Below are 72,089 nucleotides of genomic sequence, written 5' to 3'. Positions count from 1 at the left end.
TATACAGCAAATTTGTTTAAATTAAAAAACAGACAACAGCAACATGAGTAATATAGCACAAATGATGGGACCACCCAGAGTGTGTTAAATCCAATGCATCCTAATATACTAGATTAAATAACATAATTCTATACTAGCGCTGAACACAAGAATAATTAAATTACAAAGGACAAAAATGTATCATAATTAATATTGACAAAATCTTAAGTGTCAGAACTTATATTATATAATGATATTCCAATTTATTTTGTCATTAAGACCTTGAGGTATAGTCATCCCTAGCTTAAGGGTCTATTTAGCTTCCTTTATGAGGAGAGACTTTGCTCTATCCCCTCCTCAAGGAGATACAGGAATATGATCAATAATAAATATTTGAATGATTCAAGCATATGTCCAGCCTCCCTAAAGTGTCCAGCAACTGGCTGGTCGACCACTCTACCTCCTAAGATCATCCTGATACCAGACCTGTGTGCTGCCATCCTCTCACAGAATTTAGGAATAGTTAGACCTACATAATAAAGACCACATGAGCAGACACTTATATAAATAACAAGAGTGGTACTATGAGTAAGAACATGTCTTATGTCATATACACTATCACAGTGTGGATGTTTACAAATTTTACAAGCTATTACATGATGACAGGTAGCACAATTACTACATTTATTACACCCATGAGTTTTTTTTTTTTAAACATTTGGTAACTTGGAAATACCCTTAAATGTAAAGTTGGAATGTACTAATCTGTCCTGGAGGCTACTACCTCTTTTAAATGCTGCCATATGTCTACAATTCTTAAAAACAGGGAGTTCTGGATTGATATATACAATAGACTATAAAGACTTTTTGTACCTACAAGTAACCGGACCGTAAAGTCACTGGTCCATGAAATGAGACTTTTAGATTCTCTTGTGGCTGAATTCAGTAAATCTGCCAGTCATTTTTGTTTTTGTTCATTTAAAGTTTTAGTACCAAACCCCCTAGATTTAAATTTACTTTTTAAGCAGTGATGTGCACCGGAAATTTTTTGGGTTTTGTGTTTTGGTTTTGGATTCGGTTCCGCAGCCGTGTTTTGGATTCAGACGCGTTTTGGCAAAACCTCCCTGAAAAAAATTGGCAGATTCGGGTGTGTTTTGGATTTGAGTGTTTTTTTTCCAAAAACCCCTCAAAAACAGCTTAAATCATAGAAATTGGGGGTAATTTTGATCCAAAGTATTATTAACCTCAATAACCATAATTTCCACTCATTTACAGTCTATTCTTAACACCTCACACCTCACAATATTATTTTTAGTCCTAAAATTTGCACCGAGGTCGCTGGATGACTAAGCAAAGCGACCCAAGTGGCCGGTACAAACACCTGGCCCATCTAGGAGTGGCACTGCAGTGTTAGACAGGATGGCACTTAAAAAAACTTGGCCCCAAACAGCACATTATGCAAAGAAAAGAGAAAAAGAGGTGCACTGTGGTCGCTGGATGGCTGAGCACCTCAATATCACAGGAATTATTTGTTCTTATCAATGGTATTATTGGTCCAAATCACTGGAAGAAAATGACAAAATAACAGGAATTATTTGTTCTAATCAATGGTATTATTGGTCCAAATCACTGGAAGAAAATGACAAAATCACAGGAATTATTCGTTCTAATCAATGGTATTATTGGTCCAAATCACTGGAAGAAAATGACAAAATCACTGGAATTATTTGGCAAGATCACTGTAATTTATAATTATAAATCACTGATATTAATTGGTAAAATCTCGCTATCACCTGCCTAGTGAAGTGGAATCTAGATAGGATTTTGTACCGGGGACACAATAACTTCATCAATTGTCTAAATCTCTATGCACTAATGGCGGAAAACGGGCGCACATCTAACAGCGCACTGATTATACTGAGAACTGATGATACTATGGAGAACTGACACTGAGCAGTGAGAACAGCACTGGACTATTGTACTGTAGTATACTGGTCACCACAATGCAGCACTGACACTGAGCACAGATATTAAGCACTGATCAGGATACTAGAAGTGACACGGTGCAGCAAGATAACGCTATGGCCTACTGTACTGTACTACTATATACTGGTGGTCACCACAATGCAGCACTGTACTACTATATACTGGTCCCCACAATGCAGCAAAGATATTGAGCACTGATCCGGAGAATAAAACTGAGTCTGACACGGAGCCGCAAAATACAGCAATGGAAAACTGTACTGTACTACTATAAACTGGGGGTCACCACAATGCAGCACTGTACTACTATATACTGGTCCCCACAATGCAGCAAAGATATTCAGAGAATAGAACTGAGTCTGACACGGAGCTGCAAGATACAGCAATGGAAAACTGTACTGTACTACTATATACTGGTGGTCACCACAATGCAGCACTGTACGACTATATACTGGTCCCCACAATGCAGTAAAGATATTGAGCACTGATCCGGAGAATAGAACTGAGACTGACACAGAGCTGCAAGATACAGCAATGGACAACTGTACTGTACTACTATATACTGGTAAACCACAATGCAGCACTGTACTACTATATACTGGTCCCCACAATGCAGCAAAGATATTGAGGACTTATCAGGAGAATAGAACTGAGTCTGACACGGAGCTGCAAGATACAGCAATGGACAACTGTACTGTACTACTATATACTGGTGGTCACCACAATGCAGCACTGTACTACTATATACTGGTCCCCACAATGCAGCACACTGAGCACAGATATTGAGCTTTTCAGGCAGAGAACGTAGCCACGTCCTCTACACTCAATCGACAATGCACGAGTGAAAATGGCGGCGACGCGCGGCTCTTTATATGGAATCCGAATCTAGCGAGAATCCGACAGCGGGATGGTGACGTTTTCCCCCGTTCGGGTTTTGCGTGTTAGGCGGGAAGAATTGAGGCTGCCTCGGACCTGTGTAAACCACGTGAAGTTCAGGGGGGGTTCGGATCTCGACGAACCGAACCCGCTCATCTCTACTTATAAGGTTATCCAGTATTTTGTACCGATCACTTGTGATACGTGCAGTACATATCATTTGTGAGAGAGGTCAACCATTTTAGGACCTCTGGGAGATGGCAAGAAGCCATGAGGAATGTGATCCTATTAGTATACTTAATATAAGCCTTAAACTGGTTACACACTAGATGATAATTTGGATGATTTGTCATTTCAGCTGAATTGGAACGACAAATTGTCCACATTGTACAGTATGAATGCACTATTGTGCACTCCCATGCATCGTTCCTCACATCTTCAGATCTGTCTGCAGTTTATATACAGTATATAATTTGTTCTGGAGTTCAGGTTTGCAGTTTTAGTTTCAATGAGACCATCCTCAACTATGATTTTGACATAAGGAAAGTTAGCCACACAAATACTGTAAGAGTAAGTAAATTTAATAGGTGACTCTAGTTATTAATTTCAGTTGTGAGGTTCCCAACAGTGGCTGCACCCCCAGATATAGCTCATGATGAAAACACGAGGTTGGGAGGTTAAGGCCGAGATTTTTTTTATGGCCATTGGACAACCATTATGTGGGATTTTGGTATAGAAGCTACTTATATCTAAGCACCATAGTAGAGTATCCAGTGGAATTTCATGTAGAGCTAACAAAGACTTCATGAAAGTAGTTGTATCCTTAAGGTACATCTTATGCTTCATTAAAGGGGTTGCAGGGCACAAAAGAACAGCTGTGCAATTGGTAGGTATAGTGAGTCCCGTGCAGATTTAATAGGTCTGCCCAGTGGTTTAGAATTATTTTTATGTAGCTTTGGCAGTGTATACAGAACAGGAACCTTTGGATGCTGTTTACACAAAGCATTATAAAAATTCACAGAGGTTATGTTTTATTATTTTTCCACTGTCAGAATACCATTGAGTACCTGGGTGACATTGTAATTTTCCATATACCTCTCTATTGGACAGCAGTGATAGAATGTCAGTTATGTAATCTTGGAAGAGGTATCCAGGTTAAAACTGACATTTCGATGTTGGGATCGGTATGATATACCAATGGATGGGATGCCGCCAGAATACCGACAGTGGCATCCTGACCATCAGAATACCGACAGCCCCCCAAAAAGTAAACTAACCCTCCCCTGCCCCCTACCCTAACCGTAAACCTCCCCTGTGGGTGCCTAACTTTAAACTTCCCCGGTAGTGCCTAACCATAACCCTCCCCGGTGGTGCCTAACCTCTTTTCCCCATTGCCTAGACCTAACCCTACCAGCTTGGTGCCTAACCCTAATCTTCCCTTGTAAGTGCCTAACCCTAACCCCCCCTCCCCGGTACCTAACCACCCTCTTCCCATCCCAGCACCCTAACCTGCCTTCTAATGCCTAAACCTAACCTCCCACCCCCCCACAACAGGACGCAAATGATCGAAATTCCGGCTGTCAGTATATTGATGCTGGGATCCCGACCAGCGGCATTGTAACTACATCCCAAATGTTGAACAAATTGTCATCATCTTTTCTAACTATCCTATCAATTTCTTAATGCAGGTGATACATTCACACATCCTCATACAGGAAAGATAATAAATATTAAACATTATCTTAATTGTTATTCCTGTTTTGTTGTCTATCAGATTGTTTACCTGTGTGTGCTTTCTTATATCAGTGAGACGGATTGCAAATTCAAACAACGTATGGCTCCCCATCATTCTGTGATTTGTTCATTTTGCTGAAAAATCTCATACTCTAACAAGTTTGCGCTACCGAATGATTGAGCATATTCCCCCCTTACCAAGAGGTGGAAATCGTGCTCTGAAACTTTTACACTGTCAAGACAAATGGATCTTCCACTTAGATGTAATTTATCCTAAAGGTCTAAACGATATCCTACACCTGTTCCCAAAAGCAATTTGTTAACGGCATCTTACAGGCTTCAGTAATGTTATCATGTAGTTATTTATTATGTTATGTGTTTTTCAATGAGCTGTTTTTTCTATCCATACTTTTTTACTATACCGTATTTTGCATTTCAGTAACTCTTTGAATTGTTCTTATGTTATGTATTTGACTATATGCATATTTTCATTATTGTGCTGTTACTGTGGTGATGGTTTTTCACATTATCATCATGCCACTGTTCTGTTTAGGTGTGATTACTGTATGTCATTCAGGTTTGAATTACATCAAAAAGTTTGTATGTTCTTGTATATAAGGGCCTTCAGGTTTATTAGCAAACCAAAAAAGCACAATAATGGGCAAAACCATGTGCAGTGCAGGTAGGGCAGATATAACATGTGCAGAGAGAGTTAGATTTGGGTGAGGTGTGTTGGAATCTAAATTGCAGTGTAAAAATTAAACAGCCAGTACTTACCATGCACAGAAACAATATAACCCATCCAAATCTAAATCTCTCTGGACATGTTACATCTCCCCCACCTGCAGTGCAACATGGTTTTGCCCATTAGTGAACTTTTTTGGTTTGCCAACAAACCTGAATAACCCCCTAAATCTGTAGAAGTGAATACAAATAAATTGCGGTTGGCTGGAATAGGGACCCTATAGCTGCAATAAAAGGGTGCCCTGGTGGTGGAGAATGTCCTTTATGGATCTTGGGCATAGTGCACTGACTAGGCATGACAAGATATTCATTCAGTAATGCTTTATATGGAGTGGTATCAGGATGCAGGCGCTTGGAATGCCATGCTGTGCTGATTAATTTGATATATGACACTTGTATATCTGTGTGCGACTGAATCTCTGAATCTGTATATGAAGGGCTACAGTTTAGCAGCCACAGTCTTTTCCCATTACAAATTCTATTCTGCTCCGTATACAGACTCGGGGCTTGGAGAGTGATAAAAAATGAAAATAGAAAAGGCACCAGCCAATCGGCTACTAACTGCCACGTCACAGGCCCTGTTTAAAAAATGACAATAGCTGGTTGGCTGGTAGTTTATCACTTTCCATTTTATTACTCTCCAAGCGATTATGCATCTAGCCCTCAGTCACACACGATATACAGGTGTTATATATCAAATTACTCAGCATAGCCTCATTGTACATCCTAGCTGCATTGCATTGCATTGCGACTAAGAAGCATTTTTGGCAAAAAGACGCTTGATTTTTGCAGAGTTGAATGGGACCTGGCGGCTCATTCATGCCAGGCATCTTGTGCTGTATGGGGTATAGAGGCAAACTCACACCCTATTACATTGTGTGGGTTGCAAAACAAACTTGCACCATCAACATGTGTGAGGAGATGTGAGTTTGAACTTGCACAAAAAACTTGCACCCTATAACATCTCGCGAATGGTGTGAAACAACGATGAGAATCCAGTGCTGCACACTTTTTCCTTCATTGTGAAATTTTTTCCACAATATTACATCTTAGTTCTCAAATAGTGTACTAGGGATATAGGATCAGGTTATTAGTCACAACGAAATTAACATAAAGTTGCAGATTAAGCATAATGATACATGGCAAGGATCACTCATATCGAATCTCTCCTTTGCCTGTTTAACTTGTACTGTATTCTTTTACCTTACTTTTTTATTTATAGTGATACTTTTTACTAAATTTTGCAACTTAGTTGGCTGATAGTGTATTTTTGCTGAGAGGCATGTAATAAAACTCCTCTTTCAAAAGAAAAATACCTGATATTACTTACAATTAAAGCTGGCCCATTTGAATGAAGGAACATACCCCTGGGGCAAAATTTACTATCGTTCGATTTTGGTAATTCAAGGGATTTGGGATTCTGTTTCAATTCGATTTCCATTATATGTGGGACGAACGGATTTACTAAAGCCCAAATCAAATGTCAAATTGATTCTATTGGCAGATTCAGATTCAATTTATATCCCAATAGAAATTACATTTCTAAAAAAAATCAATGTTTTCCCATAGAACAACATAAAATCACCACATTTACTAAGGTTAGATTTAAAATGGACCTCCAAATCGAACCTCAAATCTCCAAATGTTTAGAATCATCCTAGACATTCAATTTTGGCTTTTAATCTCATTTTAAAGATAGGAAAATGATAGTGATTACTTTTTAAGTACCCCAAAACACACAGGGCACTGTGAAAGTAGCAAAAATGGATGCCCAATGGTATGTTGTGCAACTACCTATACCATGAAAAACACCACCTGACCAAGAAACTCTGAAACAACATTCTGAGTGCTGTCAGCAGCTTCATGAGTTGAGTAGAGCACATATTTAGATTTTTAGGCCTAAAAAATATGCAAAAGATAGCACCAGAGTACAATATTTACAAATTTACAGTAAGTTTTGATGAAATTGGCTTAAAACAAGAGTGACGTAAGTGCCTTTCCAGATTCTGCCCATGATGCTTACATCCTCACCAACTCCTCACAGTCTGTCTAAAATCTTGTTGGAAAAATTGCAGAGGGATGGTTAGATGCAAGATAGCAGTATGTGTTAAAAAATTAAAAATTTTAGCCATATAGCCACCCAATCCTTGGCAGAATGAATCTTTGTTTGATTCCAGTCATATTTTTACAAATTGCATATTTTTTAATCAATATTTGCAAAATTTGTCTTTGTGCTCAGCTGCCATCTAATGCATAATTGCATTTGTATTTTTCCTTTAATTAGTGAGCATGTGATACATTTGGACCAATAGGAAGCAATGAGGGTGTTCTATTCAATTTTATATTCTTTCTTTCTGGGGATTTCAATTGGGATTTGAGGTTTGATTCATGAAGAGATTTCATATATTCCATTCTAAAACCCTTGTAAATACGAATCAACATTGAAATTGATTTTAAAATTGAATGCAAAATCAATTTTTAGTGAATAAGGTAAAATTCAAAAAGTTTAGAAAGACCAAATAGAATCTAATTCAATCAATTTGGAAGATTCATAAAGCCCCTTCCAAAATTGAATTTTAGTAAATATACCCCCTGATATCTATTAAAACTGACCAATCCACCAGTGTTGAGTCAGATCAGAGGGCATGAACATTTGGCTTCAATCATTGTACTGGCTACTTATACACTCATTAGGGAGTTCACTGTTATGGTTAAAAAGCAAATGTAAAATGTACGTCCAGTTCTAAGAGTCCTGCTGTGTATGGCAGGACTCTGTTTCATTCCTGGAGACTCACGGGCAGGCTGCACTGTACACCTTCCCACAATGGTACCTTTTTATCTACCATTCCCTCTTATTTCTCCCTACAAACACTGGGAGTCATTCTGACCTGTTTGCACGCAGCAGGGCTGCACAAGCGTACGCAGCCCTGCTATGCTAAAATACACTCCCCCATAGGCGGATATTAGTTGATCACACCTGCAGCAAAAAGTTGCTTGGTGCGATCAACTCGAAATGAGGGCCACTCTCTCATGCTGACCTCTCTATCCCAACGTCATTGCAATATTAGGACACCAGTGTGGGGAGGGAAAGGCACAACCTCTTCTTGGGATGACCCTGCTTTGATATATACAGTTCTGTACATCTCAGATGCTGAGTACAGTACATATTTGCAATCAGAGCACATAGTCCTTTGATACAAAAGCATCTTGCTAGTTATATGTAGTGATGAGCGGGTTCGATCCTCGGAATCCGACCCGCCCGAACTTCACCTTTTTTTTACACGGGTCCGAGCGACTCGGATCCTCCCGCCTTGCTCGGTTAACCCGAGCGTGCCCGAACGTCATCATCCCGCTGTCGGATTCTCGCGAGATTCGGATTCTATATAAGGAGCCGCGCGTCGCCGCCATTTTCACACGTGCATTGAGATTGATAGGGAGAGGACGTGGCTGGCGTCCTCTCCGTTATAGTAGAAAAAGACTGAGTATAAAGACTGAGTGACTTACTTATAATTGTGGGGAGGATTGGGGACGGGGAGCAGCTGTTAGGGAGTACAGTGCAGGGTTTTGATTATACCACCAGTGAGTTTAATCCTTTGTTTGTTTCTCTGCCTGAAAAAAAAACGCTCCACCATATCTGTGCTCACTCAGTGTGCTGCACTGATGCATGATATATCTGTGCTGAGTGCACTGCTCTGCTCACACTACCTAATTGTGGGGAATGGGGAGCAGTTATAGCAGGAGTACAGTGCACAGTTTTATTGACAGTGACCACCAGTCCAGTATACGTTTGTCTGCCTGAAAAACACTCCTGTGTTTTTGTTTTTTCTTCATACTAGTTTAGCAGTCTGCTGACAGTGTCCACCAGGTCCGTTATACAGTATATTATATATATAAGCAGCAGTACGGTAGGCCACGGCTGTACCTACCTCTGTGTCGTCAGTGCACTCGTCGTCCATAAGTAATATAATACTATACTATCCATCCATCTACATTGTATACCTGTGTTGTTGTTTTTTTCTTCATACTAGTTTAGCAGTCTGCTGACAGTGTCCACCAGGTCCGTTATACAGTATATTATATATATAAGCAGCAGTACGGTAGGCCACGGCTGTACCTACCTCTGTGTCGTCAGTGCACTCGTCGTCCATAAGTAATATAATACTATACTATCCATCCATCTACATTGTATACCTGTGGTGTTTTTTTTTTCTTCATACTAGTTTAGCAGTCTGCTGACAGTGTCCACCAGGTCCGTTATACAGTATATTACATATATAAGCAGCAGTACGGTAGGCCATGGCTGTACCTACATCTGTGTCGTCAGTGCACTCGTCGTCCATAAGTAATATATTACTATACTATCCATCCATCTACATTGTATACCTGTGTTGTTGTTTTTTTCTTCATACTAGTTTAGCAGTCTGCTGACAGTGTCCACCAGGTCCGTTATACAGTATATTATATATATAAGCAGCAGTACGGTAGGCCACGGCTGTACCTACCTCTGTGTCGTCAGTGCACTCGTCGTCCATAATTAATATAATACTATACTATCCATCCATCTACATTGTATACCTGTGTTGTTGTTTTTTTCTTCATACTAGTTTTGCAGTCTGCTGACAGTGTCCACCAGGTCCGTTATACAGTATATTATATATATAAGCAGCAGTACGGTAGGCCACGGCTGTACCTACCTCTGTGTCGTCAGTGCACTCGTCGTCCATAAGTAATATAATACTATACTATCCATCCATCTACATTGTATACCTGTGTTGTTGTTTTTTTCTTCATACTAGTTTAGCAGTCTGCTGACAGTGTCCACCAGGTCCGTTATACAGTATATTATATATATAAGCAGCAGTACGGTAGGCCACGGCTGTACCTACCTCTGTGTCGTCACTCGTCGTCCATAATTAATATAATACTATACTATCCATCCATCTACGAATTCCGAGCCCACCCGCTGGCGGTGATGCAGGGCAGTCTGGAGCGACTGCTGATGCTGACATCTGGTCCGGACTGAAGGACCTGCCAACGATTACTGACAAGTCGTCTACTGTCACTGCATATGATTCTCTCACCATTGAAAGAATGGTGGAGGATTATATGAGTGACCGCATCCAAGTAGGCACGTCAGACAGTCCGTACGTATACTGGCAGGAAAAAGAGGCAATTTGGAGGCCCTTGCACAAACTGGCTTTATTCTACCTAAGTTGCCCTCCCTCCAGTGTGTACTCCGAAAGAGTGTTTAGTGCCGCCGCTCACCTTGTCAGCAATCGGCGTACGAGGTTACTTCCAGAAAATGTGGAGAAGATGATGTTCATTAAAATGAATTATAATCAATTCCTCCATGGAGACATTCACCAGCAGCAATTGCCTCCAGAAAGTACACGGGGACCTGAGATGGTGGATTCCAGTGGGGACGAATTAATAATCTGTGAGGAGGGGGATGTACACAGTGAAAGGGGTGATGAATCGGACGATAATGATGAGGTAGACATCTTGCCTCCATAGAGCCAGTTTGTGCAAGGAGAGATTGATTGCTTCTTTTTTGGTGGGGGCCCAAACCAACCAGTCATTTCAGTCACAGTCGTGTGGCAGACCCTGTCGCTGAAATGATGGGTTCGTTAAAGTGTGCATGTCCTGTTTTTACAACATAAGGGTGGGTGGGAGGGCCCAAGGACAATTCCATCTTGCACCTCTTTTTTCTTTCATTTTTCTTTGCGTCATGTGCTGTTTGTGGAGTATTTTTTTGAAGGGCCATCCTGCGTGACACTGCAGTGCCACTCCTAGATGGGCCAGGTGTTTGTGTCGGCCACTAGGGTCGCTTAGCTTAGTCACACAGCTACCTCATTGCGCCTCTTTTTTCTTTGCGTCATGTGCTGTTTGGGGAGTATTTTTTTGAAGGGCCATCCTGCGTGACACTGCAGTGCCACTCCTAGATGGGCCAGGTGTTTGTGTCGGCCACTAGGGTTGCTTAGCTTAGCCATCCAGCGACCTCGGTGCAAATTTTAGGACTAACAATAATATTGTGAGGTGTGAGGTGTTCAGAATAGACTGAAAATTAGTGGAAATTATGGTTATTGAGGTTAATAATACTATGGGATCAAAATGACCCCCAAATTCTATGATTAAGCTGTTTTTTAGGGTTTTTGAAAAAAACACCCGACTCCAAAACACACCCGAATCCGACAAAAAAAATTCGGTGAGGTTTTGCCAAAACGCGTCCGATCCCAAAACACGGCCACGGAACCGAACCCAAAACCAAAACACAAAACCCGAAAAATTTCAGGTGCACATCACTAGTAATATGCTGGGGTAAAGTTTGACTACCACAGTGAATATGATGTCTACAAGATTTCTTCTTACCCTCTCTGCATGGAGTATTGCTTTACTTGGGTGGTATGCAGTTTTTTTTTTTTTTATAAATCTGTTTTATTGAGGTTTTACAATACAACAAAATAAGAAGATATCAGGTGTAAAAGGTATATCAGGCATGAAAGGCAGGTGACATGCAATCTAAAGGAGTAGCAGGAACAGTAATAACAAGCAATAAAATTGTATACAGTGTGGAGGCGATTAAAGCAGGTACCTGGTCTAGGGAAAAAACAGAGGCAGATGGCCGATCATATTTTAAGACTCCTAGGGTGAGGTCCTCCTTGGTTGCCTTGGGCGAGTCTGCCAGTACAATCCAAATTAACAATAAACCTGATATATCAGTCAAACCGAACTAAACGTATCCTGTGGGTGGGGGGGGGGGGGGGGGGTCACACATAAGGGGTAGGAAAAAAGGGAGGGGAGGGTAGGGGTAGTATAAGGTCAGATGTTCAGCTATGACGGTGGAGACTGTAATGAGATTTGTCGGAGCAGGTACCATTCAGTCGATTCAAAGACCGTGGATATGTGGGCTTGCGTGGAACGAGGGAGTGAGTCAATGGCCCTCATTCCGAGTTGATCGCTCGCAAGGCGAATTTAGCAGAGTTGCTCACGCTAAGCCTACGCCTACTGGGAGTGTATCTTAGCTTCTTAAAATTGCGACCGATGTATTCGCAATATTGCGATTTCAAACTACTTAGCAGTTTCAGAGTAGCTTCAGACTTACTCGGCATCTGCGATCAGTTCAGTGCTTGTCGTTCCTGGTTTGACGCCATAAACACATCCAGCGTTCGCCCAGACACTCCCCCGTTTCTCCGGCCACTCCTGCGTTTTTTCCGGAAACGGTAGCGTTTTTATCCACACGCCCCTAAAACGCCGTGTTTCCGCCCAGTAACACCCATTTCCTGTCAATCACACTACGTTCGCCGGAGCGAAGAAAAAGCCGTGAGTAAAAATACTATCTTCATTGTAAAATTACTTGGCGCAGTCGCAGTGCGAATATTGCGCATGCGTACTAAGCGGAATTTCACTGCGATGCAATGAAAATTACCGAGCGAACGACTCGGAATGAGGGCCAATATACGTTTCCCATCTAGCATAGAATTTAACAACATCTGTTTCTATATGTACCAATGCAGATCTACGATCAAAATATAGTATTTGTAACATTTTCCTGTGTACTTCCGATAATTAAGGCTTAGATCTGGAGACCCAATGGGTGAGAATGATCTTTTTAGACACTGTGACCAATATGGTCAGCAACGGTATGTGCCTTTGTCCATGAATACCCAAGTCCCACTGAGAGAAATTCGCACATAAACAAGCTAAAGGATCGGGTGTGACTCGGGTGTGGAGCAGAGTGTTAATACAGGTGAGTACCTTACCCCAGAATTTCCTAATGTGGCCACATTCCCAGAAATTGTGATAGAAAGTTGCTGAGTGGTACCAACATTTAGGGCATTCTCCTGAAATCAGGGGGTTGTAACGGGCATGGTGAATTTGGGGGACATAAGCCCTTTGTAGGGTTCGGAGATGGACTTCTTGTAAATAAGCAGAGGACAGGGTTTTCATAGTTGAGCAGTAAAAAGTGCTTGGAGTTGCAGGGTCAGTAAGGGAGGGAATGTCTTTTTGCCATTGGGACAGTGTTATGCACACCAGTGCCAGCAGGAATGTACTGGTGTCTGAACGGAGAGGGATGCAAAACAAATGAACTCACAGACAGACTGGGGAATATGACATTACATACACAGAAGGTGATAGGGTAACAAAATAAACACAAAGTGAACAGAGAAGCCCAAAGGCTAAGAATCTGGGTGTCTCCCTAGTATTAGGAATGCTCAGATGGAAAGAAGCGAGATGTTGTGATTTAATACGTAGAGAACCCGAAATGCTGTTGCTAAAGGCAACAGCAAAACCCTAAAGGGTTACCAACGGGTGTGGCAGTAAACTCCTTGGTCAGAGATGGAATAATAGACACAAGGAGAGTCTCCACAATCCTAGTCCTCACTTGCAGTGCACTGGTTCAGTTTACTGCCACTAAACTGACACCTGAACACCTTGCACAGTGAGAAAGGATTTTGGCAGGCAAGTCTGAGAATACAGCCGCAAACTTGCTAGGTTCACAGAGTAGCAAAAGAACCCCAGCAGGTTAAACGACTGACTCCAGTCTTACTGCTAGGTCTGGATTGGCAGAGTGTAATTCCAAATCCCAAGGCCTATTTGCAGTAAGCAACAAACAAATACAAAGTTTACACAGTACTAGCTAGCTTTCAGGAACTGACTAACCAACAAAGATTCAGCAGCATCTGCCTAACCTGAGAAGAGGGTTTATATAGCAGGTGCTGTCCACGCCCCACTCAGACCCCACAAAAACCAGCACCGGATCCCCTGCCGTGCACAGAGCCTGTAACCACTGCACAGCAAAAGACCCGAACCGGAGTATCAGCTACGCTCAGGTTACTCCGCTAGCACTTGTCTCCGGGTTGCCATGACGACGTGGCAGCACAGAGCAGGAGACCCTAACAGAGAGTAACATGAACCATCTATGGGGTGAGGTTATGTCAGTGAGGAGGTTGTACAGCATCCTAGTGCGAAAGGGTATACGTTCACACAGGGTGATCACTGACTGTAGTGGATCCGGGGGGCAAAGGGGGGTGAGGTGTGATCCCTGGAATGAAGTATGGAGGTAATATAGTGTCGAGCCTGTAAATACATGTAGAAGTGTGATTGTGGGATGTCATACTTATCCTGGAGGAAAGAGAATAGGGCAAAATTTCCTCCCGGGTCATAGACTTTGGAGGAGCATGATAATCCTTTAGTCCTCCAGAGTTTAAAGGTAGAGTTTGTGAGAGATGGAGGGAATGCAGGATTACCCCAGAGAGGAATTTGCCATGTGGACATATGATTCCTGTGGAACAGTTTATTTATTTTGATCCATGCATAATATATATCATGGAATAGCGGGGAGCCAAGGATGTGAGGAGGGATAGATTTCGGGGTAGAGTGGAGGAGTGCGCTGGGAGAAAAGGGAGAAAACATGGCCTCATCTAAAGCGGGGTCTGTGTAAGCGTGACCGTCTGTCAGCCAATCAGCAGCCCAACGAAAAAGGGCAGATAGGGAATATGAGAGAAATTCAGGTAGGCCGACTCCCCCTGCGGTACGGGGAGCAGTCAGTTTTTTGAAAGCTATGAGGGGTCTCTTGCCTTTCCAGAGAAACTTGGTAAGGATTTTGCGTATGTAGGCCAGATCTCTCGTGGAAAGGCGTATGGGTAACATCTGCATGAAATAATATAGGTGTGGAAAAAACACACTTTGTAGAACCGCCACTCGGCCCAAGAGTGAAAGGGGTAAAAGTTTCCAAGAGTCAAGGGTAGTGGCAAGCTTATGTAGCATGGGTGTGAAGTTGGCTTCATATAAGGTGGATAAGTCTGATGGGATTTGTATTCCCAAGAAGGTGATCTTATCTAGAACATTTTTAATTGTCAGCATCAAGGTAGGGACAGGTTGGGTGATGGGTGCGTGAGGGGTCCCCAGGGGTAGTAATTCCGACTTAGAAACATTGATACGGTAGCCTGAGGTTTTCCCGAAAGACGATATGAGGTGGAGAATCTCTGGGATGGAGACGTCAGGTTCAGAAATAAAAAGAAGCATATCGTCTGCAAATAATGCCACCTTGAGTTCCACATCACCAATCCGGACCCCCTGGAATTTCCTGGACGCTCGCAAGGCTATAGCCAGAGGTTCCAGAGCAATATCAAACAATAAGGGAGACAGTGGGCATCCCTGCCGTGTACCTCTACCTATTGGGAAGGGAGGAGACAAAACACCATTGCAGGATACCTGGGTTTGGGGATGAGTATATAGGAGTCTAATCCAGTGTATGAAAACCGACGGGAAGCCAAAGCGTGTTAAGGAGTGGTATAGATGGGGCCATTCAACCAGATCAAACACCTTCTCCGCGTCGGGGGAGAGGATATAAGCGGGGTCAGAGGTGGCGGAGGATGCCTGAACCGCTGATAACACGCGTCTGACATTGACTTCCGAATGTCTGCCCCATTTAAAGCCCGTTTGATCTGGATGGATGATGCGGGGAAGGAGTAGTTTTAATCGATCAGCCAGAATCTTGGTCAGCAATTTATAGTCAAGGTTTAGTAGGGAGATGGGACAATAGGATCCCGGGAGGGTGAGGTCTCTGCCCGGCTTGGGTAAAACTTTAAGGATGGCTGAGTTGAAGTGTGGAGGGAGAGTTTGAGATGTAAGAATAGAATTAAGTGCATGCAATAATGGGGACTCTAGTTTTGGCAAGAGCAGTTTGTAAAAATCAGCAGAGAAACCATCGGGACCCGGGGCTTTGTCACGTTTGAAATGACCAATAGTCTGGCGGATCTCCTCCAAGGTAATCGGGGATGTTAGTGACTGGCTAAGCTCTGGAGGCAATTCAGGTACCGGCAGGGAGTCCCAATTATTGGGAGAAGCAGAATCTGTAATCAAGTCTGGGGCGGATGGGCGGGGAACTGTGGGGGAGTAGAGATCAGTATAAAAGGAGCGCATGATTGCAGAGATCTCAGCATTAGTGGTAGTCAGTTTGCCCGATTCTGTCATCAGAGGACATGTAGTCAGGGGAGGATGAGAGCCACGCAAGAGGTTAGAAAGTTATTTACCCGTCTTGTTTCCAAATTTGTGGAACCAATAGCTAACATTGAACATATATTTATCTCCGAGTGTCAACAGGAATTCATCAAAGTGTGTTTTTGTCAAGAGATAATTATGTTTAGTGGTATCGTTTGGCATGGACTTGAACTGCTGAAAGGCTGAGGTCAGGGCCGTCTGGAACTTCAAATAGTGTTCAGTGTGCTTACTGCGTAAACCATCCACATAAGACATTATCTCCCCCCGCAGTACAGATTTGGCTGTCAACCAAAAGAGCATGGGATCAGAATCTGCATGTGGTGCATTATCAGAGGCACATGTTTCCCAGGCAGCTTCAAGTCTATTCCGAAATTTCAACGATTTGGATAGATAGGAGGGGAATTTCCAAAGTCTGGGGGAGTCCTGCAATTCCGAGATTTGGATAGAGGCCGTCACGAGGGCATGGTCAGAGAGGGATATTGGGGCTATGAAAGAATCCACTATGTTAGGAAAGAGGGTGTGAGACGTGAATATGTAATCAATTCGGGATAGGGTGTGATGGGCTGAGGATAGGCAGGTATACTCCCTATCAGTGGGATGGAGAGCCCTCCAAACATCCACCAATGAGAGTCTATCTGCGAGTGAAGGCATGCCTAGTTTTGGGAGGGTCAGGCCTTTAGGAGGAGTGGAAGATCTATCTAACAGTAGAGATGTCACCAGATTAAAGTCTCCACACAGTATGATAGAGGAGGAAAAGGTGTGGGGTCAGCAAGGCAATAAGTGATTGGAGAAATTTCTTGGTATAGGTAGATGGTGCATATACATTACAAAGTGTCAGGGGCTGTCCATAAATCTTAAGGGTCAGCAGCACTGTCCTACCTGATGCATCAGAGCGAGTTGTTAAATCCTCATAGGGAATATGTTTTTTGATTAGGATGATTACACCTCTAGCTTTTGAGTTATAAGAACTAAAACCTAGGACAGACCAACCTAAGGTGTTTAATTTTGCTACTTCATCGGGAACTAGATTGGATTCTTGTAGGAAAGCTAAGTCAACATTTTGTTTGTTCAGATAAATGAGTATCTTCCTTCGTTTCGCTGATGAATTGAACCCGCCTACATTCAACGAGCCAAGCGTCAAAGTAGGCATGGCACGAGGAAGGGGGTCGAAGTATTGCCACAGCTTTCATCATCTAAATAATTCAGGAAAACATAGGCTAATGTTGTGGAGGGGAGGAGGGGGGTTGCGAGGAAAGAGGGGAAGGGAAGGAAGGGGGAAGACAAACAAAAAATACAACATGATAGTTCTATATGACGAGTCCAAAGAGTCAGTGGTATGGGCAGTAAGAGTTCTATACGCCAGTAGGACTCAGGACTTCCCATAAAACAAATTAGCAGAAAGAGAGATATAAACCATATTAACATAACAGCCGGTAGTGGAGCATGAGGGAGGAGCTCCGCCCACCCAGCCACCTCCGCTAGGAGTGGGGAAATAGTGGCTTTGCCCTGCATTTATATAAAACATGCATGATAAGTAGGGGGTGAAGTTGTCCCTAAGTTATAATAGAGCAAAAAAGGATATACAGTTAATAATTAAACTGATGCTCCACAGTAATAAGAGAACCAGGATCCCTAATACTCTAGGTCGTATCTGCAGTATAAAATGCCGGGGATATCAGCAGCTGAGACTAGGAAGCCACACATTGTAACAAAACATATCAACATCGAAAAAGAACAATAAAATATGAAATATGAAGATACGGTGTGGACCTGTGGCGGAGGCATAACGCATCATAACAAAGCATAACAATGGCATGTGAGACAACGTAATAATGGAAAACAGTGTCACACAATTGTGATAGAGAAAAAAAAACCTTCAGGTTGATGCGGTAGATGGTGAATCGATGATGTCAGTATCTGGGGGTCGAGAAAGTTCGCGTATGAAGGCATGAGCGTCTTCTGGGGAAAGGAAGTCCTTATAGGAGGAGCCATCATAGATGCGTAAACGGGCTGGATAGAGCAAGCCAAACTTGCGGCCCTCTGCTACGAGTCGGGAGCAAATGGGTGAGAATGCTTTCCGGGCCCTCGTCAGTTCCACAGAGTAGTCCTGGAAAATAAAAAGCCTATGACCCTACCATTGCAGGTCCTCATGTGATACCGACCAGAAAGCAGTCTTATGTAGAAAGTTCAGGCTTCGGAACAGCGTGACCCTCGGGCGAGGCTTATTCGGGGTGGGGGCCGGGCCCCCACGATGCACTCTCTCAATCACCAGATCCCGACAGTCGTGTTCAATTCCTATAAGGGTGGGAAGTGTGGTACGGACAAAGTGGGCAAGTGCTGGGCCTTTTACAGATTCAGGTAGGCCCACAAGCCTGATATTATTTCTCCTCGATCTGTTTTCGATATCATCGAGCTTGTTCCATATGTGGTAGTTGTCAGAAGTCAGAGATTTCACAGCCTGCTGTAATTCATCCACATTATGCATGGCAGCTCCCAATTGATTTTCAGTGCGGGATACACGATTCTGCAGCTGCTGCAGTTGCTGCGTAATATCAGCCACAGCCTGAGTGAGGAGGGGGGTCATGGTGGACCGGATGGCGTCCACCACGTCGGCATATGATACCGGAGTATCAGCAGCGCGGTCCGACGGAGGCACTATCACTGCGGCCACCTTCTTTGGTGCTGGGGAGACCGGGTCAGGGCCAACCTCGGGAGTCATTGTCCCCGCCGCGCTGCGTTTTTCTTGGCGCTGCGGCAGCGTGCCGGCCGCGGCTACGGGCGTCACAAAACAGTCCATCAGGGCTGCGGGTGCAAGGGGGGTGCTGAGCAGGGCAAGTGGAGGTCATCAGATGCCTTTAGAAGGTGTTTGCTGGCGGGTTGTGGCGGAGCTCCGGGAACTGCTGCCTCACGCCATCAACCCGGAACCGGAAGTCTGGGTGGTATGCAGTTAACAGAATTTAGAATTCTAAAAACTTAGAATTTGATAGGAAGGCTAAATCAATTTATTTATTTTTATTGTCACTACAACATTAAACTATGCTTAAGTGAAATTAATGAACTCTCTCAGCTCCAGAACATTGTTTAAAATACAATAACATTAAAACTTATACTAACAATTAGAGAAGGAAAGAAACTGTTTCACAACCTGCTGATACAGCATTTAAGACACCTATAGTGTTTCTTTTAGGGTAAAAAGTGAGTGACATGGATGACTAGGATCAGCAGTTATCTTATTAGCTTTTTCTATACTCCTCCTAACAAAAATGTTATCCAACTTTGGCAGAGATTGACCAATGATTCTCTCAGCTGCTTCAACCACACTATTTGTGGCGCCACAGTCAGAACACTTCCCACACCATGCTGTGATAGCATAAGTCAAAAGACTTTCAATTATACAATAATAAAGCTTTACAAGAATAGGTCTTTCAGTATTTGTATCATCTATGATTTTGTGCTCCACAGATGTTGCTTTTCTGCTCTTTTCATTCTCTTGGCACTTCTAAGTTATAGAAGGCTTTAAAGACTAATGAATTTAACAAACTTCAGTAGAGTGGGCTCTGTTTTCTTATTGAATTCAGTTGTAAGTTCATGGCATTTGCTATATGATGGTCTCATTAAAGTGTGGTGAGGTGAGACAGAGCCATTCCTATCATACTATGGTATACGCCAGAGTTTTGACTTGACAAAGTATATGAAAAATACAAAGAATGTATTAGAAATATCTTCTTTTTATTATTCTAATCATTTTTATAGTCAAAACTTTGGAGTAAAGTCTATGGCAGGTGAGGAAGTGCCTCCCTGCCTATCTTTTTTGCATATCTCTGATCAAAACTCACAAAAAATGCAGCAGTATATACTGCTGGACCTGTGTATAATACCTACATATACCCTTTGGCTCATATATTGTGTGTAAATCTGGCTCTGGTGCTAGCAAGTGCCTCCTGAGCCATTTATCTCACCACACGTCCCTGGATGGTTTCTTCAATGCTGGCAACTATATTTTTCGTTTTTGGCCCACATTTAATTGAAATGCAAACTGACCAAGCTGGGAGATTAGTGAGTGATTCTGGCACTGATGTAGCCTCATCATCACATTTAGTTTATTCTGTTAGGTTATGATTTGTATGTAACAATCCTTCAGCTATGTTTTCTTGACAACCAATTGGCAGTAGTACTTCCACCATCAGCCAAAGCATGCCCAGTAGCAATCTAAAATATAATTTTTTCTTCATGTATTATTAAAGATTTGCCTACATACAGGATTCCGTAGTTTGTACCATTTGAAAATATTACACGGACTGATCTCTACTTTTGACGTAACATGTAATATGTGTGTTGGTTGCCTAACCCCTGGGTTCAGCACCATTGTGTGTTTCACAGATGCCACTAAACCCAGAATGCAGCACTTACACATGAGTGCCCTCCAATGCTCCCCTCCATGTCCGCTGTGTCACTCACATCTTGAGTCCATTGTGTCACTACCAACATCCTGTCCCATCGCTCCAGCCTCCTGCCATGTCATTCCATCCTCATTTCCTGTGTCCACTCCAGTCCCCTGTGTCTCTTCAGCCACATGCCCCGTGAGTCACTCAATTCTTGGGCCCCTGTTTCACATCCAGCCTCCAGTCCCCTGTATTTCCAGCATCCTGCCCAATGTGTATACCCAGCCTCTTTCCCACTGTGTCTCTGCAGCCTCCTTCTTCCTGTGTCACTAAGCCTCCTGCTCCCAGTGTCTTTCCAACCACATGCCCCATGTCACTTAACCTGCATGCCCCCTGTATATCATCTGCCCCCTGTCCGTCCAGCCTCCTGTCCCATGTCTGTCCTGTTCCGTCACTTCAACCTACTACCCCCTGTACAACCCCTAGCCTCCTGTCTCCAGCCACCTGCCCCATGTCTCACCAGCCCCCTGTCACTCCAGCCTACTGCCCCCCATGTCTCTCTAGAGTCCTGTCTCTCCAGCATTCTGTCTTTCCAGCCTCCTGTCCACCGTGTCACCTCAAGAGCCAAGCCCATCCTGGGACCACTCCATGTACCTTCTTTAACTGCCTGTCTGCTCCTCTTCTGTTAAGGACATCTGGCATCCTCCTGCTCCTGCTAGGTGATTGCCTGCTGTCTGCTTCTAATATATTTTATCTATCTAGTGACTAGGGTAACAAGTCAGACCTTTCAGGTGGCAAGTATGTCACTACATTGCCCCTGTAAATGACAAAACAAAATGAAATAAAAATAAATAATTTAACTAAAAATGAAATGAAACTTGTCCATCTCTTAAGAAAAAAATATTAATTTAACTCTTCAATTATGAATTTAAAATGGAAAAATCTTTATTTTCTTTCTTCTGTGCCACAGTGCTTATTTTGTATGAGAAGTCTCACTTTCACTCTTGTTAATGTGTCTGTCTCTGCATTGTCACTTATGTGAAATTACTCTACTGTAGTGACAGGGATACTCAATCTACTTACAGTGCCAGAGCTCCCAGCTTACATCCTAAAGAGTGACAGCCCAACAGTAATATGCACTAATGGGGGAAACAGGTGTATGTCACAAGAAGATCAGCAGAGGCAACATATACACAATCTCCTGTCAGGTGTCTGCAATATAGACCTTAACAAACAGTTCCAGCATGTCATCAGTTCAAAACTCTTTTGGAGTCTGAATGATTGGCAGCATTTACAGTATGTGCTACATATTATCAAAGTATTAGTTTCTTGGTTTTGTCTATCTTTATATATTCTCCAAAAATGTTCTGTATACTGTATTTTGTGCTTAGATTTAAACAATTGGAATCAAAATATATCATAGAAGGTCTAGTGGATATTCAAATGATTCTAGCATAATAATCAGTTTTTATAGTGAGCACAGTACAGTATAGTCATTGTATGTCAATTGCTTTCTATTATCATTCCATTGTGATTTATTCCTAACTTCATTCATTTACATTTAGAATTAATTTAACTTAATGGTTTACTATATTCATTTGAATCAATTCACACATTATATTGTTTTGTATATTTTTCTATACTTGCCATTGCTATGGTTATTCAGTTGGATATTTAATTTGCATTTGAGGTCTATTCGCATGTATTCGCTTTATACTGATATTTATTTATGCAGGATATTTTTGGGGAAATTATGTTTTATTTTTAGCTATTATAATAATGGGGGGTTTTTGTCCGTAATATTGTGCTTCAGACTATTTATTTATTCCACTTTAGCTATCATTCAAACCAATCTTATTTTTCACTTTTTAGTTCGAAGCAGCATTCATAAAATATTACTAGCTTTGTTGGGTCATTATTTCAATAGTACATGGACACTGAATGTTTAACAGCTTAACAGCTTCAATTCTTGCATTGGCGTTTATTGTGATGTTCTCCCACCAGACCTCTGAGTTCTAATAAATGATGTAATCAAAAATGTAAAGGCATAACATTTTCTGATAATGAGCAATGCATTTTTGTGCTCTATAAATAGAATCTATTTCCCTACCTACACGTATTTTATGAAGAAAACCAAATCAAGTGTTGGAGGGTGTATGGGACATCTCTACAAATATGCTATTAATATTCACTTAAATATGTCAAAATTTATATTACGGTTATTAAATATTCATTGTATTGGCATCAGTGATAAGACAAACTGGGTAATAAGACAGAGGTCGGAAGGCCCTGCTCGCAAGTTTACAATCTACAGGGAATTACAAAGGATACACAATGATAGGCACTATCTACAGCATAGCGACCCACCAGATTGCAAAGAGAGACCTGATCGGATGTAATTAGATATGACTTCTTCGGAGGGTCATGTGGGCAGTTCAGCAATTTGATAGGCTTGCCTGAAGAGGTGCGTTTTCAGGGAATGCTTGAAAGTCTGGAAGCTAGAGGAGAGTCTTATCGTGCATGGGAGGGCATTACATAAGGTGATGCTGCTCAAATAAAGTCTTGCAAATGTGAATGGGAGTGAGGGATCCATGCAGAGGAGAGACATAGATCTTGTGCAGAGTGGAGAAGTTGAGTTGGGAGATATTTTGAGATAAGTGAAGAGATAAATGTTGGTGTAGTTTGGTTGATAGCGTTATATGTGAGTAGAGGAGGGAGGGAGGGAGGGAGGGAGGAGGGGGGGGAGGAGGGAGGGAGGGAGGTAGGAGGGGGGAAGGAGGGAGGGGGGAGGAGGGGGGGAGGAGGGAGGAGGGTTGGAGGATGGAAAAGGGTGGGGAGGGAGGGAGGGAGGAGCGAGGGAGGAGGGGGGAGGAGGGTGGGGAGGAGTGATGGAGGAGGGGGGAGGGGGCAGGGGGGAGGGGGGAGGGAGGGAGGGAGGGAGGAGGAGGGAGGGTGGAGGAGGAGGGAGGGGGGAAGGAGGGGAGGGGGGAGGAGGGGAGTGGGAGGAGGGAGGGAGGGAGAAGGGGGGAGGGGGGAGGAGGGAGGAGGGGGGAGGGGGGAGGGGGGAGGGAGGAAGGGAGGAGGGGGGAGGGAGGAAGGGGGGGAGGAGGGGGGGAGGGAGGTAGGGAGGAGGGGGGAGGAGGGGAGGAGGGGGGAGGAGGAGGAGTGGGAGGAGAGGGGGGAGGAGGGGGAGGAGGGGGGAGGAGGAGGGGGGAGGGGGAGGAGGATGGGGGGATGGGGAGGAGGAGGGGGGTAGGAGGAGGAGGGGAAGGAGGAGGGAGGAGATAGAGCCACAGCAGTGCTGTGTAATTGGTAGAAGCGCTGCTGCTGCTGGCCCTCTCCTTTACCATAGGCTCCCCTACGCCACTGTGAATGCTGGTAGTGCTGGGGGTGTAGACTAGGATCTTGATCCGAGGCACCAACAGGATCAAAGCTTTGACTGTTCCCAGAATGCACAGTGCCGCCTCCTCTATAACTCCACCTCCCTGCACAGGTGCTCAGTTTTTAGTTAACCAGCCCTATGCAGTAGCAAGAAAAGAGACGACAATGGTTAGTAGCCACATACACCACACTCTCACGAAAAGAGAAGTGTCAGCAGCTAATGCCATACCAACCCAAAGAAGCTAAGTGCGTCAGGGTGTGCGCCTTGTGGAGCCCAGTGTATCTTGCAGAAAGAGATTTAACAAAGGTAAGTTCTTACCATAAATCTTGTTTTCTGCTGCGGAGTACACTTGGCTCCACAAGGATAGACATTGGGGATGTCCTAAAGCAGTTCCTTATGGGAGGGGACGCACTGTAGCGGGCACAAGAACCCTGCATCCAAAGGAAGCATCCTGGGAAGCGGCAGAATTGAAGGCATAGAACCTTATGAACGTGTTCACTGAAGACCACGTAGCCGCCTTGCACAATTGTTCAAGGGTCGCACCACGGTGGGCCGCCCAAGAAGGTCCCACAGACCGAGTAGAATGGGCCGTAATGTGAGCAGGAGCCGAGAGGCCAGCCAAGAGGCCAGCCCTCACATAAGCATGTGCAATCTTAATCCATCTGGCCAAAGTTTGCTTGTGAGCAGGCCAGCCCCGTTTGTGAAATCCAAACAGCACAAAGAGAGAATCAGATTTCCTAACAGAAGCAGTTCTCTTCACATAGATACGGAGAGCCTGTACCACATCCAAAGACCTCTCTTTGGAAGACAGATCAGGAGAAACAAGTGCCAGAACCACAATCTCCTGGTTAAGGTGGAACGAAGAGACCACCTTAGGTAAGTATCCGGGACGAGTCCTAAGAACCGCCCAGTCACGGTGAAATATCAGATATGGGGAACTACAGGACAAGGCACCCAAATCAGACACTATTCTAGCTGAGGCAATAGCCAGCAGAAACACCACCTTAAGGGAAAGCCACTTAAGATCAGCTGAACCAAGAGGTTCAAACGGAGACTCTTGTAAGGCCTCCAAAACCTCCGACAAGTCCCAAGGAGCCACAGGCGGGACATATGGAGGTTGGATACACAACACACCCTGAGTAAAGGTATGCACATCAGATAAGTTCGCAATTTTTCTCTGAAACTACACCGACAAGGCAGATATTTGAACCTTGAGGGAGGGCAGACGCAGGCCTAAGTGCAGGCCCTGCTGAAGAAAAGCCAACAACTTAGCTATACTAAATTTGGAAGTGTCATAATCGTTAAATGCGCACCAAACAAAGTAAGAATGCCAGGCCCTATAGTAAATCCGAGCTGAAGCCTGTTTCCGGGCCCGCAACATAGTTTGAATGACAGCCTCAGAAAACCCTTTAGCCCTTAAGACGGAAGCTTCAAGAGCCACGCCATCAAAGACAGCCGGGCTAGGTCCTGGTAGACACAGGGGCCTGAACGAGGAGGTCTGGGCGTTGTGGAAGTAGAATTGGACGCTCTGACGATAGGCCTTGCAGGTCTGAGAACCAGTGCTGTCTGGGCCACGCTGGAGCTATGAGAAGCAGATTTCCTTTTTCTTGCTTGAACTTCCGAATTACCCTGGGCAGGAGTGACACCGGAGGGAACACGTACGGCAGCCGAAACCTCCATGGCACCGCCAGCACACCCACGAATGCTGCTTGAGGATCCCTTGTCCTTGCTCTGAAGACCGGAACCTTGTGATTGTGTCGAGACGCCATCAGATCTACTTCTGGAAGGCCCCACTTTTCCACTAGGAGTTGAAACACTTCTGGATGGAGGCCCCACTCGTCGGCATGTACGTCCTGACGACTGAGAAAGTCTGCTTCCCAATTCAGAACTCCTGGAATGAATATTGCCGATATGGCCGGTAGATGGCATTCTGCCCAATGTAGAATCGGTGAGACTTCCTTCATTGCCAAACGGCTTTGAGTGCCGCCTTGATGATTTATGTAAGCCACTGTGGTGTTGTTGTCCGACTGTACTTAAACAGGACGGTTCTGAAATAAATGCTGGGCCAGGTTAAATGCATTGAAGACCGCCCGCAATTCCAGAATGTTGATCGAGAGGAGGGATTCCTTCTTGGTCCACCGACCCTGAAGGGAGTGTTGCTCCAGCACCGCGCCCCAACCTCTTAGACTGGATTTGTCATCAACAGGACCCAGTTGGATATCCATAATGGATGGCCCCTGCACAATTGCCGGTCCTGGAGCCACCAGAGCAGCGACTGACGGACCTCCGGAGTCAATGAGATCATGTGAGACCTGGTCCGGTGAGGCAGGCTGTCCCACTTGGCTAGAATCAGCTTCTGGAGGGGGCGAGAATGGAATTGAGCATACTCCACCATGTCGAATGCTGATACCATGAGGCCCAGCACCTGCATCGCCGAATAAATCGACACTTGCGGATGAGAAAGGAAGCAACGAATCCTGTCCTGAAGCTTCTGGACTTTCTCCTGAGACAAGAGAAACCTCTGGTTGTGAGTGTCCAATAGCGCTCCTAGGTGCACCATGCTCTGAGCAGGGACCAGGTAGGATTTCTTCCAGTTGATGAGCCACCCGTGGGCTTGTAGAAACTGGACAGTCATATCCAGATGACACAGGAGAATTTCTGGGGAATTTGCCAGGATTAACAAGTCGTCCAGATATGGCAGTAGCACCATCATCACCGCCATGACTTTGGTAAGCATCCTGTATGTCCAGGGAGACCATGTAGTCCCCAGGTTCCAAGGCCAGAACTATAAAGCGGAGGGTTTCCATACGGAACTTGGAAATCTTCACAAACCTGTTCAATGCCTTGAGTTTGAGAATGGGCCGGGAGGACCCATTCGGTTTCGGGACTAGAAACAGTGAAGAATAGTACCCCCGGCCCCTCTGCACAAGAGGCACCTGTACTACGACTCCTGTATCCAGGAGGGTCTGTACCACCGAATGTAGAGTGTTTGCCTTTGTCTGATCCATTTTGAAGAAAATTCCATTCATCTTGGATTTTCTCAATCTTGTCCTTGAAGTAAGAAGCAAGTTCTTGTGCACTGATAGTAGCTAGTTGGGGGGGGGGGGGGGTCATGGAGTGTAAATAAATGATTTAAATGTATTAAAAGGTCCCTTGGGTTTGGTGGCATGAGAAGAGATGAGAGTAGGTGGTCTTATATGTGAGGAAGTCACTTGGATTCCGAGATTTACGCCACTGATGTTCTACTTTATGTGACAGTTTTTGTAGGTGTCTTGTTCATTTAGAGTGCCATGGTTGGCATCTAAGCCTACGTGGAGTGTGATGGGTAGCTGGAGCCGCTTCATCAAGGGCTCTCTCTAGAGCTTGGTTTAGGTGGGATAAGTAGTCTCAGGAGAGGTAAATGTAGAAATTGTGAGAGCAATTGTTGCAGAGAGGTGGAAAGTTGTTAAATTAATAGTGTTAGTATTTCTGCAGGTTAGAGGAGGAATGCTTGCTTTCAGTATCTTAGAGTTTGGAGTAATGGAAGAGACTGAGATGGTGATAAGATTGTGATCAGAGAGAGGGAAAGAAGTGCTAATGAAACTGAGCAGAGCATGATGAATACAAGATCAAAGCAGTGACCCTCCTGAGCAGAGGAGTCAGACCATTATGTGAGACCAAGAGAGGAGTTTAGAGAGAGGAGTTTGGAGGCATGAAGAGATTGTGGACTGTCAATAGCAATATTGAAATCACCCATGATGATGGTGGAGATGTCAGAGTATAAGAAATGTGGGAGCCAGCAGAAAAATCTTCTAGAAATTGTTGTTTGATATAGATAGCTGCAACACGAAGAGAGGGTGAAAATCCTGATAGAGTAAACTTCAAACGATATGAATGTCGATATGAATGATGGAGCCTGGGTTAGAACTGTGCATGTGAAAGATTGGGACAGGAATATTCCAAACCAACATCCTTTACTGATACCAATCGCGGAGGTGTTTGTGAAGTGAGGACCACCGTGTGACAGTGTTATGGCTAATAGGCTGAAGTGGTCAGAGATGAAGAGGTCATGGATGGATGTTAATTTGTTATAAACAGAGCGTGCATTCAATAGGGCACATTTTAGTGACTTGGAGGGTGAAGGGAGACATATTATATTTTTGAGGTTAGATAGATTTCTATATTGTTTTGAATCAACTGAGTGTGAGTGGGACAAGTGGATAGGGTCTGGATTTGGTGATATGTATCCACAAAAATAAAAACAGAAGAGAAAGATAAATATTGGTGGAGGATTGTTAGTGTTTATTATGGTGGCCAATTGTGGTTGTCAAAGTACTTGTAGAGAAGTACGTAAAAAGTTCATGAGTTTTTAGAAGAGGGGAGTGGATAATAGAAGCTGTAATGTGCACAGAGGGGTGGGTTGTAGGCTGAATGTAGGATGAGTAAAATTTGGTGAGAATTCCATGAATTGAAATGAGAAATAATAGTATGGTGAACATGCTGTGGTAGTTTGTGAGTAAAATTTTGGGTTAAGTGGTGTAGAAATAGTTTTGTTTATTTTGGTCACTTGATTGAAATGCTAATTAATCAATGAACACAGATTGCACAGTGTGAGTAAAAAGACAGCAGTCTACTATCAACTAATCCACAATGAATTTCATAAACATAGGAAATGACAATTACAGGAAACTCATTATAGGACATACGCTTAAAACAGATGAAAAGCATAAGTGATGTTATTTGCAAGTTGCATGTGGGTTAATGCAGTCTGATGAGAATTGTAGAAATGATTCAACATACGTTTAAAACAGTTATAGCATATTACAATCATACTGGATTAACGAATTAAGCATTGCAATTTTTTTTACTCTATTAGTTAATTTTAAGGGTGGGATGTATTATGCATCACACTTTGCAATACATCCCTTTTCCACACCTATTAGCTTGCATACCAGCATTTTCTAATGCCAGTATGCATGAATACTTACCCACAGGAACAGCTCTTATGATTGTAATTCAATGTATCATTATTATTTTTATCATTATTTTTTAACATTTACTGTATATGTTTATCACCAACATATTACACAGCACTTTACAGATAAAATGTAACCCTTTACATCAGTTCCTACAACAGTGGAAATTATAATCAAGTCATTGTGGCACTATCACTTGGCAAGTCTGGATGGGTATCTAGGGAGTCAAAGTTTAAACACTTACCTGGCACAGTCATATTGGATACAACCACAGTCAGGTGGGCTTTAGATGCCATGGTCTTATGGCTTACAAAAAGGTTTTTTTTAAAAGGAGGGTTTGGGGGCTTTGACACTTCGATTAGGATGTGTCGGGAGATACTGCTGGGGATCTTTTGCCACTGGGGGGATATTTCAATGGAGTATGGTAGGTGATTTTAAAATGGATTCTAATGGACATGGGGGTGCAAAACACCCCATAGGTATATATTTTTGGATTAAAATTTTGAAATATTTTTTCAAATGCACTTTAAACTTAGGGTGTGTACACACGGTGAGATATTTTCTTGAGATTTTGACTATATAGTTAGTGCAGATCGCAAGGTGAAAGTCACCTTGCGATCCTGATTCGATCCCGATGCGCGGTCCCGCCAGGTCAGCATCGCAAGAAAAGATAGACTGTGCAGGCAAGTCAATCCTTTCTAGATCGGTGTACTATCTAGTTCATCTCACATGTCAATGACATCTCACATAAGCCAAAATCTCACATAAGCCAAAATCGTAAGCACACACAGTCCATATCTCAAGAAAAGTTAGTCAAAATCTGTGCTATCTGGGCTCCGGGGAGTTCAAGGGAAATCGCAAGTAAAAATCGGGCATAGCAAGGATCTCACCGTGTGTACACACCCTTAATTAAATAAAAACAAATCAATTTCTGACCATTTTTTGGAGGAAAAAACAATTTCAGTTAAGTGTTTAAGGGTGCATAAAACACTGAAAGGCACCATTTCAATATTAATTTAATTGAGGAGCTGCCACATTGAGCACTAAGTGCTTACATGGAGATTCAAAAGCCAGAAGCTTTTTTATGCTGTTACAGTCTAGTCCTAGTCACAGTATGATAAAGCAATACACACACATATACACAAGTCTGTGACCATCTGCATATATGACATCTACCAATGTAATACTTGATTAGAAAATGCACTGGTATATAGATTTTTTGGGATGCGTGACCAACACAAGAAATCCAGACACCACTCAGGAGACTGGCACTGAAAGACTGAAAGCCAACATCCCGAAGGTAAGTATAGGGGTCACTGTTAGGGTTAAGACTGGGGAGGTTAGGGTTAGCCATAGCTGCTACAACCCGAAGGTTAGAGCTAGTCACCAACTTCTAAGGGTTAGGCTAGGGGTAAAAAGTCGTGTGACCGCCGGCATCTCGAAGACCAATATATCATACAAAACTGAGATTTTCCATTGCTACTTGCTACCAATTAGTGAGTATACAGGGCCTAATTCAGACCTGATCGCAGCAGCAACATTGTTCACTAATGGGCAAAACCATGTGCACTGCAGGAGGGGCAGATATAACATGTGCAGAGAAATGTAGATTTGGGTGGGTTATTTTGTTCCTGTGCTGGGTAAATACTGGCTGCTTTATTTTTACACTGCAATTTAGATTTCAGTTTGAACACACCCTACCCAAATCTAACTCTCTCTGTACATGTTATATTTGCCCCACCTGCAGTGCACATGGGGGTAATTCCAAGTTGATCGCAGCAGGAATTTTTTTAGCAGTTGGGCAAAACCATTTTACACTATGGCTATCAGCCTCCCATCCACCGCCCATGGATGGGGGGACAGCCTCAGACTTCACCCCTGGTCCTTGGGTGGCTGGAGTGGGGACCCATTGATTTAAGGGGTCCCCACTCCTCCAAGGTACCCCGGCCAGTGGTGACTAGTTGGGGGGGTAATTCCACGGCCGCAGGGACCTATATAAATGTGTCCCCCGGCTGTAGCATTATCTATCGGACTAGTTTTTTGTTCCCCATATTTTTTGCACCAGGACCAGGCGCAGAGCCCGGTGCTGGTTGATGAACTATGGGGGGACCCCAGTCATTTTTCCCCCTGTATTTTCTCAACCAGGACTGGCTCAAAGAGCCCAAGGCTGGTTATGCTTAGGAGGGGGGACACCACGCAATTTTGGTGGGATTTTTAACCCATTCACAACCCTTCACACTGATAGGCATGCACAGATCTCACTGATCCGTGCATGCCTATCAGAATACGGATAAAAAAAGTAGGTCTATTTGAAAACTGCTTTTTTTTATGATTTGTAACATTTCCCGGCAGTGTTTGGCTATTGTCGGCAGTGATTGTGAATACGAGTTCTTAGTAAATTACTGAGTTGCATAAAATAACAGGCGTGTTTGACCGACGGTGTATTCATTCGTATTTTTTTTCTCTGCCCCCCCAAAAAATATGAATGCCCTCATCACTTCCGAGATTTCTGTTTAGTAAATTCCCGATGACACTTTGAAAAAAAACCCATAAAATCGGTCAAAATTGGGAACTTAGTAAATATACCCCATTGAGGGTGTTTGAGCTAAAATCAAAAACATACTCTACTAAGTACATATTTGTTGTTTTTTCATTAATATTTACACATTTCTTGTAATCATTCACAATGTTGCTGTCTATTTTGCACTGAATGATGTCAAAAATGCATGACAGCTGTTGTATTGAAGTGGGTGGAGAATACAGGTGGCTGTAAAATTAGATAATACACATTAATTGTTTTAGGCGGAGGAATACCACTTTATGTATTACTATTAATTGCTGTTCATGGTTGCATGCAGATCAAACATCATTCTACAATGTCATAGATTTCTGTAGATTATATATTGCTTATGTATATTGAAAGTATTAAGCTCATATCATTATTTTATTCTTCCTAGATTGTAATTTCTATCTGTCCCTCATGTTACAGCTCAGCCTCAGGTGTTAACAACATTTCTCTGCCAATAACCCTCTAATTATACCTTTGTACAGTACACAGTAGGTTGCCTCTGTATACTAGTTAACATTCTGATATCAACTTTCTGCCACAATGTAATACAGTTACATTATAGCATGTTTGATGAACATGTGTTAATGGAGTTTGTAATACTCCAAGGACAACACAGTCTTTAAGCAGCAAATTGTCCTGAAAATTACATTTCAATGTAACAATTTAGAGAAATTCACTTAATTTTATTGTTTTATTGAAAAGCAGATGTTTGTAGAAATTAGTGTATGTAAATAATGTTATTTATTATAGATTTGATCTGCTCAGGATTCTTTACTAGGGAAACAAAAGGAGGCTGTTGTATTATTGTACAATGAGGCTGATTCAGAGGTGCATGGTTTTGCCATGTAAATGATTGCCACTTTAAAAAACATGAGAACTCTCACAAGGGTGGTCATTCCGAGTTGATCGCACGCTAGCAATTTTTAGCAGCCATGCAAATGCTATGCCGCCGCCCACTGGGAGTGTATTTTAGCTTAGCAGAAGTGCGAACGAAGGGGTCGCAGAGTGGCTACAAAATTATTTTGTGCAGTTTCTGAGTAGCTTCAAACCTACTCAGCGCTTGCGATCACTACAGACCATTCAGTTCCTGATTTAATGTCACAAACATGCCTTGCTTTCGCCCAGCCACGCCTGCGTTTTTTCATACACGCCTGTGTTTTTCTGAACACTCCTTGAAAATGGTCAGTTGACACCCAGAAACGCACTCTTCCTGTCAATCACTCTGCGGCTGCCATACTACATATATAAAAGTATATACTTATATACTAAACACTGGTACGTAACTTTGGATTGGCGGACATGCTAGTTCCTGCTCTCTCCTGTGAAAGATATAGAGTATATTATGACAACAATGAGTACTGAAGTTCCCAATATAATGACCCATAGTGGTCTGTCTAGTTTAGGCTTGATTAGCCGTTGTATGTTTGTGTATTTCATTGTTCAAACTTAACTTGAGCAAAATTGCAGTGGAACCCAAGTCTCTCTTTCCTTAATTGACACAGAAATGGGCGTGGTCAGCAACACTCGATATGGACCATCAAATCTGGGCTCAAATGACTCTTTCACGTGTCTTTCCAGATACACCCACTCTCCTGGTTAAAACTTGTTGGGAGTCAGATTTGCTCCTGAATCTGGGAGAAAGGCAAACTAGAAAATACAGAAGTGTCAGTTTCTTCAGTGAGACTTTTTAACATATGCAGCCAAATTACCATATATATGCTGTAACTCTCATGGATAATAACATCCTATCTTAGGTATGCTATCAAACAATATTTCATAAGGTGAATAACCTATGGTTTTACTGAATATGGTTCTACTATTAACCAGTACTAAAAAGAAACACTTTAGTATCCCTTTCTGGTTTCTGTGACACACCCACTAACCTGTGGGGAATACATGGAATGCAGTTGTATTCCCAAATCATACCTTATGTACTACATTATTTATTTAATGAAATAAATACCGCTATCTGCTACTATAACTTCTGGTACTCCATATCTGCACATAACTTCTGAAACTAATTTTCTAGCTATTGATTTTGCTGTGGCTTTTGCCATTGGCAGATAACTAAAAATGTCAGTGGCTACCAATACATTTTTGGCAGTTAGATATAGTCAATTTGCAGTCTTTGAAATGGAAAATAACTTTTTTGGGGATTGCTCCAAGGATTGACTTGACCTTCTGTGCTGGATTGGACATTTCCAGTAGGCCTACATTTCTAGTAGGCTTGTACAAACATGGTTGTGGCTGGATAACATCCTTGAGCTATCCATCTTCCATTAACTACAGTAAATTTCCCATTTGAACCTCTCCCAGGTGTGTGAGTCCATGGCTGACTTAACACATATGTGGATATAAGCTTCTGGGTAAGTATAACTTCTCTTCTAATTTTCATAAGCCAGTGTCTTCTTCTTGTCTGGCTCTTCTTCTTTGCCATGCTGCTTTTTCTTTAGGACCTGCTTGTTCCTGAAATTTCTTCAAATCCTGTAGACCAGGCATCTGAGGCCTTGCTTCTTTCTGTTACTTCTGTATGTGTGGTGTAGATGGCTACCTTTACTGGTTGTTGGTTGCTTTCTTTATCCACAGGCTACTTTCTCACTTTATCCTGCTTGGTTCTGAAGTTCAATCAGCGTATGTAGTCTGGCACTGGAATGGTTACTGGATAGACTTGCCTTTCCTTGCTGCCCTCTTGGCTTCAGCATCTTGCCAGATTGTTGTCTCTTGTTTCAGGAGTGTCATTTCTTGCATGTGCCTGGATCTTCATTACTGCAACCTTTTCTATGGCCCTTGCAAAGCTCTGAACTGGTGTCTGATCAGGGAAGCATGTTATATGTCTTCACTACTTGCCTTCTTGAAGCCTCTGCTTTACCATATCTGGCCCACACTCTTGTACTGGGATCGTAAGGATCCTGAATCCACAACTTCAGTTCAGTGGTCACTTACTCCTGTATAAGGAATTCCATCCTCATGGTACCTTGATCCATCCACATATAGCTCATGCTGAGCATTAGGTAGGGCTGTGTATGTAACATATGGCAAGTTGAGGTTCTTGTTCCATTAACGCCACAAAAGGAAAAGGAAAAAAATGTATTACTAGAATTATTCTCTTCCTCTTCTGGACCATCCCTCCGGTCCTGCATCCATGATGATCTGGTTGTGACTTGCTCTTCTGGACCACCTTCCTGATCCTTATCATCATCTTCTTGCTTTCCCATTCATCAGAAGATAATCTGTTTTTCCCTCCTTTTGAATCTTGAGATTCAACACCTTTATTGATTAATGCTGGAAAACGGTTGCTGAGTTGAGGGTAATACATCTTCTGGTGGTTACTTGTCGCACTTTGGCAGTGCTACTTCATACATGGTCAGCCTTGCCGCTGACAGGTGTTTGGTTCTTGCTTGCTGAAGCTTCTCTGTACCTGCATGTGGTACCTGGATGATAAGTTCATGATTCAGCACTATGCCTGTGCTCTTGTCCTCTTCTAGTACTACTGATTCAGCACTGTGTCTGTGCTCTTTTATTCCTTAAGGTCTTAGAATGTTTTAAAGATAATTAGAAAGCAGTAAGTTTTATAAGAACATGCTACTGCAAAGTATATTAATGGGTGACTATACATAATTATGCAGATATATGTATATTTCCATAAAGTCATTTTTTCACATATGCAATGTGTATTTTAGTCTTGGGTTAGAGAATAATTCTCAGCTCTCAGGTAGCTGAAGGTTAGTAAGCATAGTGCTCATTATTACAGTGCTTTATTGTTATTATTATTATTTAAAATACTAAAAGTTTTGTGATGCAGTTTTTGATACAGGGGGAAAAATGAATCAGACATGGCAGCTCCGAACATATTGATTGAGAACATTACATACCATGGTGTCAGTCAAATGTGTTGGGAATTGTAAACAAGTTGCCTGATATGAGGGAATAGAATCCTGCTGCATTCTTTGAGTAAATACGTGTATGATGTAGAGATGAGCGGGTTCGGTTCCTCTGAATCCGAACCCGCCCGAACTTCATGTTTTTTTACACGGGTCCGAGCGACTCGGATCTTCCCGCCTTGCTCGGTTAACCCGAGTGCGCCCGAACGTCATCATCACGCTGTCGAATTCTCGCGAGACTCGGATTCTATATAAAGAGCCGCGCGTCGCGGCCATTTTCACACGTGCATTGAGATTGATAGGGAGAGGACGTGGCTGGCGTCCTCTCCGTTTAGAAATTAAAATAGATAGGAGAGTGAGAGTGAGACACTTCATTTACTTACTGGAGCTTAGGAGGAGTTATACTAGTGACTGATGACCAGTGACCTGACCCACCAGTGCAGTTTTATAATTTATTATTATTTAATAATCCGTTCTGTTCTTGTTCTCTGCCTGAAAAAAACGATACACAGTGACTCAGTCACACTCACATACCATATCTGTGCTCAGCCCAGTGTGCTGCATCATCTATGTATAATATCTGACTGTGCTCACACAGCTTAATTGTGGGGGAGACTGGGGAGCAGTTATAGGTTATAGCAGGAGCCAGGAGTACATATTAAACAGTGCACACTTTTGCTGCCAGAGTGCCACTGCCAGTGTGACTGACCACTGACCACTGTGACCAGTGACCTGACCACACTGACCACCAGTATAGTATATTGTGATTGTCTGCCTGAAAAAGTACACTCGTCGTGTGACTTGTGTGGTGTTTTTTTATTCTATAAAAATTAAAAAACTCATTCTGCTGACAGACAGTGTCCAGCAGGTCCCTCATTATATAATATATACCTGTCCGGCTGCAGTAGTGATATATATATATATTTTTTATATCATTATTTATCATCCAGTCTATACTAGCAGCAGACACAGTACGGTAGTTCACGGCTGTAGCTACCTCTGTGTCGGCACTCGGCAGTCCAACCATAATTGTATACCACCTACCCGTGGTTTTTTTTTTCTTTCTTCTTTATACATACTACATCTCATTATCATCCAGTCTATATTAGCAGCAGACACAGTACAGTACGGTAGTCCACGGCTGTAGCTACCTCTGTGTCGGCACTCGGCAGTCCATCCATAATTGTATACCACCTACCCGTGGTTTTTTTTTTCTTTCTTCTTTATACATACTACATCTCATTATCATCCAGTCTATATTAGCAGCAGACACAGTACAGTATGGTAGTCCACGGCTGTAGCTACCTCTGTGTCGGCACTCGGCAGTCCATCCATAATTGTATACCACCTACCCGTGGTTTTTTTTTCTTTCTTCTTTATACATACTACATCTCATTATCATCCAGTCTATATTAGCAGCAGACACAGTACAGTACGGTAGTCCACGGCTGTAGCTATCTCTGTGTCGGCACTCGGCAGTCCATCCATAATTGTATACCACCTACCCGTGGTTTTTTTTTCTTTCTTCTTTATACATACTACATCTCATTATCAACCAGTCTATATTAGCAGCAGACACAGTACGGTAGTTCACGGCTGTAGCTACCTCTGTGTCGGCACTCGGCAGTCCATCCATAATTGTATACCACCTACCCGTGGTTTTTTTTTCTTTCTTCTTTATACATACTACATCTCATTATCATCCAGTCTATATTAGCAGCAGACACAGTACAGTACGGTAGTCCACGGCTGTAGCTACCTCTGTGTCGGCACTCGGCAGTCCATCCATAATTGTATACCACCTACCCGTGTTTTTTTTTTATTTCTTCTTTATACATACTACATCTCATTATCATCCAGTCTATATTAGCAGCAGACACAGTACAGTACGGTAGTCCACGGCTGTAGCTACCTCTGTGTCGGCACTCGGCAGTCCATCCATAATTGTATACCACCTACCCGTGGTTTTTTTTTCTTTCTTCTTTATACATACTACATCTCATTATCATCCAGTCTATATTGGCAGCAGACACAGTACAGTACGGTAGTCCACGGCTGTAGCTATCTCTGTGTCGGCACTCGGCAGTCCATCCATAATTGTATACCACCTACCCGTGTTTTTTTTTTCTTTCTTCTTTATACATACTACATCTCATTATCAACCAGTCTATATTAGCAGCAGACACAGTACGGTAGTTCACGGCTGTAGCTACCTCTGTGTCGGCACTCGGCAGTCCATCCATAATTGTATACCACCTACCCGTGGTTTTTTTTTTTTTCTTCTTTATACATACTACATCTCATTATCATCCAGTCTATATTGGCAGCAGACACAGTACAGTACGGTAGTCCACGGCTGTAGCTATCTCTGTGTCGGCACTCGGCAGTCCATCCATAATTGTATACCACCTACCCGTGGTTTTTTTTTTCTTTCTTCTTTATACATACTACATCTCATTATCAACCAGTCTATATTAGCAGCAGACACAGTACGGTAGTTCACGGCTGTAGCTACCTCTGTGTCGGCACTCGGCAGTCCATCCATAATTGTATACTAGTATCCATCCATCTCCATTGTTTACCTGAGGTGCCTTTTAGTTGTGCCTATTAAAATATGGAGAACAAAAATGTTGAGGTTCCAAAATTAGGGAAAGATCAAGATCCACTTCCACCTCGTGCTGAAGCTGCTGCCACTAGTCATGGCCGAGACGATGAAATGCCAGCAACGTCGTCTGCCAAGGCCGATGCCCAATGTCATAGTACAGAGCATGTCAAATCCAAAACACCAAATATCAGTAAAAAAAGGACTCCAAAACCTAAAATAAAATTGTCGGAGGAGAAGCATAAACTTGCCAATATGCCATTTACCACACGGAGTGGCAAGGAACGGCTGAGGCCCTGGCCTATGTTCATGGCTAGTGGTTCAGCTTCACATGAGGATGGAAGCACTCAGCCTCTCACTAGAAAACTGAAAAGACTCAAGCTGGCAAAAGCACCGCAAAGAACTGTGCGTTCTTCGAAATCCCAAATCCACAAGGAGAGTCCAATTGTGTCGGTTGCGATGCCTGACCTTCCCAACACTGGACGTGAAGAGCATTCGCCTTCCACCATTTGCACGCCCCCTGCAAGTGCTGGAAGGAGCACCCGCAGTCCAGTTCCTGATAGTCAGATTGAAGATGTCAGTGTTGAAGTACACCAGGATGAGGAGGATATGGGTGTTGCTGGCGCTGGGGAGGAAATTGACCAGGAGGATTCTGATGGTGAGGCGGTTTGTTTAAGTCAGGCACCCGGGGAGACACCTGTTGTCCGTGGGAGGAATATGGCCACTGACATGCCTGGTGAAAATACCAAAAAAATCAGCTCTTCGGTGTGGAAGTATTTCAACAGAAATGCGGACAACAGGTGTCAAGCCGTGTGTTGCCTTTGTCAAGCTGTAATAAGTAGGGGTAAGGACGTTAACCACCTCGGAACATCCTCCCTTATACGTCACCTGCAGCGCATTCATAATAAGTCAGTGACAAGTTCAAAAACTTTGGGCGACAGCGGAAGCAGTCCACTGACCAGTAAATCCCTTCCTCTTGTAACCAAGCTCACGCAAACCACCCCACCAACTCCCTCAGTGTCAATTTCCTCCTTCCCCAGGAATGCCAATAGTCCTGCAGGCCATGTCACTGGCAATTCTGACGAGTCCTCTCCTGCCTGGGATTCCTCCGATGCATCCTTGCGTGTAACGCCTACTGCTGCTGGCGCTGCTGTTGTTGCTGCTGGGAGTCGATGGTCATCCCAGAGGGGAAGTCGTAAGCCCACTTGTACTACTTCCAGTAAGCAATTGACTGTTCAACAGTCCTTTGCGAGGAAGATGAAATATCACAGCAGTCATCCTACTGCAAAGCGGATAACTGAGGCCTTGGCATCCTGGGTGGTGAGAAACGTGGTTCCGGTATCCATCATTACTGCAGAGCCAACTAGAGACTTGTTGGAGGTACTGTGTCCCCGGTACCAAATACCATCTAGGTTCCATTTCTCTAGGCAGGCGATGCCGAAAATGTACACAGACCTCAGAAAAAGAGTCACCAGTGTCCTAAAAAATGCAGCTGTACCCAATGTCCACTTAACCACGGACATGTGGACAAGTGGAGCAGGGCAGGGTCAGGACTATATGACTGTGACAGCCCACTGGGTAGATGTATGGACTCCCGCCGCAAGAACAGCAGCGGCGGCACCAGTAGCAGCATCTCGCAAACGCCAACTCTTTCCTAGGCAGGCTACGCTTTGTATCACCGCTTTCCAGAATACGCACACAGCTAAAAACCTCTTACGGCAACTGAGGAAGATCATCACGGAATGGCTTACCCCAATTGGACTCTCCTGTGGATTTGTGGCATCGGACAACGCCAGCAATATTGTGTGTGCATTAAATATGGGCAAATTCCAGCACGTCCCATGTTTTGCACATACCTTGAATTTGGTGGTGCAGAATTATTTAAAAAACGAGAGGGGCGTGCAAGAGATGCTGTCGGTGGCCAGAAGAATTGCGGGACACTTTCGGCGTACAGGCACCACGTACAGAAGACTGGAGCACCACCAAAAACTACTGAACCTGCCCTGCCATCATCTGAAGCAAGAAGTGGTAACGAGGTGGAATTCAACCCTCTATATGCTTCAGAGGTTGGAGGAGCAGCAAAAGGCCATTCAAGCCTATACAATTGAGCACGATATAGGAGGTGGAATGCACCTGTCTCAAGCGCAGTGGAGAATGATTTCAACGTTGTGCAAGGTTCTGATGCCCTTTGAACTTGCCACACGTGAAGTCAGTTCAGACACTGCCAGCCTGAGTCAGGTCATTCCCCTCATCAGGCTTTTGCAGAAGAAGCTGGAGACATTGAAGGAGGAGCTAACACGGAGCGATTCCGCTAGGCATGTGGGACTTGTGGATGGAGCCCTTAATTCGCTTAACAAGGATTCACGGGTGGTCAATCTGTTGAAATCAGAGCACTACATTTTGGCCACCGTGCTCGATCCTAGATTTAAAACCTACCTTGGATCTCTCTTTCCGGCAGACACAAGTCTGCTGGGGTTGAAAGACCTGCTGGTGAGAAAATTGTCAAGTCAAGCGGAACGCGACCTGTCAACATCTCCTCCTTCACATTCTCCCGCAACTGGGGGTGCGAGGAAAAGGCTCAGAATTCCGAGCCCACCCGCTGGCGGTGATGCAGGGCAGTCTGGAGCGACTGCTGATGCTGACATCTGGTCCAGACTGAAGGACCTGACAACGATTACGGACATGTCGTCTACTGTCACTGCATATGATTCTCTCAACATTGAAAGAATGGTGGAGGATTATATGAGTGACCGCATCCAAGTAGGCACGTCACACAGTCCGTACTTATACTGGCAGGAAAAAGAGGCAATTTGGAGGCCCTTGCACAAACTGGCTTTATTCTACCTAAGTTGCCCTCCCACAAGTGTGTACTCCGAAAGAGTGTTTAGTGCCGCCGCTCACCTTGTCAGCAATCGGCGTACGAGGTTACATCCAGAAAATGTGGAGAAGATGATGTTCATTAAAATGAATTATAATCAATTCCTCCGCGGAGACATTGACCAGCAGCAATTGCCTCCACAAAGTACACAGGGAGCTGAGATGGTGGATTCCAGTGGGGACGAATTGATAATCTGTGAGGAGCGGGATGTACACGGTGATATATCGGAGGATGATGATGAGGTGGACATCTTGCCTCTGTAGAGCCAGTTTGTGCAAGGAGAGATTAATTGCTTCTTTTTTGGTGGGGGTCCAAACCAACCCGTCATATCAGTCACAGTCGTGTGGCAGACCCTGTCACTGAAATGATGGGTTGGTTAAAGTGTGCATGTCCTGTTTATACAACATAAGGGTGGTTGGGAGGGCCCAAGGACAATTCCATCTTGCACCTCTTTTTTCTTTAATTTTTCTTTGCGTCATGTGCTGTTTGGAGAGGGTTTTTTGGAAGGGCCATCCTGCGTGACACTGCAGTGCCACTCCTAGATGGGCCCGGTGTTTGTGTCGGCCACTAGGGTCGCTTATCTTACTCACACAGCTACCTCATTGCGCCTCTTTTTTTCTTTGCGTCATGTGCTGTTTGGGGAGGGTTTTTTGGAAGGGACATCCTGCGTGACACTGCAGTGACACTCCTAGATGGGCCCGGTGTTTGTGTCGGCCACTAGGGTCGCTTATCTTACTCACACAGCTACCTCATTGCGCCTCTTTTTTTCTTTGCGTCATGTGCTGTTTGGGGAGGGATTTTTGGAAGGGCCATCCTGCGTGACACTGCAGTGACACTCCTAGATGGGCCCGGTGTTTGTGTCGGCCACTAGGGTCGCTTATCTTACTCACACAGCTACCTCATTGCGCCTCTTTTTTTCTTTGCGTCATGTGCTGTTTGGGGAGGGTTTTTTGGAAGGGCCATCCTGCGTGACACTGCAGTGCCACTCCTAGATGGGCCCGGTGTTTGTGTCGGCCACTAGGGTCGCTTATCTTACTCACACAGCTACCTCATTGCGCCTCTTTTTTTCTTTGCGTCATGTGCTGTTTGGGGAGGGTTTTTTGGAAGGGACATCCTGCGTGACACTGCAGTGCCACTCCTAGATGGGCCTGGTGTTTGTGTCGGCCACTAGGGTCGCTTATCTTACTCACACAGCTACCTCATTGCGCCTCTTTTTTTCTTTGCGTCATGTGCTGTTTGGGGAGGGTTTTTTGGAAGGGACATCCTGCGTGACACTGCAGTGCCACTCCTAGATGGGCCAGGTGTTTGTGTCGGCCACTAGGGTCGCTGAGCTTAGTCATCCAGCGACCTCGGTGCAAATTTTAGGACTAAAAATAATATTGTGAGGTGTGAGGTATTCAGAATAGACTGAAAATGAGTGGAAATGATGGTTTTTGAGGTTAATAATACTTTGGGATCAAAATGACCCCCAAATTCTATGATTTAAGCTGTTTTTTAGGTTTTTTGGAAAAAAACACCCGAATCCAAAACACACCCGAATCCGACAAAAAAAATTCGGTTAGGTTTTGCCAAAACGCGGTCGAACCCAAAACACGGCCGCGGAAACGAACCCAAAACCAAAACACAAAACCCGAAAAATTTCCGGCGCTCATCTCTAGTATGATGTATGATAGATATATATATATATAATGTGAACAACTGCTCCGGCACTCCACTTAGTCCAATGCTGGACTGATGCTGCTCTGGTGCCCTCCCCAACCAAGAACCGGTGGTGTATAGTGGAAAGACGAGGCGGCACTCAGAGGCTTGTGACTACAATCATATATTGGTGCAAATGGTGCAAATCATATCAACGTTTCGGGGACCTAGTCCCCTTCTTCAGGATAACACAAGTGCCAAACAGTGAAGATTTAAATAGACAAAACACTTACCCCCTGACCCCACTCACTCCACAGCTGCAGCGTGTCTGTGTGGCCACCCCTTCATGGCTTCCGCCCGGCTGTGCGTCTCAGCGGGACCGGAAGTGACGTCACAGGTGCGAGCCGCGTTGCCATGGCTACCGCTCATACTGACCGCCCAGCTGCCGCTCCCTGGCCGCGTCACTCGAGTTACCTCCGGTGCGTCTCAAGATCCCGCGAGATCGCAGACCCTGGCTTGGAAGACCTTGGTGTTGCCATGGTGACGCTGCAATCTGTGTGACAAATTACATACAAACAAAACAATAACTGAAGTGATGCTTAAGATGACGTGTGGCCGTCAATGGTGCATCAATATAAAGTGCTAGTGCTATATACAATTTAAAAACATCAGAAAGTGCACACAGAAAAATTTGCATAAAAAAGGCCCCTTTTTTGTTATTATACCAAGGATCTGCTGGCTGTAATAAAAAATCTTGACGGGCCACAAATATCTGACAGCTTACTCTGAAGTGGATACCTTCTGCTGAACACATTTTTTCAGATAATCATATAAGCAGAAATCTCCCCGGAATTGCCTCTCACTGTGTGCAGCATCACTGTGTCAGGGCTGAACTAAATGCACCGGTTGCACCACATGTCACCAGGGACCACGATAGCCCATCCTTTTTCAGGCAAGTCATTTAAGATACAGTGGCCCCTCACATGCAGTACGAAGTTTGTTGTTTATGCCATTATCTGCCCATGTGGGCGATATTACATCGGCAAAACAGAGTGCCAGTTCAAAATTAGAATGGCACAGCACAGATTGGCCATCCGAAATGCTTTGGCATCTGGCAGTGGAGAACAGCCTGTGGCCAAGCACTTCGTGACCTTTAGACATTCCATGGCCACGTTCAAACACCGCATTATTGATCACGTCCCCGAGTCCATACGGGGGGGTGATCGAGGTGAAGATTTAAATAGACAAAACACTTACCCCCTGACCCCACTCACTCCACAGCTGCAGTATGGACTCGGGGACGTGATCAATAATGCGGTGTTTGAACGTGGCCATGGAATGTCTAAAGGTCACGAAGTGCTTGGCCACAGGCTGTTCTCCACTGCCAGATGCCAAAGCATTTCGGATGGCCAATCTGTGCTGTGCCATTCTAATTTTGAACTGGCACTCTGTTTTGCCGATGTAATATCGCCCACATGGGCAGATAATGGCATAAACAACAAACTTCGTGCTGCATGTGAGGGGCCACTGTATCTTAAATGACTTGCCTGAAAAAGGATAGGCTATCGTGGTCCCTGGTGACATGTGGGAACAAGTGGTGCAACCGGTGCATTTAAAGCAACCGTTGCGCCTGGTGAGGAAATGTGTGGGATTTGTTCTCAATTTTGCCATATCAGTTTTCACCAATATGTCCCTGATGCTTTTTCCTTTTTTATAACTGGCATAATGCGTTTGTCATGTAGCATCTTTAACTCCGGGTCTGATGTTACCATAGGCCACAGCTGCTTTACTTGCCGTTGCCTTTCCCTGCTTGTCACATCATACTCACACACCCAGGGGATAATCTTGGACATATCCTTGGACTGTTTGGATTTCACTAAACCGTCTCTCTGTGTTGTCTCAGCTTTCTGGCGGGCTGATCGTATTAGTGACCGAGGATAACCTCTGGCCAAAAATCTGTCCTCCATTTCTCTCAACTGACATGCCCTTATTGAATCACTGTTGTTGGCCCTGCACACTAGCAAAAACTGGGAGTATGGAAGGCCTCTCACAGTGGATCTGGGATGGAAGCTGTCGTATCGCAAAATGGTATTGCGATCAGTAGGTTTTCTGTAGAGACATGTCAGGATTTTACCCACCTGATTTTTAATTGAAATGTCTAAAAAACAAATCTCAACTGGACTACTAGTCATGGTTAGTTTGGCTGGATGTTCAGACTGATTATGTGAATCGATGAGTGCGCCCAATTCCTGTATCTCACCTCGCCAAAAAATCAGCACGTCATCTATATATCTATAATAAATGAACAATCTGTCGGCAATGATTCTGTTGGCTAAAAATAATTCACGTTCAGTTTCCCACATAAAGGCATTAGCGAACGAGGGTGCCACGGAAGACCCCATGGCACACCCCGTTCGCTGCCTGTAGAACCTCCCATCAAAAATAAAAAAATTGTGTGTTAACGTAAACCACAGTAACTCAAGAAAAAACTAAATTTCAGGCCCAATATACAGTGCATTCCCCACTATCAAATGCCTCACAGCCTGCAGACCTTGCTGGTGAGGAATGCAGGTGTATAGGCTAGTGACGTCCACCGAGGCCAAAGCCACATCGGTGGGGACATTTTCAAAAGTGCTAAGTGTCTGTAACAAAGTGCTGGAGTCTTTTAGATATGTGCAAATACCCTGGATGCAAGGCTGCAGGTAAGTGTCCAAAAAGATGGCCACCGGCTCACACAGAGACCCACGGGCAGATATGATAGGTCTGCCCGGGGGTCTCCGTGCGTCCTTGTGGACCTTAGGAATGGTGTAGAATATAGGAACCACCGGTTTATCTGGCAACAACTTGTGAAACATGTCTGTTGAAATAAGGTCTTCCGATTTTGCCTTTTCCAGCAGTACTGTCAGTTCTGCTTTGTACTCTGCTGATGGATCTTTGTCCAAAATACAATATGTCTCGCTGTCGGCAAGCAACCTCAGGCACTCCGTTGTGTAATCTGTGGTGTTCTGGACCACTATCGATCCGCCTTTATCGGCAGCCCGAATTATTATGTCCTTTCTGTTGCTTAACGCCTTCAGGGCCATGCGTTCCTCATATTGCAAATTATGAAACTGACGTTTATTGGATTGGACGGCTGAATTCTCCAGCATTCTGTTAAAGGTTTTCAAGGAAGCATTAGTGGACACTGGATCGAATCTTGATCGAGGGCCTAATTTCTGGACTCGTGGGGGCAGCGGATCCTTGGTCGCCTGTGGAGGTAGTTTACCAAAGTGCTCTTTGATCTTTAAAGTGCGGTGCAGTTTGAAAGTGCTGATTTTCTGTTTAAAATCATCGCCAAAATTGGTGGGGACAAACGTCAGACCTTTACTGAGCACCCTTGTTTCAGCTGGTGATAGCGGCGTGTTGGACAAGTTAAATATTAATGTTTCCTCGGTTTTGGTGGCTTTGTTTTGTTTTTGCCTTTGGTTTTGTCTCCCTCGTCTGGTGAACTGACGTTTCTTCCTCGACCCGCGATGATAGCGCGGGTCTTGACCCCTAAAGGGGTATTGCGTTTGGGATTTGTGGCAGCTGCACCTTGAGGATCATCAGAATCGCTGGCAGAGGTTGTGCTGGTACCCTGCCACCTCCTGTCTCGCCGACCTTGGGCTGGTCTGAACCTGCCTTGTGTGTTAGACACATTCCCTAACCATGGATACACCCTATGCTGGGTGTAATCCATTTGCACTTTATGCAGTTTTTCTTTTTTAAACTTCAATAAGTTCACTCTGTACAGCTCCACCTGGTCTTTTAATTTAGATAACCAACCGCTGGCATCCTCTGATGCTAACAACTCTGCATGGTCTAGTTTAAACTGTGCAATCTGTGCTTTGGTCTTTTCAAACTCCTTGGTGGATTCCTCCACCACTAATAAAATTAAGTCCATTGAGCACTTGTTTAAAACAGAGACCCACTTTTTGCAAAAATCCATACTATAACGTCCAATAGTTGGTACATTGTGTACCCTGAAGCCACGGGGTAGCTGTTTCGCCCTGTAATAGTCAGACAGTGTCCTGCTATGATATAAATAATCTATCTCCCGTTTCATGAGGCAGCAGCAAATCACGCTGTGCCTCCTCAGCGGATGTAATGGCATTCTCCGTGAACGCTGGGTCTTTATGCAGGATGCTTTCGGCTTCCAGATCCGAGAAACTCAATGTCTCGTGTGTGTTACAATGTAGCAAAAATGAGGTAAAATCTGTATGTTCCGAAGTTGAAGCTGCCATGTCGAAGTCTGTGCCCAAATTGATGCTTGAATTGTGCAAATCACGCTGTGCAAATTCTCACTGTGCACACCTGAAGTGTGGTGCAAATGTGCAAAAAGTGAATAGTGACCTGGAGAAGAAGCGTTCCTTGTAAAACAAGAAGTGTAGGTGCCTTGAGCTGGAAATCCTCATGCATTGCACATGCAGCAGGAACCAAGTATAATGTGAACAACTGCTCCGGCACTCCACTTAGTCCAATGCTGGACTGATGCTGCTCTGGTGCCCTCCCCAACCGAGAACCGGTGGTGTATAGTGGAAAGACGAGGCGGCACTCAGAGGCTTGTGACTACAATCATATATTGGTGCAAATGGTGCAAATCATATCAACGTTTCGGGGACCTAGTCCCCTTCTTCAGGATAACACAAGTGCCAAACAGTGAAGATTTAAATAGACAAAACACTTACCCCCTGACGCCACTCACTCCACAGCTGCAGCGTGTCTGTGTGGCCACCCCTTCATGGCTTCCGCCCGGCTGTGCGTCTCAGCGGGACCGGAAGTGACGTCACGGGTGCGAGCCGCGTTGCCATGGCTACCGCTCATACTCACCGCCCAGCTGCCGCTCCCTGGCCGCGTCACTCGAGTTACCTCCGGTGCGTCTCCAGATCCCGCGAGATCGCAGACCCTGGCTAGGAAGACCTTGGTGTTGCCATGGTGACGCTGCAATCTGTGTGACAAATTACATACAAACAAAACAATAACTGAAGTGATGCTTAAGATGACGTGTGGCCGTCAATGGTACATCAATATAAATTGCTAGTGCTATATACAATTTAAAAACATCAGAAAGTGCACACAGAAAAATTTGCATAAAAAAGGCCCCTTTTTTGTTATTATACCAAGGATCTGCTGGCTGTAATAAAAAATCTTGACGGGCCACAAATATCTGACAGCTTACTCTGAAGTGGATACCTTCTGCTGAACACATTTTTTCAGATAATCATATAAGCAGAAATCTCCCCGGAATTGCCTCTCACTGTGTGCGGCATCACTGTGTCAGGGCTGAACTAAACTCACAGAAAGTTAATCAATCCTAAATTCTCATTCAACCCCCCAGGTTTCAAAGTATTGAGCCTATGGATCCACATGGACTCCAGCTGTAGTAGTTTGCGACCTCGATCACCCCCCCGTATGGACTCGGGGACGTGATCAATAATGCGGTGTTTGAACGTGGCCATGGAATGTCTAAAGGTCACGAAGTGCTTGGCCACAGGCTGTTCTCCACTGCCAGATGCCAAAGCATTTCGGATGGCCAATCTGTGCTGTGCCATTCTAATTTTGAACTGGCACTCTGTTTTGCCGATGTAATATCGCCCACAAGGGCAGATAATGGCATAAACAACAAACTTCGTGCTGCATGTGAGGGGCCACTGTATCTTAAATGACTTGCCTGAAAAAGGATGGGCTATCGTGGTCCCTGGTGACATGTGGGAACAAGTGGTGCAACCGGTGCATTTAAAGCAACCGTTGTCTTTCCACTATATATATATATATATATGTGTGTGTGTGTGTGTGTGTGTGTGTGTGTGTGTGTGTGTGTATTTGTGTATATATACCCTGTTAAGTAATTTTAGAACAGGTTTTAAATGCATAGCAGCAGGTTTCTTATCAGCAATATGTTAGGCAGCACACACAAGATGATCGAATATGAGGGTGTGCAACCCCTGTGTCGGCAACAGTGTACTCAGATGCCACTGGCAGTTCGACAAATGTGACTTTTGGGGTGCAGTTGTTAAAAATTAAAAGCACTCTGTTCCTGTATGCTGTAAAATATTTGGGTGCTGCTGTTCAAATAACATTACACTTGCCCTGTATGCTATAAAAATTTAGGGGTGCAGTTGTTAAAAGGTAAAAGCACCCTGCTCCTGTATACTGTAAAATACAGGGGTGCTGCTGTTTAAATAACATTACACTGGCCCTGTATGTATGCTGTAAAATTTCTAGGGTGCAGTGAAAATCAATATACACTGGCCCTGTCTTTTATGCTGTAAAATTACAGGTGTGTTGTGAAAATACAGGAGTGCTGGCATTGTCTGCAGTTGCGATGTCTAGGCCTGACCTTCACAACACTGTATAGGAAGAGGAGGTCCTACCACCATTTGCATGTCCCTTACAAGTGCTGGGAGGAGCACCGCCAGTCTAGATGCTGATATTGAGGATGTCACTGTAGAAGTACACCAGGATGAGGAGTATATGGGTGTAGCTGGTGCTGCAGAGAAAGTTGACAATGAGGATTCTGATGGTGATGTGGTCTGTTTGAATAAGGCACCAGTGGGGACAATTGTTGGCCATTGGATGAAAACGCCCATTGTTATGCCTGGGCAAAATACCAAAAAAGCCACCTCTTCAGTGTGGAATTATTTCTCCACAAATCCAGACAACAGGTGTCAAGCTATCTGTTGCCTTTGTCAATCCATAAAAAGTATGGAAAAGGACATTAACCACCTAGGAACATCCTCCCTTATACATCACCTGCAGCGCATTCTACACAAGTCATTGTCAAGTTCAGAAACTTTGGGTAATAGCGTAAGCATTCCACTGACACCTAAATGATGTGGTTTGTTTGTTTGTTTGAATATTATTTCTCTGTGAGGATGAGTATGTAAACACTGAAAGGGGGGAATCTGAGGATGAGGATGACATCTTGCCAGTGAAGAGCCAGTTTGTGCAAGGAGAGATAAATTGTTTCTTTTTTGGTGGGGGCCCAAACAAAACAATCATTTCAGCCACAGTTGTGTGGCAGACCCTGTCGCTGAAATGATTGGTTTGTTAAAGTGTGCATGTCCTGTTTCTACAACATAAGGGCGGGTGGGAGGGTCCAAGGACAATACCATCTTGCAAGTCTTCTCTTTGCCACATCATTCCAGGGGTGCTACCCTAAATGGGGTGCTGCCCCACTGCCATTTAAGTCCAGCAGTGCTGTTGCCTGTCTGCTGTGCTGTGTAATTCTCTAGGGGTGCTACCTATGCTGTATAAGTCCAGGGGTGTTTCTATACTTGATCCTAGGTTTGAATGAAAGCCTAGAGCAGATATGAAACAAGATTCAACATCATAAACAGATTTGTGAAAACTAGCAGCAAAGGTGGAAATGGAAATTGCCAAAGTGTTTTTGTGGCTCAGTGTGACTCAGAAGAGACTGAATCATAATCCAGTGCAACTGCTGGAGAAGTGAATGTGATGTTTTCTGCCAGAGCATTAGAGAGAGGTTCTTCTCAATTATTTCATGTTAGGGACTCACTCAAATGAATGGCTCCAATTAGTCAACCTTAATTTTGATTTATTATTGATGTTCCACATTTTGGGATGATTTATTTAGAAGATGCACATTTGCTGTACAGGGATCTTCTTTTCCTAAGGGCTGCGTATGGTTATCGCAAGACCTTGCGGTGTTAGAAAAACAGAGTTTCAGTGATCATTTGCATTGCATCAGCTTTCCATTGCACTGCAAGCACTAGATGGCCCAGGAGCTTCTGTGAGGCACAACCAGTTACTGAATAAGGCCCAGTATGGAGTCTCATGGTGGCTTACAGCCAGGAAGATGTCTGGCTTGCCAGGCTGAGGCATGCTGTGGCACAGAGGTTAGCATTGTTTCCTCCCACAGTCCTACTTATAGTATGAATGAGTTTGGACTGCAGAGTGGTAAGCTCCACTAGGGCAGGGGCTCAATAACAAAAAAATGTACTGCACAGTCATGCTTAGTACTTTACCGAACCCACCTGAACTCAACTTGCCCAACCCGGTTTTGCTGTGGAGGCTCATAAGGGGCTGCTAAAACATTTAAGGGGCTGCTTTATTTAAAAATAAAATATGAATAAAATAAACAAGACACACAGGTATGTTCACGTGCGTGTAACTGGGACACACAGGTATGCTCACATGCGTGTGACTGGGAGCTGTGAAAAACAAAAATAAGGCAGCTGCCACAAAATATATATCTAAAAATGCAATACAAAAATGGAAAAAAAGAAACCCACAAGATTTTCACAAAATAAGTCTCCAGACTCCTGCATCCCAGCATTATATCCGAGATTATCTTAATCCCTGAACATGGAGAAGGGGGTACAATTTTGGAGGCTTTGGCCCCTAGTTTTTCAGTTTGCCCAGTAATGTGGTAATTAATAATTATATATTTGCTTGGTTGAAGTCCTTTCTGTTCCACACCAATATAGGGGTGGAAGTGAAAGCCTGTGTGTTGTTCCTGATTTTGTGTGCCTCTCTAATTTTTTATCACCTTCTTGACACTGTCCTCTTCCTCTTCCCATAATGTGAAAAGTCATCAAATATGGAGGTGTTACTCTATGTTTGTAGCTAGCTATGTTTCGGAGAACTTGGCGATCATTTTCCAGGGGGACCACCTGTAGCTGAAATGATGGGTTTATTAAACTATGCATGTCCTGTTTAAACAACATATGGGTGGGTGGGAGGTCCTAAGACAATTCCATCTTGCACCTCTTTTTTTTCCTTTGCATGATGTGCTCTTTGGGGCCTAGTTATTAAAACTGGCATCCTGTCTGCCACTGCAGTGCCACTCCTAGATGGGCCATGTTTTTGTGCCTCCCACTTGTGTTGCTTAGCTTAGTCATCCAGCAAACTCGGTGCACCTCTTTTTTTTCTTTGCTTTATGTGCTCTTTGGGGCCTAGTTTTTAAAACTGCCATCTTATCTGCCACTCCTAGATGGGCCAGGTGTTTGTGCCGCCCACTTGTGTCGCCTAACTTAGTCATCCAGCGACCTTGGTGCAACCTTTTGGCCTAAAAACAATATTGTGTGGTGTGACGTGTTCTGAATAGACTGGAAATGAGTAGAAATGAATGTTATTGAGTTTAATAATACCGTAGGATCAAAATTAGCCACAAATTCTGTGATTTTAGCTGTTTTTATGTTTTTTTCAAAAATTATCCAGATCCAAAACCAAAACCCGAAAGGATGGTTTTGGCAAAATCAATCCAGATCCAAAACATGAGCGTGAATCCAGATCCAAATCCAAAACACAAAAAGTGCCAGACGCACATCTCTACATTATACATATGTTACCTTATACTGCTATGGTGTATTTTCTCTTTGGCATTGCTGTTATTAATCTGGTACATTATCATGCATGAACTAGCAGTATTTACTATATAAATATATCAAGGGGCACAGATCATGCACTCTTTAATAATTAGCCAAGCCTTTGTGGCCACCCCCCTCTGAAGAGTGGCCACACCCCTAAGCATGGGCCCCTACCACTGCATCCCCCTGGTGAGCCCTTAATACCCCAGTCCAACACTGGTTATGGTTGACATCATCTTACTGTTTTACGATTTCTACAGTGACTGGTTCATGTTACATGTCTCTGCCAAGCAGTAGCTCTAATTTCAACTGTTATGGTTGCAGCTTGGTAGCTGCACAGAAATGCCAGGTGCTAATAACTGCTTTATAATAGGAGATTGATAATGCTGCTGTCTGATAATTGCCTCTCTCGCTCTTATCACCAATAAATACCATTGTTATTCCGCTTCCAATTGTATTATACATTATGCTCCGATAACACTAGTAAACTCAATTGTGCAGGGTCTTCTTTGCCTTCTGTTTAATGTTAATGCATATAATTTGTGTCATGTCAATATCCACTCAATGTACAGCACTGTATAACATGTAAGTTTTATAACTAAAACAATAAAAAAGATAATACAGGTTGAGTATCCCATATACAAATATTCCGAAATACGGAATATTCCGAATTACGGACTTTTTTGAGTGAGAGTGAGATAGTGAAATCTTTGTTTTATGTGGCTCAATGTACTCAAACTTTGTTTAATACACAAAGTTATTAAAAATATTGTATTAAATGACCTTCAGGCTGTGTGTATAAGGTGTATATGAAACATAAATGAATTGTGTGAATGTACACACACTTTGTTTAATGCACAAAGTTATTAAAAATATTGTATTAAATGACCTTCAGGCTGTGTGTATAAGGTGTATATGAAACATAAATGCATTCTGTGCTTAGACTTAGGCCCCATCAACTTGATAACTCATTATGGTATGCAATTATTCCAAAATACGGAAAAATCCCATATCCAAAATTCCTCTGGTCCCAAGCGTTTTGGATAAGGGATACTCAACTAGTATAGTTAGTTAATTGATGTGATGTGAATAGTGTATGATTGCTGCATGTTCTGTCTTTGTTGTAAAGATATTGAGTTTCCCATAGAAGTTGCAGTGAACTTTGTGTTTTGTATAAAAGGCAGATTAGTTGGTCCAGGTCTGAGAGAAAAATACTGCTCCATTGCTTCCCAATCCTTCTCTCTCTTGTTTTGCTTCCAATACATTTATGCAGGTTCTTTTCCTGCTTCAGTTAGAAGTGGTTTTAGTATAATAACTGAAAGTATATATGTTTAACTATAAATAATACTGAGCCAATATTTATACTATATAAATTAATATAAATATTTATGAAGTCACATCCATCTATTTGCATTACCTAATTGACATTTCTATTTAGTATACTGCAGAAAAGAAAATTGCCATTACATATTTAAAAGGGGGAAAAAATAGATGACTGTAGTTAATTCAACTTTATTTAATTTCATTCAATTTCATTTGCATTTGTTTTTGTATATAATTGCATTTTATATGGAAATGTGACCTGTTTTTTGATAACTAACAAGACACTTCTCTTTTGTATATATGACACTTGTATACAATTATGGTACTGCAACTTTTGCATTTATTGCTAAAACTGGGCCTAATTCAGAGCTGTGCGCAAATCCATTTGCAGCTATGAATTTGTATGCAGTAGGCTGGGCAAATTCCAGTAGCCATGTATCAAGATGCAGCATCTGTCTCAAATCAGTCAATTATAAAGGTTCATGCTGCATGGTCGCAAGATGTAAGACACCGGAGCGATTGCAGCTGCAAACGGGGTAGCAGCAACAGACAGACACGCCCCAAAAATGTTCAGGACATACCTGCATTTTTGCTGCCACTCCCAGTTACTTCCACCATATGCTTCCTGTCAATCACTTTTCAAATAAATCCTCTCTGCAACCGCCATTGCAAGGCACATGTGCAGAGTGACTGAGGTGCATGCGCAGACAATAGATAATTGCCCAACGGCAAAAAACATTGGGTTTGCATCTCAAAATCAGGCCCACTGGCATGCCACATCTCCAAGCTTCAGTATGTCCAGGCTTTCTATATGCAATTGTGGGTTATATAAGTATAAACATGTTCTACACCTAACATAAGCTTAGGGTAAATGCTTATGGTACTGAACAGGACACATCTTGAGATGCATCCGATACAACATATAGTATGTGCTTACAGTAAAATATACTATCAGTCAAACATTCCAGAACACCCGTATTTTTAAGCAATTCAAGTCCAGTGATTAACCAGAAATGTTTCAAATGTAAGCAGTAAATTGCAAGAGCAACAGTGCTGCCCTTTCCCTCTATATACAGTCATAATTCGAAAATCCTTGTTTCCTCCCAGTCCTCCAACCCCTTTAACTTTCATCGTTCACCCCTCTTAGCCTCCCCTCCTCACTCTCTCTGTTTGACTGTGCCACCCACTTTGTATTCAAAATTCAATCTGTGAGGACATTACATCCCTTCAGACCCCATTACCATGTCCCCTTCATTCTCAGGATGACTTTCCCAACTTCCCAATCTGCTTTTCCAACTAGGAGTTCATTCTCCCCAACATCTGGAGATGACGTCATGGCTTAAATCTAGTCTGCACCACTTTCCACCTCCCTCAATGACCCTATCTCTTCTACCCTCCTCCACTCCCTCTCTACTTCTGCCTGATCCCTTCTTAGCCATCTCTTCAATCTTTCTCTCTCATCATGTTCTGACCCCTTTGCATTCAACCATGCCCTTGTCTCCATTCTAAAGAAAAATCCCACCCGTGAGCCTTACACACTCTCTAATTATCTCTCTCCTCCCCTTTGCCACTGAACGTCTTGAGCAGATTGCCTAAACCACCTTACCACTTTTATTACCACACACTCTCTGCTTGACCCATTTCAATCTAGCTTTTATACTCCCCACTACACAGAAACTTCCCTCATGTTCTTGCTGCCAAATCCAAGGGCCACTAGTCTCTGCTCATTCTCCTTGACCTCTCTGCTGCATTTGACATCAGGGACCAGCCTCTCCTCCTCCATATCCATCATTCCTTCAATCTCTATGATACTGCCCTTTCTTACGGTAGCTGTCCTACAACCTCTCTGATTACTTTTTCTCAGTATCATTATTACTTTTTTTTCTAATTCCACTACAGTAGGTGTCCTGCAAGGTTCTGTTCTTGGACAAATTCTTTTTTCCCTTTATAAACCCTATTTAGGTGAGCTCATTTCTATGATAATGACTCTCAGATCTACCTCTCCTTTCCTCTCACATACAGTATATCCAGCTGTCTCTGTGCTATTTCCTCCTGGGTGATTCTGGGCTTTCTTAAACTTTGCATATCTAAGACTGAGCTGGCAGCTGGACTACTGAAGATTGGAATTAGAATTTATGGTCTCATGACTCAAAATGCTAAATATTTGGTACAACACATAGGGTGTTTGTGTGGCAGTGAGTTTACTAAACAACAACTTATAAAACATGTAACTTGGTTTTATTCTAAAATGTAAAAGGTTAATTATTTTAATAGCAAAACACACCATGTTCTCCTATAAAAAAAACTGCCCAGACTATGTGGCATGTGCATCAATGTTTGGAGAGAGAGAAAGTGAAGAGAGATCCAAGCCAACTGCACTTACCGATCTGAGGGAATCCACGTGGTATCTTGAGTATTCCTGCCTTGGTCTGATTCTAAAATGAGACAAAACATCACCATTAAAACTATCATCATTCCAGCATTGGATTCTCACTGGTTTCGGATTTGAAATAAGGACCCCAAGGCGGTGACATAATTTCACAGCAGACACCATCCACTATACTGTCAGGGAATTATTATTAATAGTAAAAAATAATAACTACAAAGCCCATAGCACATCCATTAGACTGTAAGGGCATTATTAACAATAATTAGAGATGAGCAGGATCGTTTTTCCAAGAACCAGACCCACCTGAAATACACAATCCAGGCCACGATCTGAGTCTGGCTTTGGTTTTACTGCTTGACTCGGATTCCAAAATGATGCAACACCTCATCCTCCCACTGTCGGATTCTCGTGGGTTTCGGATTCTATATAAGGCCCCCGTTGATTGGTGCCATTTCACCCTGGCTGTAGAGCTTGTGGTGAGCGGACATGTCCATGCTGTCTCTGTCAAGATAAAAGCAAAAAATAAAATTTCAATATATATATATTTATTTTTGTGCTATACCCCAGTGTATTATACTATTATTTTTCTGCGACACTGCTGGTCAGACCACAGTGTATAATCATACACATATTGTAACACTGTAGGTACCCCAACTGTTGGTGGTCTGCCCTCAGGGGTGCTTTGTTGTATCTAGTCAATCTATGGGTGCACTGCCCCAGTGTAAACTAAATAAAGCTAAAAATATAATTGAAAATATATATAGTTTTTTTGTGCTATACCATAGTATACTACTGTATACTATTATTTTTCTGTGACACTGCAGGTCAGATCACAGTGTACAATCATACATGTATTGTGACATTGTAGGTAGTACCCCAACTTTAGGTAGTCCATCCCCAGGGGTGCATTGTTGTGCATAATGGTGTGCTTTGTCCAACAAGGTATTGTTGTGTCCTTCCAGGGGTGCTCTGTCAAACTAGGGGTGCTCTGTCCCAGTTTAAAAAAATAAAAGCAAAAAAAGTAATTTAAAAATATATATATTATTTTATTATCTATTTATTTTTGTGCTATACCCCAGTTTACTTGTAGATCAAGTCCTTTATTCACTTTGCCAGGATTCAAGGGTTGTCAATATCTTGAAATACGATCACTACAATTTGGCAACCATGCTTGATCCTATGTTTAAGGTTTCATTCTAACTGACCAAGATTTTAAGAGATGCCCTGTTGGGCAAGTTGTCTGCTCAAGTAGTACATGACACAACAATGTTTCCTCCTTCAGTTTCTCCAGCAAATGCTGCTGCCAGGAAAAAAAACTCTGCTTTCTCAAGACACCCAGTGGTAATGAAGTGGAGTCGACACATTTTGACATCTGATCAGTTCTTAAAGAATTACCTAAAATCGGTACACCTCAACATCCAAATAATTATTTAGGATTACAACTAGGCATGACACAGAGTCCCTTTGCATGCTGGAAGAAGAAAAAAGAAAATTTGGAAGCCCTTATACAAACTAGCTTTGCATTAATTGAACTTGTCACCCTCCAGTGTGTACTCAGAAAAAGTTGTCAGCACAGCCAGGAACTTTGTCAGTGATTGCCATAAAGTGAGTTACAAAAGAGGGAAAATTGTGGTCCTGCAAGGCAAGTGAAATATTCTGATGTCAGACAACTATTTTGCTTATATCATTAATAATAATAAATAATATAATCAATATAATAAGGAAAATAATATATAAATGTTATTAGCCTCCTGTCAGGAATTTGTACTTGCATCATGTCACTTACCGGTGCTCTGATGTGCTGGCCTCCGGAAGTCACATCCTCAGCCTGGCAGCATGTTCCATGATTGCCTGCAGTGTGCAGAGACTCTCCAGTGTGTACCCCGCTTGCCATACAGCGTGTACCACAATCTATTCCCACCATCTCCAGAGTATGGGTACTGCCATGACACCTGCAGTCAGCTGACATGGTGCTATCCACTCCTGAGCACTTGAGCGCTCACGTGACTTGATTCTCCAGTCCCTGCTGACCAGGGGGTATATAACCAAAATTCCTGGTCAGTATCATTGCCTTGAACGTGTCACATCCTGTGAACAAGCGTCTCCTCGCTCCAGTCTTCTGTCTTTAGATTCCCCTGTGTCTTTGCTCCATGGAACTACAGGCACCAGCCATCCAGTTTGGTGCAGCTCCATCTGCATTCTGCTCCAGTATTCACTTAGCAGTCTGAGACTCTTTACATTTGCTGTATTACCACTCTCACCTGCTCATTATCATTCTGCAGCAGTACTGTACTAATTCCCCTGTACCAAGAATCCTACTCTGATTCTCAGTCTGTCTACTGCTAAGCCAACCCCAGTTCCATTACTGCTAGTATACCTACTGCCTTTGTAGTATTGTTACAATTCCCCATCGGCTCCCAGGTCGACCATCGATAGTTCCTGTTCACCAAAAGTTCCCAGGCCAATTGTCATCTGTTCCTGTTCACCATTGGCTTCCGGGCCAACCATCGTTTGTTCCAATTTACCATTGGCTCCCAGGCCGACCATCAATTGCTCCAGGTTTCCATCGGTTCCCAGACCGATAGTTGTTAAACCTCCATTCATCATTGGTTTCCAGACTGAACATTTCTCAAGAAACTTTTATATAACCAGAGACTATCAACTTCCATGCTGAGTCTTATGCACATATCACTATTATTCCAATTGCCTTTGTTTCCTGTGTGCATTCTCAATAAATATCCTTTGCGCACATTCGCAGGAACTTACTTCAGCCTCCCCATTTCTACCATAACACCACCATTGACCCACTAGTGCCCCCTTCGGGAACGGACACAGACCTGACACCTCCTATCTAGTGAGGTCACTGAGTGAATTGTATGTGTATGCTAATCTGTTTGACATCAAAATTTAGTTAATCTAGAACCAGAAATCAAACAGAATCCCCCCACTTTCTGCAGTCAAAAACCACACCGTGTCACATACTGAACATTGAGAAGATTAGCTATTATTTTCATCATATATCAGTGATCTTGGATTGACCCTCCTACAGTTGGTCCATATTGTCAAAGGAATTTCTGCAATCTATCAGCATACTATATGACAGCAGGATTAATCTATACAGCGGTGTAATCTATGCATATAATAAAACTGTAAGGTTGTGTCTGTACAGTACATACCAATTTTTATTTTGAGAAATATACTTCCAGGGACTGTTTGTGAACTACAGTATGGAGACAAAAAAGAAAATCTGAATTTTTGTATGTCTGCTTGTTCTGCCATTATGCAAAAATTGCTGGATGAATTTGGATTGCGTTTTCATTAATGTATATCTTAGTGACCTAGGAAGAAATTGACGTATGTATGATCTTGATGTGACATCAGGGAGAGGAACAACCAGATGCTTAACACTCGGCATACTGAAAGTTGGTGTTCCGATCATGCATCTGCGATACTTTAGACCTGTCTAGTTATGTAATACACCCGACTTAAAGTGACTTAAATAAATAAAAGCACTACACCTAATGTTTTAATAGTTTATTATGCAGCACCTTCACCTGGTGGCAGCAGCCTTTAAGCTCTTTTTCATGGCCGCTACCTCCCCAGGGCTTCTGGCATCTTCATCTGGGGGGCAGCGGCCTTTAAGCTCTTTTTCATGACCGCCACCTTCCCACGGCTTTCGGCGTCTTCTATCTTTGGTAGATCTTGCCTGCTCCCTCCCTGCCGCAGGACTAACCACCACTGCATCGCCACTGGCTTATATATGCCAGTTGAGGAGGCGGGCGATGACTCAGTGAGCCGTGATTGGCTCGCGGCGTCCATCTTGAATTTAAAAAATGATGCTGAGGTGTCATTTTTGAAAATGGGAGCTGGCTCTGCGCTGCTGACCTCTGCAGAATGGCTGTCAGGGACTGTATTCTCTCAGATCCAGGTTTGCTGCCAGACACCCTTTCTTCGCCGGGTCCCACTGCCACGAATGCCTGCTGTGCCACGCTGCCGCCTGTGCCTTCTAGCCAGTGGATCTAGTGTATCAGCTGGTCCAATCGCATCTTTGGAACTGACAGGGGCGTGCATTCAGGTGGGCTGAATGCACGCCCCTGTCATTATGGCACTAGTAGTGATGCAGCTTCCATGTACTTTTTCAATGGGCATTTACAGCCCATTGTTTGGCCCTGCCCACCCCCGCTTCCCAAACTTTAGTATTAGCAGTGGGAGGCACCTCTCCCGCTGCCTCCCACCCCAATATGCAGGGATTTTATAGGGGGGGGGGGAATGATTACAATAGTAAAAGAACATATCTATGACACAGAATCTGTGTTATAAATATATTCTTTGTATTATTTTAATCATTATGACAGGGGAGGCACTGCCTCCCCTAAATGCACGTCCCTGATGTATACCCCTTGTCCCCAACAATTTTCCCTTTCAATTCAAGTGCCTGCAGTTTCCTGTAAGTGTTTGCTTCGCTATGACAATCAACAAGACACAGGGGCAAACATTCTGGGCTGCAGGCGTAGATCTTAGGATGAGCTGCATCTCCCATGGGCAGTTTCACGTGGCTTGCTCACAATTTAGTATCCCCAAGCATCTTTGGTATTAATCCCTGAAAGACAAACTGCAAATATTGTTAGCAAAGAAATTTTGTGATCAATGTGTACAATATAAAATATGCATCACAATATTAGATGGCACTATTATCTTTGTAAAATTATTTTTACAAAGCAATTGAAGACATCCACGCAAGCAAGGCCACAGGCAAATGCTAGTAGATCATATTTAGGCATCTTTGCAACAACACACATTTCTATGTGACACAAAATAGACATCTGAAATCATCCAGAAATATTACACCTGATTTTGAAATGATGAAAAAAATAATCTTTGGGAGAGGTGAATTATATTACTTTTTCTAATTCCTAATTAAGCCATGACATACATTTTCCTACATATTACATTGCACACTATTTAGTGTGGAACATTATGTAATAATAATGTGCTTGAAATGAATGCATTTAATTTCAAGTACTATGAGTTACAGACTTCAAGAAGAAAGAGAACCTAAAGTATGCATTTTGCAGCAAAAAAAGATTTAAGCTGGAACTGATAGCAAATCAAGTGTAAAGTAAATGTCACATTTCTGTCATGGATGTTCCAGATGAACGAAAATAGTGAACATAAAATGATTGGCTTCAGTGACTGCACATAGTTAATACTTTTAAAAAAAAAAAAGTACATTGTTGAGGAATGATTTTTTTTCCTTAAGCATATCTCTTCAGCAGGCAATAGACACCCTGAAGCTATGCAGCTGTCATTAACCAGTGACAGTTATGCTGTGAGTTTTAGTTCTACAGCATAAGTAGAATAAAATAGAGCAGTGGTTCCAAAACTGTGTGCCTAGGCACTCTGGGGTGCCGCAAGGTTCTTGAAGGGCTGCCTGGAGTTGACACCACCTCGTAACTTACCCTAAGGATGACAGGTAGGCACAATTTACTTCATGTAATACATATTTTTTCAAATATATAAATACAGGTTGAGTATCCCTTATCCAAAATGCTTGGGACCAGAAGTATTTTGGATATCTGATTTTTCCGTATTTTGGAATAATTGCATACCATAATAAGATATCATGGCGATGGGACCCAAGTCTAAGCACAGAATGCATTTATGTTTCATATACACCTTATACACACAGCCTGAAGGTAATTTTAGCTAATATTTTTAATAACTTTGTGCATTAAACAAAGTGTGTGTACATTCACACAATTAATTTATGTTTCATATACACCTTATACACACAGCCTGAAGGTCATTTAATACAATATTTTTAATAACTGTGTAATAAACAAAGTTTTTGTACATTGATCCATCAGAAAACAAAGGTTTCACTATTTCACTCTCACTCAAAAAAATCCGTATCTTGGAATATTCTGTATTTTGGAATATTTGGATATGGGATACTCAACCTGTAAAAGACTTTTATCCTAGGTGTGCCATAAAAAAATGCTGATACTCTCGGGTGCCGTGATTCAAAAAAGTTTGGGATCCACTGGAATAGAGAAAATAAAAATAAAAAATCTAATAGGGTATGTACACCATAGAATATTTACTAATAAGATTAGTTTATCTGATTTTTTTTGTTTCTATCCTATTTTAAGGGAATCTTTTTTCTAAGACTGACCTTGATAATACACTTAATTTTAAAAATTGGACAAAAATGTCTATCATTATAGAACAACTTGTCTTGTTCTCAGGGCCGGCAACAGAAATCTTGGGGCCCGGTACAGTAATATCTCTGCGGGCCACCCCCACCCGGCCCTAAAAACATTGTCTGCACTATGTTCTTCCCCACGACCGTCACATGCACCTCCCTGGGATGTAGTTATGATCCCGGCAGCCGGGATCCTGGTGGTCAGCATACCGACGCCAGGATCCCGGACGCCAGAATGCCGGCAGGGGGCCCAGCCATATTCCCACTTGTGGGTATCCCGGCGTCAGTATGCTGACCACCGGGATCCCGACCGCCGGTCACCCGATCCCAACCCCGCCTGCCTAATACAATACTGATATATTGGGATCATCTCTTTCCAAAATTAAGATTCCCAGACACACAATGGCCAGGCATTTTGTACTGTCTGTGCTGAGCAGCAGATGAGCCTGAAAGACCAGTCACCACCACACAGACATTCTGCTCTGATCTCATCTGACATGCATGCATGCAGATGCATCTATATGTGCAGAATGCTGCATGCATAATGTGCCTGCCTGCCCGCAGCCCAACCCAAACCAATCCCAAAGCCCCAAACCAAACCCAAATCCCTAAACATTCTGGAGTTGGAGAGCCTTACCAGCAGCAACACACAGCCGCCGGCGCCGCTAATTGACCAGGCTCAGAATCCCGCAGTACTGTCCTGGGCCACTCCTGCTTGGCGCTCCGGCTCCTTACAGCTCACACAGCAGAGACAGGGAGGCGTGCGGTGAGGACTCGAAGAGGAGGGGCGGTCCGGACGGGCGTCATCGTGTGTGACTGGTGCAACGTCAGTGCACTGCACAGCATACAGCACGGCCGGGGACTGGCTTGCTCAGGCTGACAGCTGACCTGGCTGGGGCTGTGCACTGAGGGGGTGACCACACGGCTTGGGGGGATGGGGGGGTGCTGCCGCAAAAAACAACAACTCAACCACACAGCGGGCCGCACGCGGCTGGTGCGGTGCCGCGAGTTATAGAATTATGTACATTTATTATGATATGCTGCCACCGCTGGACCTTGGGGCCCCTCACAATGACGGGGCCCGGGATGGGTGTCCCCTTTGACCCCCCCTGTCGCCGGGCCTGCTTGTTCTGCACACTAGATGATCTCTTCAACATTCTTCCTTATTCTGGAAAAGATAAAATCTAATAAAGATAAATGTTTCAAATGTAGTAGTTTTTGTATGATCACAGGCACTGATCGGGTCATAATCTGAATGAAATGACTGAAATCCATCTACTATAACTACATTACACCTAACATGAATAAATGTATATGCAGGGCAGAGTGTTATTTCTTTTCATCATCCAGCCTAATTTCAATACACATGTTCTGATTAAGGCTTGCACCACACCCACAAGCTCTTATTGGGAGAGCTGTCCTTTGCAACTTTAATTGCATTTCGAGGTACATACTGTAGTGATCTCAACACATAACACGTGTTCTCTACAAGAATTTATGTTCTTAATAGGCCTTAAACAGAAAAACACTATTATTGTGGCAACAGGAACAGTAAGCCTCATCTGAGTAAAAGTGAGTAATAAAAGAGGGAAAACTGGTCCTATTGAGAAGGAGGCAGCAGAGGTGGAACTACTATTGATGCAGAAGGTGCATTGCACCGGGGCCCCTGAGGACTAAGGAGCCCACTGCTGCAAACTCCAGCAATGTGTTGTTATAACATATTTTATTAGTAAGATGAGACACTTTACAGAAATGATCTGCCTAGAGGTCTAATAGAATTGTCAAGCAATAACAGAAATAAGTAAACTGGAAACAAAAGACAATCACTGAGCACATATGAAGGTAAGTCAGATATACAGTTTCATCTATTTTTTCATTTTTAGAAGAAGAATAGAGCATAGAAAAGAAAAAAGCAAGGAAAGACAGATAAAGGGGGAGTAGATGAGAGGAGGGAAGTAACTGAACTGGTCAGGTCCATGTCTATTTGGCTGGGCAGCCTAGTATTTGTGTCAAATAAACTGAATAGAAGTAATCAACTGAATGCAGGAGGAGGCTGGAAATAGGTCGTCCATGGTTCTCACACCTTAGCAAACTTTTTATAATAGACCAGCAATGTGTTATCCACTGCAAACTGTTTTGCAATGTCAGATAAATAGCCCATTGCAGAGAGTAGGGTGGTCCCCTCTGCCTGAGGGACCTGACCCTTACCTTAGGTAGACAGGGCTGACCTTGTGTGTGCTGGACTGATACAGTAGTCCTGCCACCTATCAGCACTGATGGCCACAGCCACTTACTGCCTCTGAGTAACAGACAGCAGTACATTATTTATGACTCACTGCTGTCTGTACATTACAGGCAGCTCACACCCGATATAACTGGCACTGTTAGTCTGCCTGAGTGCCAAATAGAGAAAAGTGGTGGGTGTCCCTGTCATAGAGCAAAGGCCGCTGTGTTCCTGCCTCCAACAAGGCCCATTCCCCCCTGTCCTCAACACCAGATGACATTGTGCTTGTGCCCCTGTCACTCACTGCCTCTCCCCATCACCCTCGGCCTCCCCCTTGCCTTCTGTTTTCCCCATCTGCCACTGCTTGCCTTCCATTGTCACACTCTGCCTCTCCTTGTCACCCACTGCCATGCTGCATATTATGAACTTGGGTTGGGGTGGAGGAGGGGGGCCCAAATTATATTTTTGCACCTAGGCCTACCAATCACAAGTTCCACCATGTGGGGCAGGGCTTGATGATGTAAAGAGCCCAGCCCCACCCCAGTAGTGGTCAACTATATTTCCTCTCTGGACTTCTCCTGGAGAGGATAAACAAAAAGTGGGCAATTGTGGATGGAATGGTTGGATGACTTTCGGTACTCTTTAGTTGTATTGCAATATGGAGCTATGATAAAAAAAGGCACGTCATAATATAGTCTGGTAAATTATCTCATTGTAAATAGCTATACAAGTGTGCGGTCAGCAGCAGCTGGTAGGGGTGGGTCAAATCCCCTTAGGTAAATGCAAAAAGAATATGTAAACCAGCGCTGGCTGTATCATACACAAAATCTCTACAAGTAGGATGGTATGTTTGTAAAAGAATTAATACAATTTATTCCATAAATACATTTAATAAAACATGAAAGGTATAAAATACACTAAATGAAGAAATTTACACCACCTATACCATAAGTTTAGGATTTAAGGTTTAGGAGTCCACTTTTAAATGAATTATGTATCTCCAATAAATTTGGCTAGGGCATCTTCCAATCAAATCAGATACAGTCACTATATGCAGTTTTAGTTACCAAACTGGAGTATTGGTGATCCCTTGATGGTGCATCAGCTTTAGGAAAAGTCCATTTGATTAGCTGGAGGGAGAGACTGGAAATGTACTGCAATGTAATTCCAATTGATGGAACAGATGTCCAATGGTGGTACCGGTAAGGAGAGCAAATTTCCAGGAGCGGCTCCATGAGTATTATAAATCCAAATCGGTGGTGAATAAAGGTGACAAACTCAATGCGTTCCACTGGTTAGATTAGGTATCCAGCTTCCTCAGGTATAGGTGGTGTAAATTTCTTAATTTAGTGTACTTTATACCCTTCATGTTTTATTAAATGTATTTATGGAATTAATTTTATTAATTCTTTTACAAACAATACATCCCAGCCATAAAGTTTAATCGGTAGGAAATTGTGGATGCATTCAGCTTTTGACAGTTTTCAACTGGCAAAGGATAATTATGTATAATATACAGAAATCTGTTAGTGTTTGCTGGAAAACTTGAGATACAGTATTACCAATTATGCTCAAATGGAATTATCAAATTGACTAAGGGACATGCATAATGTCTGCTTAACAATTTGGTCCGGATTCAGAGGTGGACACTTCTGCATCCGGACTTGCATCTCTTAGGAGCGATAATAAGCAGTTGCTAATTTCAGCATTCCCCTTAAAATGCTTCTTTCTGAAGGTTCAACCACTGTGACGCCCACTGGGAACACTTTCGCAGGCATGCCCGCATCTCAGAACAATTTCACTGGCATGCCCGCATCTGATAACGCTTTCACTGGCATGCCGCCACACTCAATGAGACAGGTTTTTTGTCATTCTCTTCAGACCACCTGCCTGTCATTGCCCAGAAATGCCCAGCACTTTCTCACCATCTTTCTGATACTGTCTGAATTGATTGCAACAGCTCCTTTGTACGTGCACTCAGGGTAAAGTATGCACCACAGGAGTTTTCAGGATTCCTCATTCATGCAGAGTAGCAAATACTCGCTCTACAAGAGACCTTCAGCATTGTGTGCACTTCTGAATTAGGCCCATGGTGTTATTGGTTGAAAGGAAAAAGGTTGTGAAATAATGACATTGAGCAGTTGTAGATGTAAATATATAAATGTGTTTAGTAATATATATTGTCCACTGAAATAGTGATAGAATATAAAATGTCTAAAAGGTACAATTATAAATGAGAATCAAGAATAAAGACTAATGGATATGATGCGATACAGTATTTTTCAGACCTTGGGGTAATTCAATGGGCACCACCGTAAAGTGTGAGGGGTGTCGTGGGAATTCGGCGAACAAGTTTCTGGCAATTGAGTTCCACCCATTTTGTCTGCCTCCTGAGGCTAAAGTAACATTAGCAGATTAGAAAATCAATCATAGTGTTGCAAATAATAATTATAGTACATAATGTATACAGATTCAAACCAAAAACATAAGTACACATGTACAGTATCTGGTACAATGTTGGCAACAGAATATCAGTTCTACTGCTTTTGAGCAACCCAGGCTGTGAAAGAGTCAAAAGTTGCTGCTTTTATTTCTGATTGTATGGCAATATCCATTATTCGTTGTCATAAAATATACAGTCAAAAGTCGGTTATACAGTATATATTTCTTCCTGTGCCCGAATATAGAGTCCACAGGGTCTTTCAAAGTCAAACAAGGCTCAATAGCCCCTTATCCACACCCTCCACATCTTTGGTTGGCTGCTTAGTTCTTCAAGATACCACTAGGTATGTGTAGCCAAAAAGAATCTGCAGAAAAAGAAGAACATCTCGTCGGGAGCTAGTCTATCATCTCGTCGGGAGCTAGTCTGTTAGGCTGTGACACTATTCTGAAACGTATGTGGAGTAAGAAGATATGCTTTGAGATAAGTTAAAATCTGGTACGCAATTTAATTATTTGCGGGTGATTGATCGGTCTGAAGAGAACTACTACACCATAGGTGCTTGTTGTTCTTCTTTTTCCGCATATATAGATAGATAGATAGATAGATAGATAGATAGATATTTAAAAAGGGTACTCAATCATATCATGATTATCACCTTTTGAGGACATTTGAAATGTATAATAATCCTTGGAGTGCCCTGTCTGGGTGAAAATAAAAACGTGATGGTTATTATCGTTTTGACATGATATGATTGAGTGCCCTTTTTAAATATCTTTATTATCTATCTATCTATTTATCTATCTATCTATATATATATATATATCTTTATTTTTGCTCTGGACCAAATGCAACAGAATTAAGGGAGCACCTGTGCCAATTTTATGGGTGTGCGCAAATGTTTTTGGAATATAAAGTACTATAAAAACACTAAATTCATTTTTAATAGATTTTATGCATTATTTGTTTTTTTAGACACATTCCGATGGAACACAGCTGTGGTGTATTTGTGGCTGAGTGTACTATTACACATTGTTTATTGTAACACAGGAAGGTGATATTTGGCATGGTTTCCATGTCTGATAAAGATTGTTTATATATAGTCACTGTTTATTGTATAGACATGTTTTAGAGTGTTTTTACTCTTCATCAAATTGAGTACATTTACATATGTAGTGGTTTTAATTTTATGTATATTTTATTATGGTATCATGTGCACTGCACTGCTTGTAACTTGATCTGTATCTATAATGTTGTTCTCCTGTGTGTTTATTTACAAAGTCCCCTTGACAACCGAGCCGGGTCCTGGGACGTCATATCCGCCCGACGTCGTGGAGGTTGGTGGGATCGTGGGAGCTGAGCGCCGGCCGGGCTAGGCGTTGCCATGGCTACCGCCCAGTGTCCTGCTGCGTCATCACCGCTTCGCCGCGGGAAGCCGGAAATGACAGACCGGAGCTGCGGGCAATGTGCCGAGGGAGGACGCCGCTGGTGGGAGGCTTCTTGGGGGGTAAGTGAATTGTATTTAAGTGTTCTTTGTCACATTTTCAAGTTGTTCTGAGGAAGGGGAGCACGTCCCCGAAACGTTAACCTTTTGTCAATACAAGTATTTTTTTCACTAGCCTCTGAGTGCCGCCTCATTTTGTTCCTATATATATATATATATATATATATATATATATATATATGTCCAAGAAGAACGGCACTCAGGGACTATCATCATAGCAAAAAGATTTGTATTGAAGTCAGATCAAACGTAAACGTTTTCGGGGACACAGCCCCTTCGTCAGGATCACAGACAATAACAAATGAAATCAACACAGACACACATTTAAGTACCATCATTGCTACTCACCTGTCCACGTCCGTTCATCAGGACGCCCGGCGCCGGCATATTGCAGTGACGCGCTTCCTGTGAAGACGGGAACCGTTACCATGGTGTCAGCTGGCTTGCGTACAGCATGACCGGACTTTCTGCTTCCACCACAAGCGCGTCCTGCGCATGCTCTGTCGCCAGGAGCCTGTGAGGGAAAGAGCAGGGAGAAACAATTATGGCAAAAATATTAATAACAACAAACAAATATTACCACTAACAGAAAAAAGTGAAAAAAATAAAACAAAACCTGAAAACAGAAATAAAGACAATTTACGATATTAGTGCAAATAGACTGACGCGCCCCTAACAGTTCTCTAACCTCATAAGGTGTTCCAATTTATCTTCTCATTCAAATATGAAAAAAACCTGTTTTCAGGTTTTATTTTATTTTTTTCACTTTTTTCTGTTAGTGGTAATATTTGTTTGTTGTTATTAATATTTTTATATATATATATATATATATATATACATACAGTACATACATACATACAAACATACATACATACATACACAGAGGTGTCACTGGTACTGGTGACACCCGGTGCGGCAGCCCCCACGTGTCCAAATAGGGGGCATGGCCTATCACAGATGGGGCTGGGCATCACGGTAATCCCGCACAGTGGGCATGACCTAGCTAGGGAGGGGTGTGGCTTTGCGGACAGCCCCCCAATTTCATCACTCCGGGAGGCATGCCCTGCATCCACGGAGATGCTGGCTGCCCCCGGAGGCTGCCTTGTATGCAGTGTCTGCTTCTCCACTGTGACAGGAGCTGGGTGCCGCAGGAAAATGTTTTACTGCAGCACCTGGTACCTGTTTCTGTGGGGAAGCCGGCATTTTGGTGTAACCCCCTCCAATGGTGACACCTGGATGTGGGTCGCACCCCACTTCTGACTCCAGTATATATATACAGTATGTGTGTGTGTGTGTATGTGTGTGTGTATATATATATATATATATATACACACACACTGTACATATACACACTTTATATATACAGTATATACAGTAGATAGATAGTATTGGTAGAATACTTATAGGTAGGCAGATTTACTCAAGCTATTGTGTTACTCTGTCTACTTGTAAGTATTCATTTTATATATACAGTACCTGTAATAACTTATAAACATTACCAAGCAAATATCCCTACAGGGGTTAGTAGTACAAGATGTGTACACTCACATCTTTGCTATTTTGCTCAATTTGGCACAACATGCAAAACACGTCTAAGCTGTTTTTCACGAGTAGCGAGTGAATGGATTTTAAAATTATTGTTTGCCATAATAGAATATGTACAAAGTAACATATTAAAGAAGCAAATTAAGAAAAATCACAAGACATGGCTAAATCTCTGAGTCTATGGCATGCAAAACCATGCCATACATGGCAGCATATAGCAAAGATGTATTTGGACACATCTTTACTTAGCAGGATCAGTGAAAAGCATCAATAATCTGTCTTGTCACTTGCACCATAAAGATTTCTAAAGTATCTGCAACTGGCACTACCTCGTCTGGAACCAACAGCAAATTTGCAGTTTGCTAAGGGGAACCATTTACTGTGCGTAGATCCACACCTCAGGACCCCAACACTATCTTCAAGGAACTGGTAATAAATTAACCTAGGGAAGGGGGAGTGTTCCTGCACAACCTGTCAGAAAATGATGATAAATATTGTAAGCCAACAATCTGGAAGATAATTAGGGAAAAAATTTCCAGAAATAAATCATCCTGCTGGTGGTGCACCCCGAGGTAAGAAAACTAAATCTCAGAAAAAAATTTTGTTCCTTGAAAGAAATCAAGAAAACAAGAAGAAAACCTCTTTGTGGGGGCACTCTTATCAAAATAGTCTAATTTATTTAAAACATAACATTTATTGATTCACAATAAAAAAATGACATTTGTAGCCTTTCTCAAACAGAAAAAGAGAGATTTTTGACCTCTAAATAAGGGTCACCCTCAGGTGAAAATATAGTGTGATATAAAGTTATATCAAAGAGCTTTTTATCTAAACAATTTAATTATAAGATAAAATAAGCAAGGTCAGAGAGTAATGATCCGACCATGACGGCATATTTATATTCCTAACTAGACAATCTACCTGTAGTTAGTAGTTACTGTGTCACTTCTATTGAGAGAAATAAATCAAAAAAGTTTTTTCTAGGTACTTCTAAATTAATAATAATAAATATAAAAAGGCGCACATCAAATTAGTTTGTAGCTGATCACTGTCCCTGCTCAGAACAGAATATACCAGAGCAGGCCTTATAGATCAGAACTTTATTGTATTGAAATCCTGGTATATAAACAATTGGTCATAAACTTTCTTTTAAGAGTGAGTGTTTTCCTGAGTCGGGCAGAAAAACCATATACTCCACAATGATAAAAAGCAGTTTGTTTATGGCCACAGTAACAGGTACAGATAGCAGAGAGTTTTATCTGCGTTTATATGAGCACAGTTTACACAGAGGAATAATATGTCCCCTATTATTGTACCATCATTGATAGTAATATATAGTTTGAAAATTAGGTACTCCACTGTGCTTGCAGCAATTACTGAAGAAAGAAACACACAATGTAAAATCTCAATAGAAGAAAAAACTAAAGTGGCAACTTCTTATGTGGACTCAGATCTCCATTATACTTGCAACAGTTTTGTTATTTTTCAAGCAATATGTAACATCAGTGACAAAGCGAATTTACAATGAATTGTCAGTCTTCCTATGAATGAAATCATAGCCAGAAAAAGAATTAAATCAGGTTAGCTGAGTCAACTTTTTAGAACTGTGAGTGTAGCTACAATGGACATAGAGGAGAAAGATAATTAAATTACCAAAAAAAGGGGGATATTAATGTGAATTACAAAATCCCCATCTACAGGCAGAATAGAAGCCCGTCCCATATGTCCAGTCAACTTCTACTGCCTTCCCATGTGTGTGCAAGTACACAGTAAATGGGAGGTGAGAGAGTTGGCCAGACGGTAACGGACTGAAGAAAGAAAGAGTGTTTCTTGCTGTCATCCGCTATAGCGTCCGCAGCCCTGTTGATATTTGATCAGCGCAGGGCTAGGAGGTGCCGCCAAGCGGATGATGAGAGCGCACTGAAAATACCTAGCGGGGAGAGAGAGTCCCCGAATGCAGCGGTAGCGGCTGACGTCTCCGTTAGTGCCGTGGTCCGGGCCCCTGTCACGTGTCTCGGGATTCCGGAAGTGGCGTTTCACCCTGAAAACGGGCTTGTTCACCATCTGACAGATGGTGAACAAGCCCGTTTTCAGGGTGAAACGTACGTTCAGTACTAGTCTTTGAGCGTCGCATGACGCCACTTCCGGAATCCCGAAAGCGGATCATGTCCAACATTTTATCTGCATTGCTTAAATGTCACATTTGCTAATGATGACTGCATATATTTTTTCTTTAGAACAAAGTTTTCCAGTTTATCTTCCTTCTGTAGCTAAACTTCATGGAAAGTTCTAAATTTAATTGCTATCATCTGTGCTTTAACAATCATAAAGTCGTAATTTGCTCAAAACTTGCTATGAGTTCCATGACAGCTGCTTAGCATAGATGTTAACATCCCGTTAAATCATTCTACCAAATCATCTACCTTCGGATGGCATACCATTCATGACTGATTTATTTGCAGATGTGTATGCAGATTTCTTGCAAACACTGATATATAGAGG

Source organism: Pseudophryne corroboree, chromosome 4 (assembly GCF_028390025.1).
Source record: "Pseudophryne corroboree isolate aPseCor3 chromosome 4, aPseCor3.hap2, whole genome shotgun sequence".
NCBI lineage: Eukaryota > Metazoa > Chordata > Amphibia > Anura > Myobatrachidae > Pseudophryne > Pseudophryne corroboree.
Note: the sequence above shows the minus strand (reverse complement) of the source record.